This window comes from Dromaius novaehollandiae, chromosome 3, assembly GCF_036370855.1.
Source record: "Dromaius novaehollandiae isolate bDroNov1 chromosome 3, bDroNov1.hap1, whole genome shotgun sequence".
Classification (NCBI taxonomy): domain Eukaryota; kingdom Metazoa; phylum Chordata; class Aves; order Casuariiformes; family Dromaiidae; genus Dromaius; species Dromaius novaehollandiae.
In genome coordinates, this window is record NC_088100.1 from 115,912,660 (window position 1) to 115,984,485 (window position 71,826).

Here is a 71,826-nt window from a genome sequence, read left to right on the forward strand (position 1 = left end):
AAATGACTAGTAACTGATAACGGTAATAATTAGTAGGAAATGCTCACCCTCCCTGGGAATGGGCGTTGCAACCTGCCCTGGCTACTTGGGCGCCTTTTGATTTTTCTTTTTAGTTCCTTTTTTTTTTTAAAAAAAAACTTTCTCGCTTGTGTCACATCCCAAACCCAAGGTAAAAGCTCAGCTCTGGGGACGCAGGGAGCCGAGGGGGCAGACGAGCTGCCCTGCTTCCACCCAAGCTCCCTTTTGGACACCCCAGGCTTCGGCGGGGACACAGGCAAACAAATAAGTAAAAAGAAGGAAGAGAAGAAACCCCTCATGCAAAACAAAACCCATAGACTCCCCCCACACCTTCCAAAATCTTTGCAGCCTTGGATGTCAGGGAAGGGGATGTGCTTTCGGCTCCAGAAGCCGTCTCGGCATCTGCACCGGGTTAGGGGACATGGGTACTGCCCCGCACCGGGGGACAGGGACTCCCCTCCCCAAGCCTAGCCCCAGCCCAACACCTTCCCTGCTGGGACACGAGCTCACCAACGCTAAATCAAAACCGGAGGCGGGGGGGAGCGTCAAGGAACCGGGAGGGCCGAGAAAGGAGCGGAGAAGGAGGGGGTGGAAGGAAAAATAGAGCCAGAGCAAATTAAAACCATCTCAGAGGGACACGACAGCCTAGGGCGCCCCTGGAGGGCAGGGAAGAGCCCTGCCGAAGGGATGCTCTGTGGGGGGTAGCAGTTTCGGGGATACCAGCAAGACCCTCGGCTCAGCCGCGTTTTTCGTGCATCCATATATTCATACAGTGCTTAGCACCGCGATAGGCATTTTACTACTAATAATTAATAATAATCTTACTAATACATTATTAACGGGATTTTAAGGCGTAGCTGCTGAACAGGGCTAATGTTAACGGGAAAGCGATTTTCTCCGCGCTTCTTCGCATGGTTGAGCGCAATCCCTGTGGATGAATGCGGGTGCATCGCTATCAGCACTGCGGGGGCAGCGCTGGGTATATTTGCAACCGGTGTCTGGAGGACTTTTTTTTTCGGTCCCTCTCTTAACATTTGTTATCAGGTGACCTCTACGGACTGCGAGAGGGAAAGGTGAAATCCCTGTGGGCTCCGCGCAGGGGCGGCGGGACCGAGATCGGCCCCGGCCCCGGACGGGCACCGAGCTGGGGGTCTCCGCGGGGAGCCGCTTCCAGGGGCCGTCACCGAGCCAGGCCAGGGCCAGGCTCCGCTCAGCGCCAGGGTTTCTCCTCTCCTCTCCTCTCCTCTCCTCTCCTCTCCTCTCCTCTCCTCTCCTCTCCTCTCCTCTCCTCTCCTCTCCTCTCCTCTCCTCTCCTCTCCTCTCCTCTCCTCTCCTCTCCTCTCCTCTCCTCTCCTCTCCTCTCCTCTCCTCTCCTCTCCTCTCCTCTCCTCTCCTCTCCTTTTCTTTCCATTCTCTCTGGTTTTATTTCTTTTTTCTTTTTTCTCCTCCTTCTTCTTTTTCTCCTTCTCCTTCTTCTTCTCTTCTTTTCTTCTTCTTCTTGCTCACTATTTCCATGTACACACATCTGAGCCTGGCCCGTCTAGGGAAGACACTTTCCCCATCCGTACGAAAACAGACACAGACCCGCGGTCACGTTTCACGTCCCCTCTAATGAGGTCGAACTTCTCTTTTTCTTCCTGGCTACCAGCCTGTGAAGACACGGGCCAAAGAGGCCGCAGGTTCTCCGGTCCCCGGCGCCCCCGAGCCGCCAGCAGTCCCCGGCCCCGGGGCAGCAGCCGGCCCGGCCCAGGCGGGGGCAACCTGGGCCCGGCACGGCGGCAACAGCAGCAGCCACCGGACGGTCCCGGGGACCGGCACGTCCTGTGAGATGCTGGTCCGCGGCAGGTGCCCTGGCCGGACGGGCTTGCTTCTGCGGGGGCTGTGAGCCTGTGTGTGCATTTTTTTCTTTAAATCCCTAGGAAAAGACCCCCTTCCCAGCATCCCTTCTCCTCGGAGAGCTGGCTGGAGACATGGTTTTGCTCTGCGTGTGTGTGTGTGTGTGTGTGTGTGTGTGTGTGCGCGCGCACTGGGCGGCAAGGCCCGGAGCACGCTGGTGATGGATGGATGAAGAGGGAATGTAATGTTTGTCTCTGTGCAAATATGTGGCCATTTATACACACAGCAGATATGCTTAGGTGCATGCATGATGATATACTACCCTGCCCTCACTGCTTGCCTCTGCATGTGTGCCTTCTGCTACCTATGTATATAAGAGAGATTCTCGGAAAGAATAAGGAGTATATATAAAGCGCATACACACTTGTGTAGTGTATATGGATAGGCACTTGTGCAGTGTATATGGATAGACATGTGCATAGCGTGCACGGATAGAAATGTGTAGCTGCGTGGAGAAGTGCGTGTATAGCTCCAGTCGGTACAAGCACACATATAGGTTATGTGGATATGTCGACGCCTGTGAACACGCGCAGAGGTGATGGACAATCCAGGTGCTACCTAGACACATTTTCATTACGAGTATCTGTGTTTTCCGCTGTCCAGCTGCAGGCAGAGAGCTGTGCTGAACGCGAAGGCTAGAGGAGATGAGGATGGGCTCCGGCCCCGGCAGCAGAGGGTTTTCCAGCTAAACCTTCGCGACGGGGTGGCCCAGCCCTATCCTAGGAGCCGCCGACAGCGAAGGCGACAGCCTCCTTCTCCGGCAGCAGGGACAAAGCGGGGCTGGTCCGGAGCCCTTCAGCTTCCCTAGCTGCCTTCCCCAGCGCTGGGTGCGTCTCCATGCTTCGGATACCGGTTTTGGACAGCTGGGAAATTTCTATTTACCTGCTAAGTAACTCACGATCGCTGCAGAAAGTCCTTCTCTTGTGCCGCCTTGCAGAAGGACCCGGTTGACATCTGTCTGCCTTTTTTGAATAACCAGCCCCAACACACACGCGGCCCTTCGCCTTCCCCACCCGCAGCAGGCACCGGCACTTGGCAGAGCCCCTAGCTTCTGAAATCTCTGTGGAGATGATCCCTGCTCACCCAGCGGGCCAATGCCCCCAGCAGCGCGCCGCGGGGCCAGGCTGGGCTCTGCCCTCACCGCATGCAGCTCTGCCCGGACCGGGAGGAGCATGAAACAAAACAAAATAGGAGGGAAGACAAAAACTGCACCCGCAGCCCCGGCGGCCGGGCTCGGGGGGCGATGCCGTGCGCGCTCCGCTGCCGTGCGCGCCCCGCCGCCCCTGCGGCCGCCTCTGCCCCCTTACCTCGGCGGCCGCTCCTCGGGCGTCCCCGGGCGAAAGGCACCGATCCGGGCGCCGGGCGAGAGCCGCCCCCGGCGGGCTGATTTCTGCGGGCTTCCCAACAGAGGGAGACAAAAGATTGACTCAGCCGAGGCGGTCCGGGTGGGCTCGGGCGCTGCCGAGCCGGGGGCTCCCCCCGGAGAAACCCGACTCCCCCAAAAGCGCTGCTTTTCCCCGGAAAAAAAAAAAGAAAAAGGAGAGAAGGGCCGTGATCCCGGCCGCGCTGCGTGCCGAGGAGGCCGGTCACCGGGCGCCGCGGGGCCGCTGCGAGCCCCGCGGCCGCCGGAGTATCGCCTTGCGCCCGGGGTTTTCCCCGCGGCTGGAAGAGCAGGAGCCGGGCGGGAGGCGCCTGTGATTTTCAGGAGCGGGTCCTTGCTGTCCTGCCTGCGGGCAGGCCCCGGGGCTCGGCCCGGCTCGGGGGAGGTGTCCGTGGCCCCCGGCGGGCTGAGGGCGCGGGGCGAGCCCGCTGCGAGCCGAGCAAAGACCCGGGGCAAAGCCTCGCTGTGCCGAGACCTCCAGAGGCTCGGGAAAAATTGTCCGGTGGCAGCTGCGGAGGAGCGAGAGGGAAACCTGCTTTTCTCGGCCGCCTTTCGATTGCCTCCTTCCATCACGTTTGCGAGGACTCGCCGTATCTCCCGCCCAGGCGGCGGCTGAGGACCGGCCAAACTCATCGCGGCCGCCGCAAGGCCGGGGCGCTCCCCCGGAGCCCGCAGCCCCGGGGTGGGCAGGCGAGGTCGAGGAGAAGGGGATCAGGGGATGCCCATCCCTTTGCAACTCCTGGTAGCTTTTTAACCGATCTGCTTTATTTTCCCCGCCGCTGATCTCAAACGCTTAGACGGCAACACCGCCTGCGATACCGGCTGCGTGGGCAGAGGGTTAATTTCCCTCTCTGGAGGAGCAGGGGGAGGCCGGGGCGGGGGATGTCACCAGGCCTGTCCTTGCCAGGGCTCCTGTTTTCGACCCAGCCGGCCTCAGAGCCGGGATCGCGCCCTGGTAATTTAAGACCCCCTTTGGTACTAAGATTGACACTTTTTAGTGAACGATCCCTTTCGGTCCGGCGGGGCAAAAGAAAAGGTATAGAGGGATCCCGCCCTTCCCCGATCCGCGCCGTCCGCGGGCTGCGCAGCCCCACGGGGGTCACGCGTGGCAACGGGGCGGCTTGTCCGCCCCGCGGCTGGGAATCAGGGCCACCCCAGCCTGCAGTGCTTTCCTTCTCCCCTCATCAGCACCTCGTGTTTAAAACCCGAGGAGGAACGGGCTTTTCGATGTGAGCTCAAAGGCAATGTATGCAGCCGGTTGCGAGGCTTTTTTTCCCCTTCCCCCCCCCCTCCACGACCCCCACCCTTTCGGTCGTTTGCAGAGGAGCGCCCACGGTCTTTCGATCTGCCCTTATCAGTTCAAACCCACCCCCCCCGCCCCCAAATCTAAGCACTCAGTGTTCGCCCCATCCCGGTTGTAAGAGTCTGTTTTTATGAGTTATGACTTGGGTGAGGAAAACGCGGGTTTCGATGCCGGTCGGCAGCAGGCGGCTTCCAGGGGAGATGTCCGGCGTGAACAGGCAGGAGCCGGTGCGCCAGGAGATTCTCGCGGTGAAGCAGGCGCCTTCCCTCGCGGTCCAAGCCGGCTGCCCCATTCCCGGCTGCCGGGGGCGATGCCCCGCGCGGTCCGTGTGCGCCAGGCCGGGGCCCGCCGGGGCTGGGGCGGCCGGCGGCGGGGGCAGGTGCCCGCGCTGCGCCCTTGCCCGCGGGGGTCCGCGTCCCGCGTGGAAATGGGAGCGGGGGAGGGATCCTGGGGGGCAGGAGTGGGGCGGACCCCCCCCACCTTCCCGCAGCCCCGAGCACCTCCGAAGCAGGGCGCTGGGATGTCAGGGCGTGGGGCGGCGGGGAACCCCGAGGGGGCGGGCGGAGCGGGCCGGGGGGGGGGGTCACCGTGCCCCCCCGCAGCCGCGGCGGCGAGCGGCGGCCGCGGCCATTTAGGAGCAGCCCGGGAGCCAATGGGCGGCCCGTTTCGGCGCCTCTAACGTGACGGCCGAGATTGACGTGTTTCTCACGTCAAATTGATCCCAGCTAGCGGCGGGGGCTCCCCGCGAGCGGGGAACCGGCCAGCGCCGCCAGCGAGGCCCGCAGCCGCCGGGCTCCCCGCCGGCCCCCAGCGCAGCCGGGCCAGGGGCAGAGAGGCACCGGGGGGTCGCTGCCCCCCGCGGCTCCCGTGCCCTCTATGCCGGGCCGGCTGCAGCGCGGCAGGCAGGCGCTGCTCCCTCCGCGGCCGGCGGCGACGCGGCGCATCCCCGGTGCCGGGCGATGGGTAAGGAGCGGGGGCGGCCGCGGGAAGGGGCTGCCGGGCAAGCCGGGCCGGGCCGAACGGAGCCGAGCCCGGCTGAACCGGGCCAGGCGGCACCGGCACGGGGCCCGCCGCGGTTTCGCTCCGCGGGCGGGCGGGCGGACTCGGCGCGGGTGGCGAAGGGCAGGGGCCGGGCCGGAGCCCCTCGGGCTCGGCCGCGGAGGGGACAGTGGCCGCGGGGCCCGGGGGAGAGGCCGGACGCGGCCGCCGGTGCGTCGTGGCGGCGGGCAGGGGTCCTGCGCGACGGGCCGGGCTGTGGGAACGGTGTCCGTGCTACTCGCCCTTTCTTTCTTTCTCGTTTTCTCTCTCTTTTCCTCTTTCTGTCTGTCTGTCTCTCTTCCTTTCTGGCTGTCTGTCTGGCTGTCTTTCTGTCTGATTGTCTGTCTCTGTTTCTGTCTGCCTAATGGTCTGTCTATCTTCTCTCTCTCTCTTTTCTTTCTCTTTCTTACTTTCTGTTTCTTGTTTCCTTTCTCTCTCCCTTTTCCTTTCTTTCTCTCTTCCTTTCCTTTCCTTTCCCCTTTCCTTTCCCCTTTCCTTTCCCCTTTCCTTTCCCCTTTCCTTTCCCCTTTCCTTTCCCCTTTCCTTTCCCCTTTCCTTTCCCCTTTCCTTTCCCCTTTCCTTTCCCCTTTCCTTTCCCCTTTCCTTTCCCCTTTCCTTTCCCCTTTCCTTTCCCCTTTCCTTTCCCCTTTCCTTTCCTTTCCATCTCCTCGCAGTGCTGGCGCTGCCTCACGTCTACCTCGCCGCTGGCCGCTCCGCTTGCGGCCGGCGCTATCAGAGACCCGTCCGTCCGCCCTGCCTGCGCAGCCCGCCGTGCTCACCCCCCCCCCCCCCACACACACACACTTGCAAGGCCCGCGGCGGCCCTAGCCCGCTGCGCGCCCGCGGCCGGGCGGGGGGCGGCCGCGGCGGTAACGCTGCACCGCTGTCGCCCGCCGCCCCCCCGTCCCCGCAGAGCAGAGCTACGGCGAGGTGAACCAGCTGGGCGGCGTGTTCGTCAACGGGCGGCCGCTGCCCAACGCCGTCCGGCTGCGCATCGTGGAGCTGGCGCAGCTCGGCATCCGGCCCTGCGACATCAGCCGCCAGCTCCGCGTCTCCCACGGCTGCGTGAGCAAGATCCTGGCCCGCTACAACGAGACCGGCTCCATCCTGCCCGGCGCCATCGGCGGCAGCAAGCCGCGGGTCACCACCCCCAACGTGGTGAAGCACATCAGGGACTACAAGCAGGGCGACCCCGGCATCTTCGCCTGGGAGATCCGCGACCGGCTGCTGGCGGACGGCGTCTGCGACAAGTACAACGTGCCCTCGGTCAGCTCCATCAGCCGGATCTTGCGGAACAAAATCGGGAACCTCTCCCAGCCCGGCCCCTACGACGGCAGCAAGCAGCCGCCGCCGCAGCCCGCCCTGCCCTACAACCACATCTACCAGTACCCCTACCCCAGCCCCATGGCCTCGCCGGCCGCCAAGGTGGGCGGCCACCCGGGAGCGCCCGTCACGGCGACCCATGTCAGCATCCCCCGCTCCTGGCCGTCGGCTCACTCCGTCACCAACATCCTGGGCATCCGGACCTTCGTGGAGCAGACGGGTAGGTACCGCGGTGGCGGAGGCTCTCGCGCGTTTCCGGCTGAGGACCCAGGCCCTCTCGCACCCCGCTCCAGTCGCGGCACTCCGAGGCCGGCCCCGTCCGCGGCGGCTCGGCCCGGAGGAATAAATACAAGGATCGCCCCCACTCCGTCCCAGCTAGCAGCCCCCCCCCCGCTTTTTTCTCTTTTTTTTTGATCGCAGCATCCCGCGCCGGCAGGACGGAGCGGCGGGGCCAGATGCGGCGAGGTTCAGACATCTTGAACTTTTTATGAAAAATGTGGAAAATATTTTCGTAGGGATGATAGATTGCCGACCGCAAATTCGGAGCCCTGAATTTCCATTTGCAAAGAAAAAAAAAATATGGGGGGGGGGAGAAAAAAGAAAAATAGGGGGAAAAAGAAAAATAGGGGAGAAAAAGCGGAGAAAAAAAATGAGGAGGAAAAGGAAAGAAAGCGACCTCCGAAATTCATGTCGCCACTGCTGAGCGCGCAGGGCATGGCACTTTCTGGGCCCTCTCTGCCGCGAGATCGCTGTTTTCCTTAAAAAAACAACTTGGGGAGGAGGAATTGAAAAGCGCCCCCCCATCCCCACCCCGGGTCCCCGGCCCTGGATGCCGAGCAGCGCCGGGGAAACGAGGGGCAGTGCCGGGCCGCCGTCCCCGCCGGCGCCGCAGCCCCGCGCCCGGCCGCGCTGCCCCGCGCAGGCTCCGGGGGGTACATGGAGAGGCCGTGGGGGGCGGAAAGGGGAGAGACTCCTTTTATCCTTCCAAGAGCCCGAGTAAATCAACCGCATGCGTTTCCCTCCGCGCAATCATTTATCTTTAAAATTCCGATGTCACTTTTATAAATCTCCTTCGTCAGAAGAGAAATTGGGCCTCTTAAATTATAGGAGAGCATGAAAGTGGCGGGGTAACGCCAAGAGGCAGGGGCGATGGGACCTGGGTCGTGCGGGGCGGGGGGGGCACTGCAACCGAAAGGTGAACCGAGCCGGGCTTAACCCCGGCCGTCAGGGCTGCGCCGTCAGCGGTCAGTCCCGGCCCCCGGGGCGGCAGAACCGGGCTGCGCCCCGGCGGGGCGGCCCGAGCCGCTGCGCTGCGCCGCGGCCGCGGAGGGCGAGGGAGGCAGCGGGGTGAATGTCCCCCCGAGACCCGCCGCGGGGCTACACGAGCGGGCACTTGCAAACGGGGGTCTCCCCCCCACCCCGTTTCGGGGCCGCTGGCACCGCCGGGCACGAAACCGGCTGGGACGGAGGCGGCCGGGCAGAGGGCAGCAGGCTAATGGAGCCGCCGGTGTCTTCTCCCCCAGGGGCTCTGTCCGGCAGCGAGGGGTCTGCCTACCCCCCAAAAATGGAGGACTGGCCCGGCGTGAACCGAACGGCCTTCCCGCCGGCCCAGGGGGTCAACGGCATCGACAAAGCCGCCGTGGAGGGAGATATCAAATACCCGCAGGTAACGGGTCCCGGCGGGGGAGGGCTGCCGGAGGCGTGGGGGGGGCAGCAGGGTCATTTTCACACTGCTCCGACCCCCCCCCCTCGGCTCCGGACCCGCGTCGCGGCGGCTGCTCCGGGCAGCTCGCACCACCCGAAAACCAGCTCCCTGCCCGGCGTTGGAGCCCCGGGGGTTTTGGATCCCCGCTGCCCACGGAGCCCCACACGTGGGGGTATTTCCCCGCGCGGCCTGTGCCCCGGCGCTCCCCGTCCGCGCCCCTGGGGTGGGGTGCGGGTGGAGGGGGGAGACCCCCCCCCCAGGGCTGCAGGTCCCCCGGCCCAGCTCTGCCCCTTCTTCCCGCAGCCTGCCGCGGGGCTCTCCGCCGTGGGCGGCTTCCTCCCGGCCTGCGCCTACCCGGCCTCCAACCAGCACGGCGTCTACGGCGGGCCCGGCGGCGGCTACCTGCCCCCGGGCCACCACTGGCCGGCCCAGGGCAACCCCCTGGCCCACCATGGGCCCGGCGTGGCGGTGCACGGGGGCGACCTGGCCGCGGCGATGGCTTTCAAGCACCCCGGCAGGGAAGGTGAGCCGCGGGGCCGGGGCGGCTGGGTCGCGGGCCCCGCGTGGGTGCGCGCCCCACGCGTGTCCCGAGGGCGGTGGGGAGAGCCGGAGGGCGGCCGGCTGCGTGGAGACCCCCCGGGCTCGTGGAGACCCCCGGGCGGCCCGTCTCGGGGCTGCGCTGCCACAGTATTTCCTCGCCGGACGAAGCCTCCCAGGCTCCAAGCGGCGTCGGCCGGGCTGGCGGCTCCTGCCTCCGTCCTGCCGCTTCCCAGACCCGGCGCAGAGGCGGAGAGCCGCCCCGGGGCCGCAGGTCCGGCTGTTTGCTCCCCAAAGGGCAGCGCCACTCCCCCCCACCCTGCGCGGCCCCCCCGCCGGCGTGTGCGATGGGTCCAAATTTATCCCTGCGAGCCAGCATGTGCCTAGCTGGTACCCGTCAAAACAGCAGGGCTTTAAACTGGAAGTATTTTTTCCTCTTAATTTTCAATCGTGTGCGCTGGAAATCTCAAAGGAAGCAGAAAGATCGAGGGCAAACATTCTGCTTTTAATTCCCGAAAACAAAGATTTCCTTCTCAGAAGAATTCGCGAGGTCCTCAGTGCCTGTGCGGGGAGGCTGACAAGGGACGCGTCGTCCGACAGCCCTTATCGCACAGTAAATACAAGAAAATAACGAGGAGGGAGCTTACACATCACAGACTTTTTTCCGCAGTCCTCTTAATATTAGCAGTGTTAAATAGGCATGTTTGCTACGTTCATTTTACCAGGGAGTCTTGCAGAACTGCCTGATAATCCAGAAATCATTCAGCGCTAAGAAAGGCACAGTTCTCAATTAAAAATTATTAGCATTATAAATCTTTCATACTAGGTTCCCTGCCCCCCCCCCCCCCAATAGGGAGTATTTAAAGATAAACTCGGTATGAGAATCACATGGTTTTGATCTGAACATATATTTTAGATCCTGTTAATTAGAAGGTTTATTCTCCTGTTAATTACTTCGGTTCATTTATGGAAGCTTCATTCCCTCGATAGGTCGTTTCATTTAGAAAATACTAACTCACAGGTTCTGGATAAAAAAATCCCAGTCGATGTATTTCCCTCTTTGCGTAGTATTATACTTTCTAAACTTTCTCACATTTGCAATTCATTTCCCACTTATCAGTCTATTTCTTTGTTGTTGTTATTTTATACGAACTCTTTACCATTTCTATCTAACTACGGCAACCTGCTGCGAGTTATAACACCAGCTGTCCCGGGGAATGAGTTATTGCGAATATCAATGGATGAAAACGGATAATCATAAACCTGCTCTTTGAAAGAAATAGGGAAACAGAAAGAAAGCGAGAAAGTGAATGAGTGAGCACGGGAAAGGAAAGGAAAGGGAGAAGGAGAGAAAGCGAAGTAAGCAAGCAAGCAAACGAACAAAGACGACCTATGCATATTTGAGATGCAGAAATTTCTTTGCATTTACTATGCTTTTCGGGGTATTCTCCCCAAGTTTTTAAGTGACTGAGGAGCCTGAGACTTTCTGGCTTGCCACTCTTAAAATTGTCACCGCCAAAAGGCCCACATAGTTTCTTTAAGCGATTTTTCTTTAAACGCTTTTTATTTTTAATTTCATTAGGATCGGTTTTCTGGTTCAGCGATTTATCTAGGACAAACCAAATATACGATCATCCGAGAAAAAAAAAGAGAAAAAAAGAAAGGAAAGGTGGGGTTGATGGAGGAAAAAAAATCTGGAGCCCCTTTTGGGGAGGGCAGCAGACGTGCAGAGCCGAGAAGCCCTTCGGAGCGGGCTGCGGGGACTTGCAGCTACGCATCTCTCCCGTGGGGCAGCTTAACTGCTAGAACCTGGAGCAGAATTTAATTAACAACTTCTGAAGACGATTTTTAATATCAACATGGGACCTTCACCCTTCCCAGGCCCCCGAGCCCTGCTCCCCATCAAGTGGGACTCACCCCCCCCGCTCCGGGAGGGTCCTGCCGCTCCGCCCCGGGGAAACCCGGTAGTCTCGGCGGAGGGAAAAGCGATGCGGTTTTATCCCATCCCAGCTACTACCCAGGAGCTACCCTGAGTTAATCAGTCTGCTTTTCTGTCCCTGGCTTGTTCCCGCTAGGTGCATTTGCGCTTGGGCTGGCTGGGGCTGTGCGGGACCTTGTAAGGAACCGGGAGAGAGAGGGAAAGAGAGGGAAGCCGAGAAAGAGAGAAACAGAGAGAGGAAAAAAAGGAAGAAAGCGAAAGAAGGAAAGAGAGAAGGAGAGAAAGACAGAGACGAGAACGTAAGACAGGCAGAATCAGCCGGACAATTTCACCCGCTGATTCAGGCCTTTTCCGACTGGAAAGCCGTTATTTTCCCAGAAAAAATTCCCTTCGCATCTGATCCACGCACATGTCCGCAACAGCCCCGGGGGCATTTTGTACCCCCCCCGCCCCAGCACACCCCTTGCCTTACAGCTGGAGAGGCCCCCCCCGACGGCAAGGCCCCGGGCGCGGGCACGGCGAGGGGGATGCGCGGCGCCGCACCCCCTCGGGGTCCGGTCCGGCCCGGCCCGGCCCGACCCTCCCGCCAGGAACCGGCAGCTCCTCTCGCGGAGCCGCACGGCCGGGACCGGCCAGCGCGGGGCGGGTGACCCGGGGCAGGTGAGCTGGAAAGAAGAGGCTCAGGAGCAATTACATGGGACCTGGCATGGGCTGCCGACCCTCCCCCTTCCCCTTTTCCTCTCTTTTTCTTTTTCTTTTTCTTTTTCTCTTTTTTCCCCCCTCTTTCTCTCTCCTGCTCTCCATGCGGGGCAGGAGAAAAGATTCCATCTGAGACAGGGCTCAGACCTGACAGCTGGAGCAGGAGACCCCTTCCTCTGGCTGCAGCAGGGTACTTGCTGTATGGCTTTTGCTAATGCAAGCTGAAAAGTACACAGGAAAAAACAGCCTGTGTCTGAAAATGCCCCCTGCCCCGCCTCAAAAAAAAAAAAAAAAAAAAAAAAAAAAAAAGGCAGGAGCTGTAGGAAAAGGCAATGTGAGGGCAGCTGGGCTCCTCTCTGTCCCTGGTCTGGCAATGCAGACAGAGGCTTTTCTAGGGCAGACGGGACCCTGCATATAAACCTGCCCAGGAGAGATATTGGGGACAAACGGCCCCTTTTGGCCACACACTTGTCTGGGACTTCCTCCAGCGAAAGGGGAGGGATGAGGAGAGGTTTATCCAGCCTCCTAGACAAATCAGGGAAACCTCTTCAGGATGAGGGAGGGGAAAGCAAGCCCTGGCTAAGGAAGGACTTGGTGCCTTTCCCAAAACACCGTCTCTGATCCAGGAGCACAAGAAGCCCTGGTGACACAGTCCCCTCCCAGGGGACCTAGGGCCGCAGGTTTTAACAAGGTGCCTGGGACTTGTCTGCTGGGATGGATCCCTGTTGTCTGCCCAAGCAGATCCAGATCCCCAGCAGTGGCAGAGCAGGGTCTGTCATCCGTATGGCTTGGTGGACACATCTCCTCTTTCCTCACTCTGTTCCCTCCCTAGAGATATGCTATACTGAGCCTGTCAGTGTTGGAAAGGCTGGCTTCCCTCTAGGGCAGCCAGGTGGGGGGTCTCAGTCGCTTGGGGATGAGCTGCTCTCAGGGGATGCGTTGGGACCAGTGTGACACTGAGCAGTGGTCTCCATGTGTGCACTCATGTGGAATATGCCTAGCTGCCATCTGGTCTTGGACAATGCATTTGGAGCCTGCCAATCCTCTGCCTTCTCTGTTTTTTTTGCTCTACTCTTCTTGCAGTTGTGGACAGAAAACCTGCCAGCCCTGTAGGGAAATCTCCGGATTCTCTAAACACTATCCATGGACTTTCTATCCCAGCCTCCTCTTCCTAGAGCCTGCAGAGCATCAGTCAAGAGACAGTGAGTTTGGAATAAGCACCTGCAGCTTTGAAACTATAACTGAAGCCTGAAGTGCTACTGCATCCAACAGGTGCCTGTGGAGAGAGCAGAAGTGGCTGGTTTGAAGCAAGCTCGGGCAAAAGAGGTTATGTTCTTCAATGGCAAATTCATGCACAAGTGAGTGTGATCTGGACATTCATCCACACTGCCCTGAGGGAAACATTAACCCCGATCAGATTGGAAAGGGATGACAGAAGAGAATCAGTCTTCCTTCCTTCTTTCTTTCTTTTTGTCTTTTTTTCTTTCATTTTTTCTTTCTCCTTCCCACTGTCCATGAAGACCATTGGATAGAGAGCAGCAAATATCTCTGTCCCAAAATTATTGTTTGAAGCATCCCAGGCTTTATCCTAGCCCAAGGGAGCACACTTCCTCCAGGGAGGGGTATTTGGTTTTCGAAAGCCACAGCCAGACAGACTGTGCTATGAAGCATTATCCTTGCAAGTCTTTCAGTGCCTCTGTCCCAGAGTGTAAATGGACAAATATGCCACAACATTTTATGATATATTTTTATAATAACAAACCTTAATAAAAAGTGACTACCATGGGCGCACACTGCTGAATTCCTTCCCTGGTGCTGTGGGCCCTTGGAGTCTGATTAAACACCACCAGCTTCTTCCAGCTTCCCTGAGCCTCAGATTACATCCTTTGGTTGCCTCTGCATGGCAGATACCCAGTGGGACCTCTGGGGGCACTTCGCTGGGAGGCACCACTTTTTTCTTGATCTATATTTCCTCACCCACTCATGCACCCACCCACCCAAGGGCCCCAAGCACATTGCAGCTCTGTGGCAGATTCCTTATGTGACTTTGGACCAGACACTCAGTTGCTGTCCAGATGGGAAATCACAGCTCCTTTGTCTTGTCTGCTTAGATTATAGGCTCTTCAGGAAGGCCTGGTCTCTTATGGAGGGCTGGAGCAGAGCCAAGCATGCAGTGGCCCTACTCATGTTTGCAGATACTATGTTCTCCTAAACCCAGGGGTGATTGAGCCCCAGCTGGGTGACTCCTGATGCTGCAGGGCCTATGGGACAGCTCCTGCTTCTGCCACAGCTGCCTCTAATGGCACGCGGAGAGGTTGTCCCCTGCCTTCCAGCCCCAGGCTTGCTTCCACCTGCCTCACCTGGCTCCTGCCTCTTGCTGGGGCGAGCAGTGGGATGAGCTGCGGGCTTGCCTCTCAGAGCCCACACACCAGGGTTCGTGCCCCTCCTCCTGTCCAGCTGGATCGCAGAGCTTTCAGGATGGGCTCCACTGGGCTTTTGAATTCCCTGGCTCCACCAGCAGCGGCCATTGGCTTTGGTCCCTTCATTGTCTAGAGAAGGGGAAGGTCCTACAGTGGGGCAGGGAGGAAATATCCTGGCAGGAGAATACATGCTTGACTTTTTGCAGAGAGTGTGTCTTTGTGGGAGGGAGTGAGGGAGGGACAATGATGCCAAATCTGACATACCACCCCAGGAAATTATTTTGCCTTCAACCTCGGGGTGGCAAAATTCAGTTTTGCCTCTGCTGTTGCAGAGCCTCCAGCTAGCTCTCATCTTTGCAACTGACTACAAAGCACGGGGAGGGAAAGGAGTGAATTTTAAGTAGCTGAGAGTACTATCCAAGGAAAAGATCGAACTCCAAGGCTGTTACTAAATATATTTTAAGGGATGTGAGGCCAGAGAAGTCACCTGAAACAGATAACTAACAGTTTCTAGCCCCTCTGCAAGGTTTATCAATTTAAAGTTATATTCAAACATGTGGCAAATCAGCTTTGGAAATGATGGCAGAAACATCCTTAAATGCCTATATGGATCACCACAGCAGCTAAATTAATGTGATCTCTCCTTGGGAAGAGGGGAGAAACAGGACAACCCAAACCCCATTCTTCTCGGGATTCTGCTGGTCTGGAAGGCCAAAGGAGACCCTTCACATCCCAGTATTTTGCTGGTCTGGAAGGCCAAAGGAGACCCTTCACATCCCAGTATTTAACCTCATTGCTTATGAGTCTGAAGAAACTTGCTTAACAAGTGTCTCTTCTTTGAGGGCAGCCCTGGCTCACCCCTTTCCCCTCTGCATGATGCTGTATGTGAACAAGGCACTCCTGGCCTCATTTAGCAGTCACACTCCAAAGCCCTGGTTCAACCACCAGCAACCCAGCGTACAGCTCTGCTCATGCGTGGGGATGCCCTTCTCTGTGCTGACTCCAGATATGCCTTCAGGCAATTCTAGTCCCAATATTTCAGTGGGCAGGGACTGACGACTTCCTTTACTCACTGAATCAACGGCATCCTGATTTCTGCTGGGATTCCCCATCCTCCAGCCCCCCGTAATATCCTCTGCTGTCCCAGGTGGGCATCACTGCAGAGCGATGTCCCCCAGAGGGGAGAGCTAGTCTGTGTCCTGCACCCACATCCTTCTGGCAGTGCTACTGAGGCTGCCAAAAAGCTGGGCTGAATAATATGTCCATGCCCTTCTTCTGGGAAGCGGAGTCATGTGAATTACCCATACTGAGTTACCACATTGTGGAGGTGCCTGAAGAAGCAGGGTTTTTCACAGCTGTGGTCGCAGCCCATCTTTAGGAGGCTAAATAGACTGCAAACACAGTCCCTTGCCCTGTAGGTTGCTGTTCTGTTCTTTCACAGTGCTTATATAGCTCTGCAATACCTTGTGGTCCCTAAAGCTCAGGCCTTTGAAGTATTTCAGTGCCAGATTCACCCTAAAATCCGTAGTCTTTGCCCCCAAAGCCTCATGCTCAGTTTGGCATTCCCTGCTAGCTAGGTGGGAGGCATCCCACCAAAAGAGGACACAACTGTTTAATTCTCAGTTTCCCCCGACCGCCTGAGTGATGGGCTTAATGCTCCTGTACTGTGTGGAGATCGGACTGGGGGCTCTGATGGCCATCTGGGGTGAGGGCGATATGAGTACATTAGTCAGGCAGAGATGTAGCGCAGAGGCCGATTCATTGCATCAGGGTTGTGTCAAGACTGTGTGTGACGGCCCAGGGTATTCCCTTCTCAGGCTGCTAGAAACCTGCCCAAAATCCCAACCAACAACTCGATGCTTGAAATCCACTACAGCCCCATGGCAAAAATGTCCCTTCACAAGCATTTCCAGGGCTGCTGGAGAAAAGGCAAGCTGCAATTCAGAGGCAGCTGGAGAAGCTCTGCACTGAAGGCAAGAGAATGAGTTCAAACTCCATGTAGCTGGGTGACAAGGCTTTGACATGGGGTTACCGAGATCATTTGGGCTCCGTCCACACTGTGATCGGACACATCAGTGCCTCTCGTCCTCCTAGCTTAGTTTCTATACAGACTGTCCAGGCCCAATTGGCTACCTCTGGTAGATCCAGGCAGAAGTTGAAGTTGCTTTGTCTCAACCACCAGCTGATGGACAAACATCCTGCTCTGGCCCCACATCCATGGTCAGGAGGCACTGCCACCCTGAGCAGTGGGTTGTTACCCTGAGCTCTGCCTCTCCCCAAGCTCTGAGGGCAGCACAGATCCTCCTTTTGTTCCCCAGTCTGCTTCATGCTGCATGAGCAGACACCAACAATTCAAACTATTAAAGCTACTGTGAGCAGTTATGCCTGGAGCGGACTGGGGAACACCCCCGTGATGGCACTGCTGGCACATGTGCAGGCAGGGGAAGCAATGGAAAGTGATGGCGGGCCCAGCAGCTCTTTCATCAGCGCAGCCAGACAGTGAGGGCACCACACAGCCTTGCTGATACTCTGGGCTGCTAGATTAAAGCCAGCTCTCACATCCTGCAATCCCATCTCTAACTGCAGTGTCAACATACCTCGGGCTACATTTGCCACCAGAGGGAGACCCTATTGTTCCATGAATACATAAAAGGAGCCTATTGCAAATGGCAAGGAAACATTTACTTTCCCAGTGAGAGGATACGCAGAGAATATTCCCAGTCAACCCAAAGCATGCCTGTCATGGCAGGTTGCTTTTTTCCTGTAGGTATGTACTGTTTAAGTGTCATTAAAAGCTGCTGTATGACTCCATGGCATATTACTTAAAACCCAGGCAGGCACAGAAAGAAAAGAGATGCAAGCAGGGTTACATCAGAATGGCTCTGATACAATCAAGCTTCTGCTTTCTGCTTTTTTCTGGACTGACTGTTGGTAGCCTTTATTAAAAATGTAATTTTAACAATTATGATTATGGAAGGGACTTTTTAGTTAAAAAAAATCCATATTCAAGGATTGTTTCAGTCATTGGATTTAACTCAGGTCTTTGTCTGAAAGCTCATAGATGTCTTCATTTTTTTCCCATGCTTTGCTTTGTGAGAATGGCATTTTCACAATGAAGCATAGTCCAGTTATTTATCCTGACTGACTGCTATTGCAGAGCAGTTGCTGACCTGACTCCATGTGTGATCAGCTACACATGTACGTACACAGACAAATACACGTACCCACAACTAGCCACCTTAAAATTTATTCCATAGTTTCCCTGCCTGGCTATATTTGTGGAGCAGGTGGAGCAACTGTAAAACAAAACCTGATGACCTGTCCCCATGCAGACCTGCTGTTCGTGTGTTGCAGCAGGTCAGAGACACCATGGGTTGGGATGGCCCAGCAACGAGAGTTATGGAGAAACTTCTTTGGATGGGAAAATACTCTTGGTACCTGTGTTTCCAGGAACAAGCCCCATGCTCCACCCTCATGTGACCGCAGGAATGCAAGCTTTGCCACACAAGCTTTGTCTTGTTGGTTGTATACACAGTGACATCAAGCTTAGATCAACATGGCTTGGCTCCTCCTGGCTCAGCCTAGGAGGCCCTGGCTGACTCATTTATTGGAACAAAATGGGAATCCTGGTTCATGTGCTACCAGCAAGACATAAGGACCCAGAAATCACAGGTATTCAGGCTGCTAAGTGCCTTTGTGCACCTAGCTTCTGGTGTCCCAAAGTTCAGGCACCGGACTTGGGTAACTCACCAGCATGAAAGATCATTCTCTTACCTCCGTATGGTGAGAATATAGTGCTGATGGCCTTGGTAGTAACAGGAGTTATTGAAACTACCAGGCTCTTCCAATTAAAAGACTTTATCCCCAGTAACTGGAAATTTCTTGGATAATAGATTATTCAGGGTGAAATTTGCCACAACAAACACTTTCCTAAGGCTGATGTTTCAGCAGAGGAGAAAAAAGTAGGGTGAGGGAGAAGGAAAATGAATTCCAGCTGAAGCAGATTACTCATTTCTGACAAAATAAGAAAAAATGCATTGTTTGGCCCATGTTAATAATGACAATGATGGTAATTGTTGTAGCTCTGAAGATTCTTTGGAGTTGGGCATGACTTCTTCCAGTTGGAAAACCAAGACATTCTGGATTCAAATCTAGGTCTGAAGGTCTGAACTGATAACGGGAAAGCCATCTACTCCAAGCTCTCAGCTTTGCCTTGTTGGTATCCAGGAGGAAATCTGACTGATTTCAATGCAGACAGTATGAAAGGTGAACTTACACGGGTTGGTGGGAAGTCTACTGGGACAAGGAATCTGATGGGTGGAGGAAGTGGAAGTTGTTGGGAGATGGAAGTGAAAGGGGAGAAACCGGTTCAAGAAGCCATGAGAGGAGACACAGAGACTGAGACATCCACTGAAGGAGACAGGTGAATGCTGCAGATATTGGGAAGGCAGTGAGATGGGAGAGCAACTGGAGGCCAGGGTATGGGTGGGAGGGATCCAGACTGGATAAAGAAGCAGGGAGAGAGGGAATGTGAAATTCCTGGACATGGATACTGTGACTAGGACTGAAGGAACACAGGACCAAATGTGCAAGGGAGTGAGTAGGACTGCTTAGGCTAGGATATAGATCTGGAAGGGCAATTGCTGTAACACACGGGAAGAGCTTCCACTAGGAACTTGTGATGGCCATATGCTGCTTGCCCTTTCTCTCCCATGTGACTGCATTGCACTCTGGGTCTGATGCTTGGGATAGATTTTAGGAACCCTTAGGAAAGATGCTGGGTGGGAAAGGATGGTTTCTGTAGGAGCAAGCCATCTGGCCCACAGACTGCTCCTGCCCTACGACAACAATTCATCCAGTCCACTCCCAAAATTCTCCTTTCCTGGAGGATGCTCCAGGACACTGATCTGTCCTTGAAGGAGTGTAGGTTGGGCACATGTGATGAAAGGTGCTAGAGTTAGCAAAACTCATGCATTTCTTTTTCTGCATGTTTCCCCATCCAATCCCCTGCTATCCTCTATCCTCCAATTCCCACTATCCTCTGAAATGACAGGTCAGGACAATTTATGGCAGGGAAGTTAATACTGACCTTCACTGGATAACTCACACTTTGGAACCTCCTCAGTGCTGTAGCTAATAAAGAATTTTCTTGCCTCCTGCACTGACGAAGGCCTGCTGAATTTGAGACATAGGCTGATTGCCTTGCTTTTTCTAAAAAAATTAAAAGGGAAGAAGATGGCATTTTTGAATTGAAAAAGAGGGCTATGGTCATTTGAGCACAGTAACTCTGACTAGCTTCAGGCTGGAGAACAGCCTCTGTGCCTATGCAAATCAGTTCTCCAGTGAGAGAGCTATGTCCAATGTGTCTAATGCTTCGTAGATGTGGTAGACTTACCAGGCATATATACACTGTGCACATAGCCTACTGCTGGCCAGGCACTTCATGGTTTCCTGAGCCTGTATTAATCACCTGTGTGGTACACCCATGCAGATGTGCCAGACTTTCCCGTGCAGATGGGAGCCCCAAATGTGAATCACTCTTCTAGCTGCAAATTTGGAGATTTTGGCTGCAAGATTGACAATGGAAAGATGTTAACCTATATTTTGATGAAGCCTGCCTTGAGGTCAATGGGCCGAGTTCATCCCAGGTGGAACTGAGCAGAATCAGTGTTTGTTCCATGCATTTTAGCTAATTAATTTCCCCACTGAAAGCAAAAATCCCAAGAAAATCCCAAAATAAAACCAGCAGCAAAACTGCTTCTTTGGTTCTCTGTGATCCTGACTCACAGTAAATTCCTCTCCACAGTGAGTAGACTGACATAATCAAGAGAAAATTGGACTTGATCGAAGCAGAACTTTTTGAATTTACTGGAAAAAAGCAGGAGGGTGGAAACAATTCATTTTGACACTTTTTCACTGACGATTTTGTCAAAATCGATACCATCCCTTGGAACATGTCAATTTTGATGAAATGGCATTTTCTGATGGAAAAAAATTAAGCTGAAACTGTTTCCATCAGCTCTACCTGACCCATATATCTTTAGCACTGTTTCTTTTAAGAGTGCGGAGCAGAATGGAGAATATTACAGACCTTGTTCAATGACCTGCACTTTGTTACTGGAGACTCACTGGTGGACCGCATATTTATTTTCTTTTTAGTATGTTAAGAATCATAAAGATTTAAAAACATCACTCTGGTTAGAAACAAGCCGTGCTGTAGAAGTGGGACTTGCAGATGTTTGGCACAAGTACAGATTGTGGCTGCTCTCACAAGGTCTGCTTCTCCATTGCTCTGTACTTTGAGCTGTCATTTGCATCAGTGCAGAGTGCTGCACACTCCCAGATCTGGACAATGTCATCCCATTCCTCACTTTATTCTTGTTTAAATGTCAGCACAAGGAGCAGATCACAACAGGAGCTGGCTGGATGTGTGTGAAGAAAGGCTGTGCTGGGCATTTGCAAAGAAGATATGAGAATAGGTGCCCTGCTTGCAACTGAAGTTATAGACCAAACTGTCATTTGCAAATTTACAAACCTTCCACAACTGCTTAAGTTACTTTTCCAAATGGGACTTTGATTCTCAGATCATTCAGGCACTTCATAATGTTTTCTCTTAATAAATACCACTTTGGGCACTTTCAGGTTAAGTGTGAGACTGGACTGAACTTGGAGGAGTGCCTTGCTGACCAGCACCTTTTCAGTGGTCCTGTCTCACAGCAGGAACAAAGGCAATGGAGAATTTTTCTGTCCACTGACAGAAACACGCTGACTGTGTGCTCTTTCACACTGTGATTAAAGGAGAAAATATGGGCTCAGCTTCTCATTTAGAAGTTGAGATGCCTAATAACTGTCCAAAACTAAAAGAGAGCTCTAGAAGAGCTGTGAAGCCTCTAAGAAGATTTTGAGTTTAAGGACTACGAATCTAGTGGTTAACTCCTACACTGACAATGTTTTCTGGGAAAAAACTCAGATCCGGTAGATCTGTGGGCAAAGCTTAGAAGCTCAGTAGAGTAAGTAAAATGATATGGATCCTAAAGTGATTGCATCATGGCCAGCCTTCATTCCAGGCCCAAAACAAATGAATAAATCAGTTTTTCATCCCCTCCCCCCCCCCCCCCCCCCAATCTGCGTGCCTACAGATTTTTCATCTTTCTCCCAGTCAGTTTCCTCTGTTGGGTGTGACCTTCCCCATCCCTTTGATTTGTTAGCTCTGATAGATTTCTGCCAGACCACAGGTAATGCCCTTCTGGTGTGTTTAATCATGCCTAGCAGCCTCCAGAGCTTTTCAGTTGTCTAGTTTTCCTGTCTTTATTTTACAGTGTAAGGATCTTAACAGTGACAGGATCACAGAAGATTGTGTCTTCTATTTTGGGGGCTATCCCAACGTGTTTCTGCTCTGACAGTTGCCCACAGTCTCATTCAAAAAGTCTTAATTAACAGTAAATATATTTGACGGGGAGAGAACCCAAATGTGAAAGGTGATGAAATCTAAACATGCCTCAGACAAACTTAGCTAAAAATATTGATAGCCAGGGCAGAACTTTACACTATCCAGGCTGGATTACAGTCTGTACAGTCTTTCCAGTTGGCTCACATCTCTGAAACTTGGCCTTTGTTATTCAGTCACTCTTTTCTTAGGCTGTCCATTTCCTTGTCAGGTCTAGTTACAAATCCAGTCTCATGTTTGTGCGCGTGTGTGTGTGTGTGTTGCTCTGTTCCAGAAAGCTAATGCATTCTCATAGAAAGCAGGATCTCTGCCTCACTTCAGACAATTCACCTTTGTCATTCCTGGTTCAGTGTTCTCAAAGTAGTAATTTCTGATGGTGGATTTGTCTTGGACAGCTATCTTGGATGGCTTTTCCATCCAAAGCTTTACAGTTCCCTTAGTTATTTCCCTAAATGCCACTCTACAAAGTCCTCTCTGGTTTTGCTGTTGGCCCATGACAAGAAGAACTAACACCACATGCAAGTATTACATAGAAGTTCAGACCAGGGCTGGTTGCAGGCATGGGAACTGAGGACCATTGCCTACAGAAGGAGACTGGCATGGGACAGAAAACTGCGCTGGCCCTACAATGCGTTTTCCATGCCCCAGAAAACCAGGCACTCCTCTGCTATCTTAGAGGCAGATGCTGGGGTGTGTTAAGCAGCATCCACTGTTATACATATGGTGGATTCAGCTGCCCCTTTATCCCCTCTGTCTCTGTAATAGTCATTGCTCCTGCCTCTCCAGCTCTCTCAAACAGGAATAGCCTGGCCCTCTGGGGCTCTGCTCTGGAGCATCTCATGGTAGCAATATGCTGGCCTACATCTTATCATCCTGTCTCCTTGGAGCAGCCAAAATTCCATCTCTCTGGCACTACTGAGTGAGCTCTAGCAAGAGAAGAGAGCCCTGGTTGAAAACCTGGCTCCTTTGGAAGCCAATGGGAATTTTGTCATTAGCTTTAGCAAAGCCAGAATTTTACCCCAGGTACCAAGAAACAGACAACTGTCATGCTGAATATTACTCCAAGGAGAGCCCTTGCCTGGCATCAACTTAGTGAACTCTGCCCTTCTCCATGGGACAGCTCTGAAAGGACAGAAATCCCCATGAGTCTACACTACTATTGATAAATTCCCTATACTGAGAGATGCAGCACATTCAGCATATTCCTAGACCAGATATACTACTAGGTTATCCAGATAGTCCCAGAGATGACAGCAATAATCTCCGGAAGTGTAACTCTGCTTTCATAAACACCTGCTAACATCAGCACCGAATACAGCTATAATATTTGTGTTGCTTGTTTGGTGCCCAAGACATCCACTGCCATAGTGAAAGATTGAAGAACAAGCTTTTATTTCCTGAAGATGCTGAGAGACATTTATATCTGAAGCTTTAGAGCAAAATGAACTCCCTGCTGTCCTTGCTGTTGGGAAGAGAAAACAACAGCAATGGAGATTAATCTGTTTTACCTATTTCATGTGCTCACAGTTCCTCCTGCCATGTTTGGAGGTCATTGCACCTGTGTTGGACATACCAGACTCTCGTCAGGAGGTGAAGTCTGGACTCTGAGTAGGAGAACGGGACAAGAGTCTGCCCTTGGGCTGAGAGTCACCTCTCTCTTGTTTTCTCTCTGTTGAAAATCTAGTAATGTAGAAAGGACCCTGGGGTGGGAAACAGCTTCCCAGAATGGACCACTCAGCCTGAGGAAAGGGCACCTTAGCAGGTGCAGCAGGTAGAGTTTGTCAGGGTTTCCCCTTCCAGTGTTTACTCTGAATGGAGTCTAACCAGAGGATCGTTCCTCACTTGTCACTACCCGAGTAGAAGAGATCCAAATCAAGATTCAGGTCTGAGGTGTGTGGAGGGAAGAGGTTAACAAAGGTAGTCACAGAAAACGGCCTGGTGTGGAAATGAATGTGGCTGCAAATTCGCTGTGTGCTTAACCTTAATTTGATTGTTGCAGTTCTAGGATCCATAAGCTTCTTGTAGCTTTTCTTTCCTTTAATAAAGGTTCTCTGGTTCCATGCCAATTCTGCATGCTTGCAAGTTCTGTCTACTATGCAAAACTGGAGGGAAAAACTATTTTCTCCTTGATCAAGGGTAAGGATTTGAACCATTCTTTTCTTCTTTAGTCCCCAAACACATAAAACTCAGTCCTTACTGCTGTGGTAACTGCTAGAAAAGGTAACGAAAGGCTGCCTTGCTGTGCCAGCTTTCTTTGCAATGGTAGAAATGGTTTCTCTGAATCATGAAGAAATATGGACCACCATTCACAAGGACAGAGAATGCTACAAAGGAACAATCAGTTTCAGAACTGAAATAGGATTTCTGCATGGTGTGAGTTATAAAGACTTCACTGGATAAGGAGGTGTTTTCCAGGACAGTGTTAGTTTATGATTTTGCATTTCATTATATGTTTCGGACCCCTTCCCACCTCCTCCCTGACCCCTGAGGTGATTGACGCAGGAGAAAAACTAAAGGAGTGCAGTGGTTCCAGAGTTTTGACAAAAGTTCCTCTCGATAATTTGTGGGAAGCTGGCGATGATAAACTGAAGCAAAAAATTTCCTGAACCTTAAGTATAATATTATTCAGTGACCCAGGAACACTGTTGTTTTCTGTCTTCTTTCAGAAGCATCGCGTGTCAATTGATTCTAGAGCAAGTTGGGTAAGGGAGATCAATGACTTGCTCAAAGATGGCAAATTTTCTGTTTTTTGACTTGATACTCATATATGAATGCAATATTTCCCTTGGGGAAAACATTACCTCCCCTCTTCCAGTTCTGCAGTATAAATATGAAAACACTTTTATCTCAAAGTTGTATTAACCTGGCAAACACGACAAAAGCTTTCACTGAAGCTCTCCCAGAGATAGCACTGTTTTGGCATCAGGTTCTCAAAAAGTGATGTCATGAATTTATACGCCAGAGTTTTCCCTTTCTTCTGCAGATTTGTGGCAATGTCAAAGTTCTTCTCTAGAACGGATCTGTTTTTAATATTTCATATTTACGTTTTTAATTTCAGGGCTGGCTGGAACATCTTTTGGTCTCCTCCTTGAAAATGCTTACATGCACATATAACCCTAAACTCTTGAAGAGTCTCTTGAAGTATTGAGTGATTAACAGAAATTGCTTCTAAATCTACATAGGCCTAAAACTTTTTTTAACCATCAAGATCCACCTACAGAAATCTATGTAGTTCCAATGAGTCAATTAGGCTATATCTCTTTACATGAGCACAAGATCTAGTGCCAGGTATTTTAACTTTATTATAAAGAAGGTTTCTGTCAAAGGCCTAACAGATTTTTTTTTTTTTGTGGTTGGTGATGTAAAAGTCTGGTCTCAGAAAAATAGTGGAAAAAAAAGTATTTATCATTTGAAATCTTATATAGTCTTTACTGGAAGATAAACACAAGGCTCCATCATTCCTAAAAACTGCAATGTATGTTTGCTAGGAACCTAAGAATGGCTTTTGAAGGTCAGACAGCAGCTCCACCTGAGCAATACTTACAGTGATCACTCTTTGGAGGTTGAATGATTATTCTGTAAGTAAGATTACTATTGAATTCCCTTAAGAATTGTGCCATTCCCTGCCCACTCACACCCTGAAAAAGTTAATCCAGGGCTATGTGGCTGCTCACTATTGCCAGCTATAACATACAGTGGTTGAGTTCTACATGCCTTGGGTCTGTCTCCTCTACTGGGCAGCCAGTTTTCATGAAATGTGTAGAAGGGGAGTTCTTTCTGAGAGCCCCTGTGCTCAGTCAAATAGTGCTGAGATTGGCCACAAATTATTTGCACAAGAAAGGGGAAGTGAGAGGGGAGGTGAGAGACAAGATTGGTTTCATAAACCTTGGGGAGTGAGCTTAAAATAGTTCCTTCCTATTTCCTAGGCGCTGTATCAGCCTTTGCTATGATCCAGTGCTGTTTCTGTGCCTCTTCCCCCAGGGAAGACCTCCCTTTGCCAAAGGGCAGCTCTGGCCACTTGGCTTCAGCTGTGGTGGCCTTGGTTGGACCTGCCAAACCTCACGCATTTACACAAAGCCCCAGAGCTGCTCCTTGGATATGTAATACCCAAGGGCCAGACACAGCTGACCAGGACCGCGGTGCCACACAGCGTAGGGTCACGAACCAGGAGAGAAGACACAGCGTTGTCATGCAGGGAAGAAGAGGCACAACTGACAGGAGATCCTATAAGTTTCATTTTGTAATCACAAGCAAGCCCTTCCCTCCTCCAGCGTCCAATTGCATGTGTGTCCTATGGGGTGGTATCCACTGGGGGAGTATAGTTTGCCATGGATTTTTCTGATCCAGCTTGACCCCCTGAAGAAGGCAGGACGCTTGGAGTGATGTGCAGGCTTTGTATCCACAACTCATTCTGTGCAGCAAGCAACAAACCCATCTCCTTACATTTTTTCAGCTGCAGTTTCCTGCTAGCCCCTAGGGGATTGTCCATGGGAAAAAAATAACTGGACTCATAATATTACGAGCAGGAATAAAGCAGAGTGGGATACAGGCAACTTTGGACAATCCTGGTTGCAGTTGTGTTGTGCCATGAACCCTCATCCCTTTTCTGCAGAAAAACTCCAAAGACAGCAGGATATTTTTCTTTTTTCTTCTTTGGGTTGCCAAAGAGTCATATTTTAAAGTTAGGAATACTTGTCAGCATCCTAGCATGGCCCCCAGAGCCGATGATGCAAATATGACAAGAAGCGAGGTCAGATTACAAATGAGGCCACTTCAAAACCTCTCCCGTAAAACTGGAGGTTTGAAGAAAGAGATGAATTGTGCTGAGGAAAAAAACTGCTTCATAATCTGCTTGAAAGTGAAAATAAAATACCCTCTTTCAGTAATTCGATCTTCTGCTTGCTCTTGGCAAAAGAGCTGCACATACCCTGTTTGCCGGCACCCTCAGGCTTGCATATCCCTTTCTGTGGTCACCGCTGAAGCTAGGGATAGAACCAGTGACCTCCACAGCCAAAAAGCACAAGCCACATCTGCTAAAGACAAGTTCTAGACCTGGAATCTATAGCAGAGAGTGACCTTGCGTGGTCTTGGAAACAGGTTTGTGATACGCCCATCAGGGGCTAATATACGCACAAGAATCCCATACCTGCATGGGACTGCAAAGGTAGTCACAGTTTAGCAATATACACATAAGTGCTTTCCTAACTGGGGCCTGGGTGGGAACTTACAGGATGACTGAGAGATCACCAACTTTGAAAATAAAGGTAAGGAATTGCTATTCTAACAGTAGCCTTCCGTGTGCCTACATAAGCATGGTGTTACTGTTACATGGTGTTTGCGCAGCACAGAGCACCCATTCTTGACTGAATTTTCTGGGTGCTCTAGGCCTGAATGTACCTGCAAACAGAACTGCCAGAAGCCAAAATCAGGCATGATCCCGAAAATCCAGAATTGAACTGAAGGAGTCCAGACAAATATACATGGTAATGGTCCATTTGAAAAAATGTAAGCTACTGACAAACTCTTTTCACATCACGCAAAGAGTCAGTGGGAATCTGTCCTGCTAATGAAGCATAGAACTAGTGTGACCCAAAATCGCTCACATTCGCTAACAACCGTGTGCCCAGGTTTGGGCCATTACTAGGCAAGTCCTTCGCATGATTTTCCTGTGCTGTCCAAACAAGACTCCATCTCAGAAGAAATGTTTGGCAGATGCCTAGTTTGTGATAGACTTTTCTGCTGAGGGAAAGCTGGGAAGAGGAAGAAGCTGTTGCAAACAGCAAAAGAGTTTGTTCCTGTACTCTTCCATCAAACTGGAGTTGATCCAGAGAGTAAGGTTTCCTCTCTGGAAGCCCATCTCTGAATTTGAGGCTGACAGAAGGAGGTTTCCTATATGCTCTTTGTGCTTCATCCCAGCTCAGGGTGGAAATAAAGAAGCAATGCTAACATTTCTGTCATTCCTGGTGTTTTCCTTAGTGGTCAAACTGGTTGTAGAGATCCCCTTTCCACCACCATGAGTTTGTGTATTTGTGCTTGATCCACCCCAGAACATAGTGTGATATCTTAGTACAAACCCTTGTTTTTGACACTTCAGTTTAGTGCAAGGAAGTGTGAACCAGGACAGTTGAGACACAGGAACATTGCCAGGAGCAATAATTAACTACAATGCCACAGCATGAATCCTCAACGTGTGTGTCAGTCTGGGGTCCATACTGCTGCTTTCTCCTCTCAGTTCAGAAAGCTGAACTGAAAGACTTCAATAATTGCTACTGTTCAGCAGAAATGGGGACTATATCTTGCTACTGAAGGTGTCTGCCCCCGAGTCCTCAGATCTCAGGCTGCAAAGGGACTTGCATTGTCAGGAGTGTCACTCAGAGCCACTTAACACTGCCAAAGGGGATGTATGTGCAAACACATACCTAGTTCGGAAAGCTATACCCTGCAAAAGAGGTCTGGACAGATATTTCTGTAGGAGGCGAAAGAAACAGGAAGAGGAAATGATGGTATTTATGGATTTTCCTTCTACCTCTTTTTCCTACCTGGAAATTTTCACTGAGGAGAATTTGAGGATTTGGGGATTCCTGGGAGCCCCAAAGTCTGACCTGTGTGGTAAGTCCAGGCAGTGGCTGGACATGCATAACATCTTGGGAATGAACCTGTATCCCACCTTTGCACAAGGCTGGGAGAGAGCTGGAGTGTTAGAATAACTGTGGGGTCCTGCCTCCAGCACAGCCAACCCATTACCAGAATCCTGTCGCTTGGGGACTTTCTGAACCAGAAACTACATTCAGATTGTTGTGTTTAAGACTCACCAATGCCTCTCTCCTCCATGAGTTTGCCTACTCCCCTTTCAACCATGAATGCACTGTTGTCCTCCCAGCATCCCATGGAAACAAATTCCACAGTCATACATAAAAATGTATGGCTGCTTGTTGGTTTGAACCCTGCTGCCTAATCATTTCTCTGGGAGCTTGAGAGTCCTCTCGCATGGCCCCACAGTGTTGCTGCTCCCAGACCTGAGGAATCCTTGCCTATTTGTTCTCATGGGGAACTGGCTCCAAATCAGTCATCTGTGTTGTCCTTCTTGGTCCCATCTGTACTCCAAATAAGTTATTTTGGGATGGTGGAAGGACTTAGGCAGGTTTTACAATGTGGGTGCACCTTGGATTTCTCAATAATTACACCTCTGCTTTTCATTCCTTTCCAGAAAAGCTTCATTAAGCAGTTTGCTCTTTTGGCTACTATAGAGCTGATGTTAATATGTTTTTACCATTACTGAATTTCATCTGCCATTTTACTCTTCAGTCATTCAGCATCAGAAGATCCCTCTGCAGTGCTTTGCCCAGGATTTCGTTTTTACTCTCTTGAACATCACTAGCAACTTTGCCATGTCATCAACGTCCCCTTCTCTGCTTCTGTTGTGAATATACCATGGAAGGGAAGAAATGATTCACCTCCACCTAGACTGAAGGAGGGTCAGCAGAGAGGAGAAAGAGGCAGAAAGTGTCCTGCTCCTTTCATTTATTACCAAAGCTAGACCGTCTGGCTCTATCGAGGGCTACCCACAGCTACCAGCCAAGCTGAATAATTTGCATTGCTATTTGTGCAGGACACATTCAGCAGATCGAATGGGTCAGATTCGCACACAGGTATGCACACACGTCTCCAGCTGGGAAACCCTGAGCAGGAGCACAGCAGCCGTATGCAATAAGGGTACTTCTGTCCAGGCACTGCCATACAGTTTCCAACTTTGGCAACGCTATTGAGCCAGACAGGGACAGAAGAGGAGAGAAAGTAAACACAGCATAGCAAAAACAGCCTGGGAGGGCAAAGTGCTTTCCTAAGCGCTCATTTGAAAACCATTTTATTGAGGATGATTGCAGAGGAAAAAGCCCTACATTATAAAGCTGTTAGTCACAACATGTTTTTACAGACCTTTGTTCATATTACTAAGACTCCTCGCAAGAGTCTTAGGCAAGAGTTTTAGGCAGTTTACCTGATGGTTTCACAGAGGCCACTCAACTAGTTTGCTCTTAGGATCCATATTTTTGTTGTGAAGACACACACAGGTGCTATAATCAATATATAACAGGTTCTCTACTTTAACAGCCTGCTGTCATTTGGCTGTGCTCCCAGCAGCATGCTGCCTCTTGGACGTTCTCTCTTTCTTCCCTGTGACTCTCAGACGTCAGGGGAAGCAGGGAAAGTGTGGAAACCCCCCCCCCCCCCATTACTCTGACACCCAAAATAAACATAGGTGGGGAAAGGGGCAGAATTTCTGTTCCTCTACGATGTTGCCTCTTGGCATTTTGCTCTTTGTTCAGTTCTTAATTGAGTGGACAGGATTCAAAGCCAGCTTTGTTCCCTTCCCTTGACACCAGTGACACCAGTCTTTTTACACCACCTGAAGTGTGCCTCCATCCCCTAAAAAGGCTCACCAGCACAAATTAAGTAGCCAGCTAAGCCTTTCCTTTTCTGTAACAATAGCAAAAAGGTCCCAAAGCCAAAATTGTCAAATTTCATCTGACTCTGAGATCGAATTTCATCTCATCTCCAAAGCAATAGCAAAACATAATCTTTATGAAAAGTTGTCAAGAATCTAATTGTTTTGCAAACACTACAGATACCTCTTCCATTTCAAGGAACAAGTGGGGTTGCTTTTGGTTTTGGAAGAATTGAGTAAGCATGAAGATTTCCAAACTTACTCAGATACAAAACACTATTGTTATATATTACAGTGAAACAGCTGTGGTTTATAAGTACCATTAATGTGAAACTTTAACTTAAAAAAAAAACACCCCAACCCTAAAAAAAGTTAAAGGAACAGAAAACATTTCATCCATACTAATGTGAGCTTTTAAACACATAGGCTTTTAAGTGAATTGGCCATAACCACAACAATATTTTGGGTCTGACCAGAGTGTATATTGTATGCAGATGTTAATTTGGCATTTGCATGCATATGCAAAGGAAAAAAATGTTTTCTACATATTTTTTCTTGGGTGCATTGCGATCTGGAGTCTTTTTAGCTTTACAAACTGATTATAAACACTAGTTACCTGAAAACATGCTGTTTGGCTTAATATGCAGCCTGTAGACTTAGGTTCTGCTTTTCAAAATGCAAAATTTAGCCAGAATATTCACTCCTTTCTCTATATTTAGATATATATATTTATAAAAGTAGAATATGCTGATTTGTACAAAAAAACAAATTCCTCTTTTAACCCTCTCCATCCCATTTGTCCGTGTGTCAGGTGAGTCTATCATGCCTCAAATGGCACTTAAGTATTTTAGGAGGGAACAAAAAGCAAGTTTAGGTGGCTCTACTTGCTTTCTTCAGCTACACAGATGCCTGCTCCATCAGAGATGCCCAGCTAGATTTCAGCTAGGCTAGGTCATATGGTCACTTGAGAACTGTGTCCCACTTGTCTTTCTACATATCATAGGTTCATGGGTTGAGAGCGTTAGTGCTCTGCATGGTGTCAGAGACACATTTCATACTGAGTGAGGGATGTGAAGGCAGTCCTAGCTGACTGAAGTACAGGCATATTCCTACTGTTTAATTGGATGGGTGCTAATCTGACTGGGAATATCTACACTTTGGGAGTACAGAGTGGGTTTTCGGAAGAGTTTATCTATCCCATAACAATCTTTTTCTGTCTCCCAGACAAGTCCTTGGGAATGAAGGTGTCAAGGAGCAGTTTGTGGGATGGATGAATTGTTCTGTCAAGCTTACCCCTTGCTTTAAAGTCTGGTCAGTTAAACACATGGATGAAATGCTGATCTCTGTAAACACAGCTATTGATACAACTGGTGGTTTCCAAAAAGAGTTACGAAATTTAGTTAAAATAAGGTTTTCCACCTGTTTTTCCAGCAGTGGTTTCAGAGGAATTTTTAAGGCAAGGTATTCTGAAAAGATGGGTGAACCAGAGGAACAAATTCTCCTAGAGTACTTCTGTGGGCACAGACATTAAAAAAAGCAAATCCCCCAGAGAAGAAAATCTAGGAATCATCTGTCCCAATCTTCTGACCCTTCAGAGGTCTGCAGAGAAGGTGCCCAGAGCTGAGCTCCTATGTATCTGGGGAACTGCTCCATCCAAACCCATATCTCCTTGGCTGAAGCAAGGCAGTGCTGGGGTGAGGCCTTCCTTCAAAGGCTGCCACCCTCTCTCCCTCTCACTCTTTCTCTCTCTGCCTCACCCGCTGAGGTGGGTTGGGGCTCGTGATGGCCTCCTCTTCTGACAGCTCTCTGCTATCCTGCTGACACCACTGAGGTCAATGCCAATAGTACTGATGATGTGAAGGAAGCTGATAGGATAAAACGCTTATTGTTCTGTGCTCCAAAAGAAATAACGTTTGTGGAGCACACTGCTGTTTGGTATAGCGGTCTACGATCTTGGGAAATGTGGAATGAATTAAACAGTGGTAGCTGCTTTCAGGATAAAACTAAGAAAAATTATAAGAACCAATGTCAGGGAAAAAAATGCCTAAGCTCGCTTTATTTTTTGAACTGAAAGTTATCTTTGCACTGCCTGAAATGTCTAATTAAAGAAAGCCTTATATTCAACTAGCCAGTTCAGGATTCACCTCTACTGTCTCCTTCTCAAAGGTCAGTCCTCATCTTAGCTTCAGCTTTTGCCCTCCAAAAATATCCTCCCACAACTGCTGATAGACGGTCAGTGAATGAGACTATTTACACACAGGCATAGATACCTCTGCACCAGTACTCTGCACATGCCTTAAAACTGATCCTACCTCTCATGTGAAGCACTGTCCTCAAAAGAATTAGAACAACACTGTGAGAAGCATAGTGTTTAATATCCTCCATAGTCTAAGGCAGCTCTTCCTACCTTAAAAAAAAAAAGCATGATGACATGGAAAATGTGTCATAGGCTTGCGCTGATGCAGAACAATTCAGTATAGCTCTTCAGTATATTCAGTATAATTCCTAGTATAACAAAACAGTCATTAATGATCGATCAGTATAGGACTCTTACGTGACCTCTTCTAATGCTTTGTAGGTCCAGAGCAGCTTCTGCTCCAGATTCTCAAAGCAAGTGATCAAAAGGGCATCAGCTAATTTCCTCTGGCTTCAGTTTCCTCCTCTGCAGAAAAAGAATGTTCTTTGAATCACTGGGAGCTTGCGAAACCAGGTTAATTTTGGCATAATTGTTCAATCCCTCCATGTACTGGTGAACGCATATATGGAATCATTAGGGCAGGTGACCAGTGGGGTTTTTACAGTGAAGTATGGAGTAAAACACTTTACTTTTGGCTGTCAGTGTTCCTGCTGAAGACAGGGAGAGTTAATGCAAAACATTTGCATAATAGAGGTGCTTATGTTTAGGTAAGTCACTATGTGAACTGATGAAGGCTGGGTTTCTGCTATATGGATTGTCATGATTGATTGCGACCTCAGTGGGAGCTTTTCCTGTGGCTAAGGCACTGATATGGACAATTGCCAGTGTTGATTCTCTGATGACTAATAGGGAGGGGCTCTGCAACTTTTCTCTTGAGGGGATCTAGCAGGATCTCTCTCTATGCCTAGCTACCTATTTTCACAAAACATGTAGGAATTGGGTTAGTTTTCGGTCAGAAGGTTCAAAAATTATTGTGAGAATGGGACAGAGTGTGACTGCCTACAGACTACCTCTTAAGGGCATGAAATTTTGTGGATCACATGAAAAGTATCACTCACTGTTCTTGATAATTCCACATGACTAGATGTTCAAGATATCCTAGGCTCAAATCTGAGAAAATAACAATAAAATTTAGGGCATCATAAAGATGGCCTCGCTCCCACAAGATGATTCTAGATGGGAGACAGCAGGTGGGAGAATCAATTGAGAAGCAGCCCATAAGTGACTCAGAGTATCTTTACACTGGGAATGACATCTCTGTTTCTCAAAGACCTGGTAGCCAGGCCAAGTGAAATCGTACCATCAGCCCACATTGGAAAAACAAGATGTCCACTTTTATATAGTAACTAACTGCATTTGAAAAGCCTTCACTTGTCCTCCTCTTTCTTATCCACTACAGGATAGACTGCAGTGAGTGGTTGGTGTCCCAGAGATGATGGTGACTGTTGAACTGAGCTCCATTGACTTTGACCTACATTGGTTAAGTCTCCTTTGGACTGAGTCGCTCTCCAACAGACAGATACATCTATTTACCCACATTAAATATCTGTTTATTCCCACAAAGACAACTGTGGAAAGGTCTCCAGGGTCTGGATCTAGGCTGACCAGGCACCTGCCATGACAGGAAAAAAAAAAAAAAGATCAGGAAGACAAGATTGTTTGGGGTCCTTCCTGGAAAGACCTATGTGCTTATCTCTGTTTCTTGTAGAAGGAGCCAAGGGCAAATTTCCTAACTAAGGCACCCTCATTAGATGACCAGAATTAGATGAGATGAATCTGGGTCCCTATAATTCCACACCAATGGATTGCTCTTGGATGAAAGGCCATAGGATCCTGGTTCCACTGCCCTTGATCCACATGCTCCACATGCTGATGCCAAAGGGAGCTCCCTTACTGTCGACTGAGCAAGGGAGGGCAGATAGTAGCTTTGCCAGCCATTTGCTAGTGATTTGGAAAAGATGTATGGGGAAAGACTAATGCAGAGGTACAATTATCTGTGGAAAAAGTGTTTCAGGAATGTGTTTCTGTTCCCAGAGATACGTTTGTGAATGAAGCCTTCTCATCAAAAGCTGAACGTGTTTATATTTCACAGGTGCATTTGTTAGGGCTGAATTTTATTGGAGTTTGGGAAAAAACTTCTCCATAAGGTAAGAGGATGTGTCAGGTTTGGTGGCAGCAGTGGGAAGAAGAATAAGAGAGACTGTGAGAGACTGAGGTCTTATTGAATGCTCCCCAATTTCTGCATGTGGAGGAAAAGCATTAATAAAGATCAACTGCCTATTTATATAGGAATGTACTCTTCTACTCTTCTAATACTCTGCAGACCTGGAAGAGTTTCCATTCTAAAATCTCAAGCACTTAATCAGTGCACAAATAGAAGATTCTCACCTCCAGGGAAGGGTTCAGAAATTGATGCCTGAAGTCTTTGTCTTCTCTGCACTTAGGGTATCCTTAGGGTATTTTCACCTGTGCTTAGGCCCTCCAGCCATGCAGTAATCTTACTTCTCCATTTATGGCACACAACTGAAAGCTTGTCTCACTATTGACTGGGATCAACAAGCCACTGTTGCCTTCAGAGAAAAGGGTTGGTTCTGCTGATGTTGGCACTACTGAACATCTTCCAAGCACACTCATGGTGGAACTGAGCCATGCTGGCGGAAAGCAAAGGCAAGCTCCCAACCCTAGCTTCAAATGGTTCAGGATTCATGGTTGTGGCCCAAGGCTTTTTCTTGTGTGTTTGCACCAGAAAGCACATGCTTTCGGAGCACTTTTAACATGCAAAACCCAAAATCCACTGAAGGAAAGGAACTGTAAAGTTTTGCTGTCAACTAATCAGAAGAGATGAAGCTGACTGCTGAAGCTTTTATGGCTGTGCATCTTTTAGTGCTGTTTTATTAATAGAGTTATGCTTTACAGTTAAGTCTGCGGTCTCAAAGGGGTGCTTAAAGTGGAATGTGAGGAAAAATACAGATCTCTGTAACAGAAACCCTCAGACCTAGGATGCACTGTATTCCGACACTTACCATCAGAATTCAGTCTTAATATGGCATGCAATATTCATTACAGGCCTGATCCAAATCTCAGTCAAGTCAATGGACAGACTCCCAAGTGACTTCAGAAAGCTGTGGAACAAGCACCATTTAACTCTTCATTTATTATTCTCTCCATTTATTTTCTATGGTTGAGTTCTAGTGGGTTTCAGACTTCATATGCGAAACGTTTGCAGCAAACATGAGCTAATGCATTCACTCCGAACATAACAACAGGAAAAGAGTTTCTAGATGCCACGAATGGCCATCGGTTTCACTTGCTATCACCTTTAAAGCATGAAAGCATTTTCGGTTGTTTCAAATTTTCATCTTCAGAGTATTTTTCTTGTTAGTTCATGCTCAGCTTTCATTCATCTACAGGGAATAGTGCTGCAGTAACATGATACATAGCAAATATCACAATTTAAATAGAACCAATCCATTGTGAATGAAGATTTCTGCAAAGAATGGGAAAATAGAACTAAAGGGCTGTTAAGTAAACTCTTTCATGTGTGACATTATGCAGGCAATGGTTTTTGGAGTGTAAAAGATATTTTTCATTATATCAGTGTTATTAATGCCATCAGCTTGAACTGGATTGGTACATGAAACGGCTGTGTGTTTCCCAGGTTAATAAATCTGCATAGGTTTATTGTTCAGAATAAAACCTATTTTCTTCAGCAAATATCCATGATCATTTGGGGTTACAACCATTCCTCAGGAAATGCTTTATAACTAACATTTTTATTGGTATCATAGGAAATTCATATGCCAAATAACACGGGACTATAACTTTTATCTGACTTTAAAACAAACTCTGTTATCTTTTATGGCCAGTTTCATATAGTCCCACTATCAGTTTCCATAAAATTCAACAAGCATTCCTTATTCAGCCCAGAAAATCAATAACAGAGTTGGTTGAAAAGTGAAAATGTTTTTTTTGCAAACATTTTTGAATTTTCTGGGTTGTTTTCATTTGAAAGTGTTTGTAACTGACTGCTTTCTGGCAAGGAAAAAATCCTCTAATTTTTTTTTATGATGTTTTCTATTATATCTTTTCAAAATGTAAAAATTTCTGAGGAAGAGATGAACATTTTTCACAATATCATCAACTTTAATGGACGATTCCATTTTTATGAAAGGTTTATTTTCCATTTTAAAACCTTGAGTCAAAAACATTTTCACCGGTGATCATATTCCAGAGTGAATCAATCAAAATCCAGTTAATTACCAAACTGGTTCATTAAATTGGTCTCTATTGATTAAATATTGATCGATCAATAATACTACTGAGTATAAAAAGGAGGTGTTGTAAAGAAACGGGAGGGTTCTGTGGGGAACACAGGACTGGGCTTTAGCCCTGCCTTTATTCCCACCCCTGCCGCAGATTTCCCATGTGGCTTTGGCCAAATCACTTGCTTTTTTGGTAATTTTTCAAATTATTGAATTTTGCAAATTTGGTAATTTTCACCTGCCATGTCTATTTAAGCATCATCCACCTTCGGCTGTGTTGGACTGGTGCTAATGGTGTTCATGGAGCCACCAAGAGCGGGGGAAATCTGACGTGAGGCAAAGAGACAACCCTCTGTGAATGCTGCACTGTAGCACTGCAGCCCTCCAGCTCCTGTTCATGGCTTGAGCTGGAGAGAAGCAGCAATGCTATGCTGGGAATGTGCAGCATTCCCATAACAGCACTGCAGTGGCAAGGGGGAAACAAGGACACATTTACACCTGGGCTTTAAATTCATAGGTCAGCTGTTATGTTTTCTCTACATCTGTTCTCTTAAATCCACGGTCTTTGGAACAGAGACAGTCTAATATCATGTTTTTGTACGGCATCAACCACTGCGGGGACCTTGATCTCATTTGGAGTCATTTACGCATCTACATTAGACAAACATTCATCAAACCACAATAAAAATAAAGTTGTAACAGATCAGGAGAGCCCATGACCTCATTAAATCCATAGAAGTTTTTGCCACTGACCTCAGCTGAGCCAGAATTTTACCCACTGGTCTGATTTTTTAAAGTCTTAAGGAGTTGGTCAGGATTGAACACAATGGATGATTAAAATAAAGAATTACAAAATTTTAGTTTTAATTTAGTGATGCCTTTGCAAGGCCTATTGCAGTTATGTTGCCATGCCTTTGCACAGTTAGAGTCTGGTAGGGTGCCCACTGAAGTGAATGGAAATATTCCCTTGGGATTTGGATGAGGGATTTAAGCTTCATGTTTGTTTTTTTCAGGCAACATTTCAGTAAGTGCTTACAAAATAGGGCTCTGGGAGAGACACCCACAAACCTCCCAGAGTCAATGAAAAGTCATCTGATCACGAACCATTACACTGTTTGAATGCAAAGGCAGTTGTTTTTAAAACATCTAAAACTCAAGCGATTTTATGGGGAGATGCTTTCTTCCAAAAGGTGAAACTGATTTTGGAACTGCAATGGAAATAGATGGACTAGAATTGTTTCTATTTGGGGTAGTACATTTTTGTTTTTGAAAGGGATACTTGGAAGGAAAAAAAAGAATTATGTATTGATGGAAATCAGTTGTATTTGTAGGAAAGATTAATACTTAATGCAGTTTATCCTCAAAAGGTCAGTATAACCTCTTGTACATCCTGAAAATCTTCTGACTCATTGTTGAATTGCATCTATTGTAAATGATGTTTTAAATATTTCACAGAAAGTATTATAGTATTACCTGTTATATAGAGAGATGAGTAGGGTTTTTTTTCAGTTATAAAAAAATCCCATTTCTTCAGCCAAGAGTATGATTTACAGAGTGAAAAAATTAAACCCATGATATATGTGAAACAGGTAATTGATAAATCATAAAATGGGTTGAGTAGAAGATGGAAAAATACTTAAGGTGGATGAATTTGATTGAATTAAACCATGGTATTATATTGCCTAGTATCCTGCCTAATAAAACTGATATGCTGTTTTATGCTAGACATTTGCAATGGCAGATGAGTTATTGCAGAAGAAAGCATTTAATTTATTCAAGAATCAGATGCTAGACAAAGCTGAGATTTTGATCTAGGGCCTGCAAGTTTTAGAGAAGATAGCTACTGAGCTACTGAATCCTCTATCACTGATAGTCTGCAAATAAGTTCAGTGCCCAAAGTTCAGTGCCTGTTACCAGGGGTCCTGGCTGGGGAGAGAGCTTAGAGAGTTAGGTAATGCTGCCCTTTAGTATAAAGGGTCCTGTATAACAGTCACAGCCTGTACTTTTCACACTACCATCTGCACCCAGAATCTCTTGGACACACACAGAAATGACAAAGCAATTAAGGAAGAAAGGGAGAGGCTGTTATTTCTGGGGAAATTACACAATGGAGTCCCAGCTATGGGAAAAAAATAAATGCATTCATGAAACCCCCCAAAAGAACTGCTGCGCTGTGATTGCTCTAACCGTGACTAGCTGCCCTCCCAAAATGAGAGTAAGAAAACATCTGTCTCTGGAGACCCTCCTTGCTGCAGCTGAGTCATCACAGCTGCAGGCTGGCACACTCCCACTAACCCAAACACTAATGGATGGCGTGTGAAAACAGGAGGCACGATTGCAGTGGAAAAAATGCCACGTGCCTCTCTACTAATTTGGACATCTGGATGCTTTTTATTGGAGAATTCCAGGCTCTGCCTCAGCCCTTAAGCCAAGGAACGTGGCTTCTTGAAATGGTTGTCTTGACTCACCAGTCTCCCGTCACCTTTACAGACAAAGGAAACCAGGTATGTTATGGGACAGCCAAACGAGTGAGCGAGCAATCCCTGCTCCAAAGAGACGGCAGGTTTAGGCTAGGCAGGCACAGAGTAATTAAATAGCAGGAGGAGTGGCCTTCTGGAGGTATCACGCTACCTTTACTAGCTGCATGGGGAGACACGTGCCAAGCAGGACTACTGGTGACTCAGGGACAAACGTTTCCCTCCCCTCTCCATACTGATCAAGGGAGAAAGGATGTTATTTCATCCTCTCCCGTGGAGCTCATTGACTCCTCTTTCACAGCTGGCTGGTTAGGCTGCCTGGGGAGCTGGGGAGGGTGTGGGGCCACAGCGGACGCTCTCCCACTCCAGTCTTGGTCACAGCAGCCTGGTGGAATCTGAGTGGGGGCAAGTCAGGCTTGGCAGGAGAGGCTGAGGGTTGTTTCCTGTGGAACTGAATAAAAGCTGTGATCATCTGCACTTGTGGTTCTCAAGGCCTATGATTTATTTTTGGCTAGGGCACATCTATGCTTCTGCAATTTTTCCATCACATTCAATATACTCTGGATTTAAGAGTGTAACCCTGCACCAGGCAGTTCTCCCTGTTTTCCCCTCCTTACCTCCCAGCTAACTGAACAAATCAGTTCATTGAGACAGATGTAAAGTCAGGAAACGTACAGCGACTCCAGCTGCTGTGCCCTGTCTCACTGCACCTCTGAAAGCCACTGCCCAACTTACAGGTGGCCTTAGGCTATTCCCAGCACTTTCCCAGCCCTGTGGAATTGCGCAGTTGCCCCGTGAATAAGGGGTGCTATCAGGAAGGAGGCAAGTCTCTCTTGCTATGGAGAAAAAGATCACGGCATCCCACCTTTTCAGGCAGATGCTCTTAACCTGAGAAACTGGATACCTGCATAACCTCAGTACTGTGGTGCCCACCCCAGAGCCCTGGCAAGCGGGACAGCTACCAATGTGGGAGACATTGCCTCTTACTGGTGGCAGTAACCACCAGCCATGTCCTCTTCAGACTCACAGTAGCAGCAAAAGCAACAAGCCCAACTCCTCTGGGCTCTGTTCCTCAATATTTCAGGCTAACCCTGCCCCTTATGTGTATGCTCCCCTTCCCCATAGCAGCCTTGAGTCCTTCTCTGGGTGGTGGGGTTCATTTGGCCAATCCAGCTGGATAGCAAGGAGTTGGCATTGCTCGGGAACACAGAGCAGAGAAGAGTCCTTTTACATCAGCTTGGATCCAGAAGGTCTCATGATGTGCCTGCAGCATTTCTGAGCCAAGGGACACCCCACCTGGCTTTGCAGAGAGCCATCTCCAATTCAGCCACCATCTGGATAAACCCTTCAGACCTCTGGAAGGTGTGTGTGATAATGAGCTATTCTACAGCAGTATGAGACCCAAAACTCATTACTATCACTGATGAATGTTACAGGGGGCTTAGCTCATGGCCCACCCATTCTCTCTATCTGTAATTGAATCTCTTCAGCTTTAGAGCAGTCACAATCAAGGAACATTGGGCAGAAGCAATAAATGAACAGATAACAAAGATGTGATATAGGAATATGATTGTATTTTGCATAAGGAGCAAATAACTTTGCAGTTAACCAATTAGATAGTTTCAGCTAAACCCTTTCCTATTGTCAACTGGGAAATTTATTCACATCTATGAAGCAATTAACATATTCAGCTGCTTGTGGAAGAAGTCCATCCAGCAGCAGCAGAATTTAGGCAAGAATTAAGAAAACTCACTTTCAGATAAAATCCCCAGACCTCTACTTTTTTTTCATTTCCTGAAAATATGCAATAAAACTTTGAAACAGCTGTAGTTTGTCTCAGCTTTCAAAATCCGAAATGTGTTTATTAAATGGGACAGTTGGATGCAACAGAATACAGTGGATTCTATTTTTGCTAACTGAAGTGTGACAGGCCAATCCAACCAAAAATGGATTGTGACTTCTTAAACAAAAACAAGGAATGACAAAACTAGCCTTACTTACCACTGCCTTCCCTAAAGTTCAAATTTTATTCCCAACAAGCTATAAAAGTGAATGAAAACAATTAAAGATAGTAAGCATTTTAAATGTTGGCAAAAAGCTGAATTGGTATAATTTTATACTGGTATATTTATCATCATTTTTGGTATAGACTGGTATAATTATTGGCATAGATATCATTATTATCTATGTAACACTTTAAGAAAATGTATTTTAGCATTATGAGAAAAGTGGAGTTGTTCTTCATTACATTTCTTGACTACTTTCTGAGGTGCAAACTGCTTCAGCGGGGTGGACTTTTTGCACTGGGTAGCCGTGTTCTTGGAAATACAACTGTGATTATCCTGTGGTAAACCTGAGAGTGTTATATCAAACTCTGGGATGCCTTCAGACCTAAGTAAGGATGGCAACTGTGTTCTTAAAATAAGGAATAGGCACAGGTTTGCATAATACAAATTATATCTCAAATGCATTATTTGGATTATTAAAGCAGCAATGCTCTAACTTGTATTTGATCATCATCACAAGCAGAATTCTGCTGTCTGATCCATCAGTGAGAGCTGTATTAGGGAAAAAAATGAGATTATTAATTCTCCAGTTTGCCCTGTGAGTGATAAGATATCTTTTGCTCGCTAAGCATAGCACATCGCCCCTCCCTGAAGCCAGCTCACACCACTGTGTCCTCCAGCACTCTTCAGCATATGAGGCTGAGGCACTGGCCTTGTTTTAAATTTCATATAGGCATTTAATCAGCCTGGTGAGTGAATACGGTGAGCTATACTGCTTAGCAATGCTGGTCGAGCAATCCTGACGGTAAATAAAGTTATTCTGCCTGTTCTTAGCTCATGACCAGAGAGAACCTGAGTCATATGGGCATTCAGCACCTGGAAGGAGCCAGATATCCCGATAATTTGCTAAAAAGCCCTTTAAAACAACACCCGGCAGTTTCATGGGAAATGCTAATAGCAAATGTTAGTACAGACACTGCATTTTGTTATCTCTTTGGGAGTTAAATTACTCCATTCATTCATGCTTTTGAAGACAATGAGTGCGGGTCGGCAACAGCAGAGTAATCCTTTTACCTCGTCCTATCTGAAGTGACATTGGCATGAAGGAGAACTTTTAGAAGGGTATCAGTTTCCATGGTAAACTTTCCAAAAGAGCACATAGACCAGGAGCTGAGGAATTGCACTTCTACCTCATTGGAAAGCAAATCAGCCCTACTTGTCATTTTAGTAAACAGATGAAAGAGCTCCTGAACACTTCAGGGAGTGCTCTTCCAGGGAGCTACCACCTGCCAGCTCCTCAGATTAAAAGACGTGCACGAAATAGAACATCCAGTTTCAGCTTGAAGCACGAGGGCTTTTAATGGCACAACAGTTAACTTACAATTATTGCAAAACTGGTTTGGAATAGAGATTTGCTTCCTTCTGCTCTTTTGCTCCAAATTCTGCCCAGGGCCATAAAATCAAATCTCACCACATCGTGCCAGGTGAGCCTGAAGAAAGATTTGAGGGTCTCACTGCATTAGGTAACCTGATTGCCACCAATTCCAGTGAAGTTGGACTTTTCTTCTGCGTCCCTGTGGAAAAAAGGCCATGCCACAGCAGACACAATCCAGCCCATCAGGAAGGTTTCTTACAAGCTCAGCCTGATCTTCCTTGGTAATGCTTAGTGACAGAGAGAGACCAGTAATGGGAGACTTGTAAAATCTTACATGCAATTTCCGATCCGCGTGGGACAACTGGTGGCAGTGTTAGTTTTGCTCTCCTAAAGCAGGAATGACTTTGCTCCTTTTTATCTCTGCTGCTCTCTCTTTTCATTGTCCAAAGAAATTTCTTAGCAGCTGGTAATTTATTAAGTGTGTCCTGTAACACCCAGCTGTGTCCCATGCCACTATAAACCCATTTAAATAAATTCTGCATGTTAAGGATGGAGTAATGGGCCAGCTTCTATACTTATTAAGCACAGGCATTGAAGAGGAGAAAACAGCAAAGAGAGGACCAGATTCATAAATGTATTTAAGCAGCAAACATCAGCATTTGCCTTTGGAGATCTTGACTCTATTTCCTGGAGCAAACAGGCCATCTAAAGAGAGCAGGATTTAACAAAGGCCTACATGAGAAAAAAGAAGGGGTTTGAAGTGCCTTGCAAATGACACACTGTAAATCTGCCAAGGTCCTTATTCTAAAAAGAACCACCTCCCATGTGGTTATTAGCAGATTCAGTTTTTCTGCATCCAAATAACTGTTGATTAGGAAAGGAAGAACTGTGAAGTACCCATGGGATGAAAGAATCTAAGGGAAGGACATGTACAGCTCAGAGATCAGAGATCACTTCCAAAGCTTGACTAAGCAAGAGACAAAAGGGTTTTTAGAGGCTTTCCTTGCGATAGGAGAAAACAACTACATTTTGGCCATATTTTTCCACTGAAAGTAATTTCACTAGAAAAAGGAGTTTTAGAAGAAATGAGAAACTATTCACACGTTTAGGTCAAACTCTTCTAATGATTTCAGCCAGAAGAAAGCAGAGTTTTTTTCCTTTTTTTTTTTTTTTGAAAATGTCAAAACATTTCACTTTAGAAATGCTAAAACATCTGACATTTTCCAAGCAAAACTTTTAAGCCTTTTGTTTCCAAACAGCATTTGTTTATTTCTAAATCGACCTAAACTAAAAGACAAAAGTTAGAATAAAAGAGTTAAATAACTTAGCAAAGCAAAACAAAGTACTTCAGATTTGAATCAAAGAGAATGTTTCAGGTTGACCCAACATGACATGCTTTGGTTTTTATATTTCTCCAGAAAAAGTGGGGCTTCAATATGTGCTATTTTTTTTTTCCTGTTTTGGCCTTTGAGCCAGAAAATCCATTATCAACCCAGCCTGATGAAGAACTCCTCAGAGCAATCACTGGTGGTGAGAGATCCCTGCTGGTTCTTCTTCATGACAGCTGTTTTGAAGTGTGGCAGGAGCCCTCTTGGCTGGTGGCTGAACATGAGAGTCCAGAAGGAAAAAGCCCAAGTGGTTATAAGGCTGCTAGTGAGCCCGCCCTTCCTAGCCAGGGGTCCAGCTCAGAGGAATGGGTGCAGCAGGGAAACTCTAATAGACATTTCCAATGGTTTGCAGAAGTGACTGGCTACCAAGTTTCTTGGAACCTAGCTCCAAAACATGTGGGTCTCCAGTGGAGATATATCACTCTCAGGGCAGATGGCTAGGTGAGAGAGGACACATGAGTCCAAGAAGTTGGGTGAGCAGCCCAGTACATCATGGCAGACCCAACCACTGAAAACATCTGCCTGCTTTTGCAGCCAGCACCTCAAGGCTGATTTCTATAGCTTTGACTGGTTTATACAGCTTCAGATGAGACTTGCGAATCAGTCACTGGTATTACACTATCATTAGCAGAGGTTTGGGTAAATATGCTGCTCAAGTATTTGATTACTGGCTCACTTTCATGCTTCACTTTTGGTCGTTATAATGTCAAACTTCAAATACTTGCTTTATTTTTTCTGCCTGGGAAGGCAGTTCATATAATGCCATAAAACAAAGAAGGCCACACTGATGACATATTTTGATTTTTTTCATGCAGCTGATTTTTTTTTTTCCCTCAGCTGTGCCTGACAAATGAACAGAAATATGGGGATGAAAGAGAAGTATAGAGTCAGGGAGAGAGAGAATAGAAAACAATAATAGTTTTAAGTACAACAAATTGAATAAATGTCATAAGGAAATAATCAAAACTAATGTCCCTTGTTCCAGATGCTGAAATGTTTTGTAAATCACATTTGAAGAGAAAGGTACCTTGGCTTTATTTTCTTTCTTTTTAATACTGTGACTTCCTCAGCTGGGGTTATCATTTGCAGAGATGGATTTTGGGGCCTAAAAATCCCTTAGATTCAGAAATCCAGGATGCAGTTCCTGACAATGTAATTCTACCTAGGGATGTTATTACATGGCATGACCCACAGGAGATTTTTGCTGGAAATGACCATATCAAGCTCAAGGTGAGCTTCCCAGGTTCACTTCATAGAACTGGTTGCTCTCTGGAGTGAGGGAAATCTCAGACACACATGGTACGCTGCACCATCCCTAATGTGTATATATAAGAGTAGGAACTAGAGAAAACGTTTTCTGCATCTGGCGCTTTCAGGAGCCAGGGCTTGGTACAAGGTTGAGCAGAAGAGCTGGGAGAGAGAGGAAAAGCTCTGTCTGACATGATGTGTGCTGAGCAGCAAGCAGAGAGGTTTAAGCTGGTGCCTACGGCGAGGAGTTGGAGTAGGTGGAAGTTTGGGATTGGAATAAGACATAGCTGGAGGGAATCACGGAGCGAAAACATAAGGTTTGGCATGAGATAAAGACAAAAAGAGGCACTGGCTGGGGAACGGGCAAGGTAGAAGTCTGTAGCCATCTGAGCCTGGATTATCCCCCCAAAACCCAAAAACACAGCAGTGTTCTTAGATGTCAGTGTTCATCTTTTGTCACCAATATCTGTGAAACAGAGTGCAAAACAGACAATTTTTCTCTTTCTAGCAGGTGTGCCAAGGAGAGCGCAGCAACTCACTTCTGCTACCAGCAGGCTGGCATCCTGAGTGGGACAGTAATTGCTGGTGCTGGAGGCTCCAGCCTTGTGGGAGATGCTGGCTTACATCAGGGTGATGCTACCTGACAGTATTTCTGTTTTTGCAGCTCCATTTCCGAAACCGAGGAAATACTACATACATCTGTGCACGCACACAGGCTCAGATGTGTGCACACAGCCTACAGTAAGCTAGCATTATTGTGGTTGCAACATCCTGCACTAAAAAAAATTACAAAAGGCTAATTTGTTCTTTGTGAAATCTTCACTGAGCTGTTGCTATACAGCAAGATTATGATATAGCCTGCATGACCTAGCAGTGTACTTTCTTTTGGATAGCAATGTAAAACAGTTGTGCTGCAAACATAAGTATTTTGACCAAAAAAAGATTCAGATTTAGAAGTCCACAGAGTTCAAGTCTCACTAAAAGGCCCATTTGAAAACATAGACTTGCTCAGTTATTATCTGATTATTTGCCTGTTTTTCTGATATACTAGGAAATGCTAGATAGCAAGTCCTAGGCTGGCCATCCTTAAGAGCATTTGGGGGACAATAATACTTGTATTAAAAGCAATAAACTGTAGGATGAAGAGAGTTTCTTGGATACCTTCATAAAGAAAAGTGACTCATTCTTGTTGTTGCAACTGTTGTGTCATTGATCTTTGAAGGGGAACATCACTGTTTTCTATGGTAAATCAGGCCAGCAAACCTACTGCAAGCATGCTATTGAACAACCTAGAGTGCTAATTGGATTTTATCAAGACTGCATATTTCATAAACATTACATCATTTCCTTGCTGCTTTCAGCAGACTGATTCAACAAATGTTTTCTATTTTACTCCAGGATTCCAACATGAGATGGGCTCAGAACTTGGCAGTAATTTACTTGCAGCTTAAATTTATGACATATATGAACATTTATATTCATTTAAAATGAAAGGCAGAGCTGCACAAACATTTTTCATCCATTTTTTACTATATGTGCTGGTTTTACCTTCTGTAGAAATTATTATATGTCTAGTTATATAGCCAAGGGAAAAAGAGAAAAAATCAGTTCCTATACTTCAGGGGAAAATATGTACAATTAATATCAGTTTACACATCTGTAATAACATAAAATATATACACCTGAGGTTATGTGTCATGACATAAATCATAAAAGGGTCATAAAGAGTTATTTAAGAACCTTGTAACAGATTTTATTAAATAACATTATCAAATATTAAAGCTTTGTGTGAATAAGTGCTGTAGAATGGAATCCACTGTACAATCTTTCTTTGCCTACCATACAGTCGTAAACAAAATTTCCCAATAAAATACAGAAAAAAGGGGCCAGATTCTTGGCTAGTTTCAATCAACAATATCATCTGGCTTTAACAGAGCTACCCCAGTTTACTCAAGCTGGGGATCACCTCTTTTGTTCAAAAACCTTGCAGCCTGAAAGTTGTAATGATAAAGTAACAGTTGGTCCTGGGTAGTTATAAAAACCTTGGAAATAATAATAATAATAAAAAAAACAAAACAGGAAGAAAATCAATCTCTTTGCAACAGCATTTGGAAAATCCCACTTAGCAGGCTGCACGAGGCAGGCAAAGAACCTTCCTTTGGCAGCCTATCTTGCAAATGAAGCTACTGAAATTTCCACACACTGACTTTTTTTAGTGGAAGCTCCTGGATAGTCCTGTTTTGTTGAATATTCATTTTGGTGATCAGGGACTATGACATATGTTGTTATGTGAACACTATAAACACCAAAGCCAAACCTTTTCCCACAACACGAATCTCCCAGATAGGCCTTTTTCGATGAAAGAGCCATCTTGCATTTTCAGCAGAACAGAAAACTCCTTAGCAATTGTTGTCCTGGAAGAGGCAATGTACTCTAAACTCAGAAGTTAGTTTCTTGTGTGACGACTGCTCAATGTGCCACGTTGATAGCTTTGTGGAGTAAACTCATTCCTCCCTGGCAACAAAAGTATTCATTCAAGGATCTGATCAGGAACAGCTACTCCCATTTTAAGTTCCCACATTTCAGTAGTCTGAATAAACTCCCTCATGTAGACAAGCTCTAAATATTCACAGGCAAAATGCAATGAAACAGTAGTGTTATGTGGGAAAGATCAGTAAAATTGAGCAATTTATTCCCTGTATTGCTACTGCACACAAACACACAAGGAACATACAAGGGAAAATCAGTCATTGGAATCAGAGGTGCCCATGTTTCACTCGTTTGCTGGCCATGAGCAGGAAGAAGAGAAAACTTGTCTTGGTAGTCACATAACCTGCTTACACGTATTTTGTGTGAGTGTCTGTACAATAGTCTTCAAAGCAGTGGGGTTTTGCTACTATGATAAAGACCTCTGCCTCGGTGGTCTTCCCACCCTCTAAGGACTGTTAGGATTTATTTGTGAATCACGAGGCAAAAAATGCATTGGCTGAAAGTCTGGATTGCTGTGTTGCATCAAAAAGCACCACCACCCATCTAGGTCTGAGTGGCAGAAACTCATTTAGCCTTCAAGGAAGATAACAGAAGAGCTACTGCTTTTTAATCTCTAAAATGAACCAATATTTGATGAGTGGGGTTTTCACCCCACTAAGTGGACCTCTATTTCTTCCTTTCCCCTGCTTTGGGCTGTTCCTAGGTTTGATGGGAGGCTCTTCTGCCAAGGGCCGGGCTTGGCACCCTGAGGAGGGGAAGGGAGCTGAGCACATCCAGGGTTGTGTCGGAGATGTTTGGTCGTGTTGGTGGGAGAGGCTTCTGCCCCCACCTGGGCTGCAGGGCAGCAGAAAAACGTAGCGGAAATAAAAGCCGGACAAAATGTACAAAATCTGGTTCCTGTCACGCAGAACTTCTAAAGCTGAAAAAGAGGACATGCCTAGGTAAACCCAGACAGAGGGGACTTCTGCAGAGGCTGAGTGGGAATCCTTCCCATTTCCCACACAGTGGGTGACTCACAGTGATGTCTATGCTAGTCTGTGTGGTCTTCGCAATCTCCTGAACCAAGGAAAAATGCCTGAGCTGTTCCCCCTTAAAACCACCTCAGTTCCTGAGGTACCAGATCTTAAAATCAGAGTATTACTTTCAAAGCAAAATTATTGGAAGTGCTCTCAGAGATCCCTACATTTGACTAATGGTTTATTTCCCTCTTTCTTCCCTTTCAGGCCTGTACACTTGGTGTATAGTACTTGAGAAAGTTGGCTTTCTGAAGTAGAGGGATAGGAAATATAGCACCAATAAATTTTTATATCCTTTCTCTAATATATATTTTTAAAATAATTTCTCTGCATAATGTATTTTTCTTTGTGAATGCAGAGTACATGAGTCTGTGGTAGGGTATAAAGATTTTATTGGCACCCATTTGGGATGGTGTAAAAAAAGTCTCTCCCACTCCTTGTAAAAGTTTTAATAAAATAAAATTATAGAGCATTTAGGAGAAAATTAATATCTAATTTTGCTGAAAAAACAGAATACTGCCAAGCCTGCTTAGTCCTTCAATAAAAAAAGAAATAAGTACAGAAGTGAATCAAGCCAGGCCAGCTTCTCAGCCCTCCCTGGTCTACATTACCTATTCCGCTAGCACAAAACAGCCAAGCCATTTCAATGCAATATCTACCCTGCTTAGGAACACCCTGCAGTTGCTAGGACCTCCCATATTGGCTTTGGTACCAACTTCAGGTGTATCAGCTATTTGGTTTCACTGTTCATCTTCCAGTTTAACACATGGGAATAAGGTCTTGGGGGAGAGACGCTGGCTAACCAGCTCTCCCATGTGGTATGGGAGGGTTAACCTCCAACACACACAATCAAAGTATAATCCAAGGAGAGAGGCAGAGGACATCTTGGACTGATTTCCATCAAAACATCATGAAAGTCCTTCCGGGGGGGGGGGGGGGGGGCACGTGTGTACATGGCAAAAGCTGCAGTTAACCAGGTGTTATTGCTTCCTGGTAGAACTTGTAACTGGCCTGAAACACCAGCCCCATTTCAACCCTCTCATTAATCACCATCCAAAAGCACAACAGGAATCAATGATCAGGACTTAACAGGTGTCATGCACAGGCTGAGAAGGCTATCTTTCTCTCTCCCCCTTCCCAGGGACAAACTACATTTAGATATGTCAGTCTAGATGCCAGCTAGCAAAGGACAAATATCTCAACATTTGTTTCAGTGATAAGAATCCAAAGCTGGAAGCACTGTAAGTGTGGAAGAAGATTGCTTAGGAAGAACCAGATGATCTGAAGGAGCAGGAGGATAGAGGAGGAATAAAATTCCAGAGTGTTGCTAGGACATGGGCTTGAGCCCTTGGTCAGCCAGACTGCTTAACTGCTGGCATAACTCCCTGGCTCAGTGTTGGCCTCTGCCAACTAGCACTCTTACAGCTGATGTCTGGGCATGGTTTTGGGGAGAGTGTGGCCTAAGGAACCATTCCCAACAGGCAGCATGGATGGAGCCAGCCCGTTCTTGGGAGAAGAGATTATGCACGTGGATACAGGTTGCTTGTACCATCTGTTATCAGGACCAGACATTTTATATAATAGTAGAGATACAGACATAAAGCACAAGATCACATGCCTAGGATGTAAGAACACCACAAGGTATGACAGTGCATGAGTCTTCTCCCTTAACTCCAGGTATCTCTCATTTAAGCATCCAGTTAAAGCTTGCTGTCTGTGCTCCCTATATCTGTCCTAGGCAAAGATAGGCTTCTCCGGAGGGTGATCCAAGTATCAAGAAAATTGAAGAAATTGACATCTGAAAGCACCTTTCTTCACATTGGTACATTAGACTAAATTTTGCACTTTAAGATAGCTGCTAAAATTAAGTGATATTAACATGATCATGGGGACTAAGAATAAGGATTTCAATCATAAACAGAAAAAGGTACATAGTTGATAGGATATACCACATGAAGTAAATCCAGTGAGGACAGGAAAATTTTGTTGCCACTTTTTGAGGCTCTGCTGAGACCTCCTTTAATATAGGGTATTTTGGATTTTGGTCATTCATGTTCAAGGAAGCTCAGCTGCAACTACAGCCAGTCCAGAGAACAGCTTTGAGATACCTCAGAGAACAGAGAGCTGCGTTTTCTTTTGCCTAGACAAGTGAAGGCTGAGCAAAGATACAACTCCTGCCAACAAATACATCTCAGGGATGAAAAAGAACCAGTGCGGTCAGTTCTGGCTCCAGACAGGTGGACACCTGCTGGCCCTGAGCATGTGTTGGCTGGAAGTTGGAAGGAGGTTCCTAAACCATTTGTGGAGCCAGATCTAAAGAAGTTTTCTAATACGAGCTGTGGTAAGGAAAACGTCCACAGTTACAGGCTTTCGAGGGTTATGAAAGATACAATACAACGTGGTAGTGTCTTAAATACGAAGATGCCGGACTGCCTTAGCTGAAGGCTGGGCTAGTGCACCAGGGAAATACCACTAAATGTTTGCCTTGGCCTTGTAATTGTCTTAGCATCTGGTTTGGCAGCTGTCAGAGGCAGGACACTGGCCTAACTGGGTCTTTGGGCTGAACCTATCACCATTCTGTGCTTTACTGCATTACTTGAAATAGCAGAAGTTAGGAGAGTATAAATAATCTCTTCTAAGTGCTATGCTTTGGCCCTCTAGCCTTCCACCTACTACCCCCTCAATTCTATAAGGCCGGGGAAAAAGCCAGTCCTTGCTGAGTATCCCTCCTGTTTTCAATAAAAACATGTTTTGGTTTGGTAAATATCAGCAATATAGCCATTCATTATATATAGTGAAAATAATTTGCTTGTGTTATTATATCGAAGTCATTAGGCATTGCTTTCAATGTGCATACTATATTAATTCCATATAAATGAGTGGGTTAGTAAAAGTGGTTTGACTTAAACAAAAGAAAATGGGCTGACTTAGAGATATTGGTTGCAGATAATACAAGATTTTTTTGATTAAAATGTATAAGAATTTGAATAAGAATGCATTGTTTGGAATACATTTCCATTGGTCTCCAAAAGAATTCCTAGTTGCAGATAGATGTGGTTTGCATTAACAGGCAAAGGATTAAAAAAATACATTGGTTTGAGCTAATTCTTGTAATTATATATTTTTGGTAAATGTAAATTGATTTGGTATAATAGATCTGATTGGAAAATTACCTGTTTGAGAAGGGAAAATAAAAGAGACTGTTGGACATAAGTTTGAAAAAATGTTGGGTTTCAGTAGGATACTTTGCTCTGAACGAAAGTCTGTTTCAATAAAAATGTTGATTCGAAAATTGTGGTTTTTAGTAGGATGGTATTTGATCCATTAAAACTGTATTGGTTTCATTCTTTATGTTTGCCTTTCGTTGAAATATCTTGGTATGAAGCATGAAATAAGCATGTGTCAGGCATTACTCAGAATAAAAAAAAGAATAGAAAAGAAGAAGCAGCTATAATTGTTAAAGCAAGTCTAAGTAACCCAATGTAATTTTATGTCATATGGCCCTCGTGCTGGAAGAAGAAACAGCTTGTTTCTCTGTTGTGTGCAGAAGGCAAATCACAGTCATTATGGGCAGGAGGGAACCAATCCTCTTCCCAAAAGCTGACAAAAATGTTGCCACTGGTGTCACTGGGAACAGGATCAGGCCCAAGGAATGCAAAGATGGAAAATATCTGCTTTGTTAGATAAGCCGATCTATCAGGGCTGCCAGAAATGGATTGATCCACAGAGGACATTCGGAATTGCTTTGTCTGGCCTAAATTTGAGTTATACCATTGACAGGGATCCTACCACTTCCCTTGGAGGACTTTTCCACATTCTAATTGATCTGATTGTTAGGAAATTGTTCATAAAATTAAGAATCTTGGAAGTAAATAAGCGAACTCAGGCAGAACCACTCCATGCAAAGGGTAATAACCATATGGAATGAGTTAGTCTGGGGAAGGCAACTGAACAGTATAAATGAGTTCAAGAGACATTCAGATTTATTTCTGGAGAAGGAGGGGACTGGGAGTATGATGAAAAAAAGCAGGGAGGAGGGTTTAACAGACATTTAAAAAGGGAAGGCATGTTTAAAGGGAGGACATTTAAAAAGAGAGGGCTTGGTGGATTTTTTTCCAAAGATTTGTTTTTATTGGTTTGATGTGTGAGCAAAAACACTCTACCCATAGCACAGAATGTGAGAAAGTTTTTTTTTTTTTTTTTCAAGAAAGTTTTATTTCAGCTGTAGAAATGGGTTATGCACTTGTGGTCTTGTTTCTGCCATGCTCCTTTCCCATTGACAACGGGCTTGATCCCATTTTTAGCTGGTGGCAGATACTTAAAACCCTGTGATTTCAAGTTAAACACATGAATTGAAGCGCTGACCCCTTACACTAGAAGAATGTGCTATCTCTGGCCAGTTCTGGGTGGGCCGGGAGAGTGAATCTGGCAGATCAGGCCAGAGCCAATTCCTGCAGAAGAGGAGACTCAACCCACGGGACAATATATTATCATTCCAGCCCTGATGAAAGACCATGGTCATAGAAGAAGTACTGCATGTAGCTGCAGCTTTAATGGTTTAAAAAGTGTGAATTAGCTGCAGGTATTCCCTGGAGAGTCAAGCTGAGAGGATAGGGCTTTTGGCAAAAAGCATGACACAGCAGGCAGACGTTGAGGTTTGTGGAGCTGCAGCTCTCCCAGGATATGGGCTCCAGTCCTGCATGCAGTGGGTTGCATGTGTGATGATTTCAAGTACTCAACCTCCTCTATTTCAGGGAGCAGGGAACACAGCCTAAGTTGCTCTTACTTCAGGAAGTTACAGCACATCGCAGCAAAGTCTTTCCATCTTGGTGCCTTCTGCACAGTTGGAGAGCAAAACTCTTGAGATGTACTGCTGTGAACCTGCCTCAGCGGTTAGGGTAGTTAGAGGGGTGCTGCAGGCCCTGTGCACTTCAGAGAAGTTTCTGGTATTTACAGGACCAGGGTGGGTGGGATGAGCTGCTTGGGACCTGGAACACGTTACCATGTATATTTCTGTGTGTGCACCTATGTACACAAGTACTTAGTGTAACAGCAACAGGATATGCACACACACAAAATGGGAGTTACACCATTCATATAACAAAAGAAAGAATAATAGCTTGCCACTTACACTGTTAAAGTTCAGCCAAATATTTTTTTTTAAAAAAAGAAAGCCAACAACTATTGCTGCAATTAGGACAAACTTTTCCAAGAATAACGACATATGGCTATGTACAGCTGGGGGCTAAGATAGAGTTGTAAACTCAGGTTATAAATAGACTGGCCTGGTGGAAGTAGGGGCATGTTCATGAGGAGTTACCAAACAAATCACTGCCATTTTTGCCCTCACTGGCAGTCCTGGAAGAAGGGTGTCACTAAAAAAAGAGTGGCAGTTCTGTGCTGCCAAAGGCATCCTTTCTCTGCTGCCCATTGCAGGCAGCGCCCCACAAAGAAAAGCATTGCTGTCACTTGGCCCTGCCAGTCACATTAAAAAATAAAAAACCTGCTCAAGGGATACACCAAAACTGAGACCCCCCCCCAGCCATCTAGAAAAATAAATTAGTGTTTCTCATGTATGCGTTTAAAAAGAGTGGCTTCAGGTTTGCAAGGCTGGAGGCAGAGCTGGCCGGAGCTGCCGGCCTTGCTGGAGCTCTGCCTCTCCGCACCGGGGCTGCACTTGGTCTGTCAGACTTGATTAATTCTCTTACGAACGCGAGGCCACAAATGCACTTTGTCAGACTTTTGGGAAAAGCCCAGGCGGACCAAGCACAGGTTTCCTGTGTCCTACCCACCGCTAAATAAACACTTTTAAGATACAGAAGTTTGAAATTCTGGCTTAATTCTTGGTCTAATAGGGATTTACCAGGCAGTTCTTGGAAGCAGGTCGTTAAGTTCTGGCAGAATGAACGAGGATCTAAGGGGCACAGAGACTTAACTCCCATGTTTGGATGACAGCTGTAGGGTCGTTTTAACTATATTATTTTACGGTATGCCTCATTTCCATTGCAAAAAGTGGACTTTCTGCAGAATCCAAAAATCGTATTATACAGAATCACAGACTGTCTTAAATACGAAACAGTTATTAAAGAAGGAGGTGTAACAAGCGAACACACACACAGCTTGAGCTCCACCTTCGTGCCCTTGTTTACCGGGGAGGGACGGCACCTGCTCTGTCTGGTCCACAGAGGCACCTAGCGGTGAAACAATAGAAGCAAGAAAACACAAAGCACAGGACAGAAGGACTTCAGGAAATCTACTGATTCACCCCCAGACTACAGCTCTGCCCTATGTCAGTCCTGGTATAACTTAAGGATTAATCAAATGTTTACCAGTCTCTAGAGATGGAAGTGTCACAACTTCCTTAAGTACTCTACTCCACTGCTGTGAGAAAGCTAGGACTAATCCTTACATTTGGAGTGATCATATTAAAGCCAAACTTCAAGACAAAATCTGGCATAATTTCCACGGTGATTCCCATGGAGGGGGTCTTGTCCCATCTTAAGTCACGTGACCTCACTTAGGGATGGGCACAGAAGGAGTGTCATGGTCTCACAGTTTCTTGCTGTGAAGCTGGGAAAGATAAATACTCAGGACATGGCTTGCAATGGGGAGAAAGGAGAAATCAGGCAAAAATAGCATGCTGAAGACTTTTTCAGGATCCCATCTTTTAAGACTCTTTTGGCTATTCCAAGGTGCCTTAATATCCTACGTAAATGAGCATACTCTTTGACATTAGCTTACCCTCTAAAATGTTGAATGTTGATTCAGCCCATCATTTAATTTTAAAGTCATAAGAATACTCATCTTTTGTTTCTTCTGACACAGGGAGTAGAGACCAGAAACCTCCTTCCGGCTACAGCTGGCAGCTCTACAGCACTTTTAAGAACTCTGTGTACCTGTTTTGTCACTGGCTTTGTCTGGAGATGAAGCGTTTTGCTTTACTGGAGAGTTGTTGAAGAAAGCCAGTCATTTTAAAGGGCAGGATCATATCTTTAGAAAGCATCAACATTCCATCTTAAGAAGTCTGGATGGTTTCCACAATACCACACACCCTGTAATTGCTCTTATTTGACTTCAAAACCGAAATGAAATTTGGCATTCGCTTACAGTTTTACTTGCTTACATGTGAATATTCCATATTTGCACATTTTAAAAGCATATAGTTGCTCCTTTCTGATTTTAGGTCCAGATAAGAGTGTGAATAAGGGCTTCACTCACTGTATTGCAAGAAATCCATTACTGACATCAGTGTGACTAGGGGGTCTGCATTTAAAAAAAAATATAAGGATCATTTCAGGCTCTCTGAGGAGGTTGATTATGGAACTGCAAAACTTACTAAATAATATGCTGATGCTGCAGATTAATTTAATGAGGTTGAGTTCTAGTTAAGCATTTTAATGTGCATGTTGTAAATAAATAATGTAGGGCATTGCTTCTTTAGTATAGCAATAATAACTTTAAATTAAACCCTAGTTACAAAGAAATTAACTTTCACCTTGCTGACTATGAAATGCATCACTTAATCTTGAAGACAAGTTAGAGTACACTTCAGGCAAGAGAATCCTTTAAAGTTGGAAAGTAGGAATCACATTCCATTTGAGATATGCATAAATTATTGAAATTTCCATCAAAAATGAAAGCTGAAATTAGGGACTTTTTTTGCAAAATCTTACCATCAAGACCTTATAATTTTCTTCCACAAATTGTTTGAATTTCCCATGTTTATATGCTGAAAATTTTCCCCTGTTACAGCCCAGTCAGATTTTTCAGATGTTACACCTTTGTTCTCTTAATTCTGTCATTTCAATTTAATGAATTGAAAATTTCTTGCTTAAAAATTCTGCAATTCTTTGCCTTGTCTATATGAGCTCAGAGAGACTCAAGGAGCATATATAGAAACTCAAGCAGGTATATTGGTAAGAAAATCCATACACCTGCCAGATCAGAACCTAGCTGTGACTCACCTTTGTTCTTAGTGTCTGGTCTACTGCAACAATCCAAATTACCTTCTCATCTTAAACAGCAATGGCTCACGTTTTTGTCCTTTGTTCAGCCCCAGTGATGACCTAGAATGGTGGCTATTACACAAACTTTTAACAAACATAGCACATTGTTTTTTGCTGTTTTATATCCCCCAAGCAAAAAAAGGACAAGTGAAAGCTTGGGTAGCTGGGGCGAGGAAAGTTAAAACAGCAGGTACCAGTTCTGTGAATTTTTCACAAGGCTCACAGTATTCATTGTTTTTTGTTTTACACCATCTGAGCCTGCAGTCAGGGAGGTTGTTTCATAGAGATATCAGCTTTAGGTTGGTTTGTTTTAACAGCACAAATTTCTAGTCCTCCTAGTTGTGCAGGAAAATAGTTCGAAATTTTGAACCCCAATGATTCAAAAACCAGCAGGAATGTATTTTGAAATGCTTTTAAGATTTCACCATTTTTAATACTATCTTGAATCTCATTCTTTTAAAGGTATTTTCATGCTTTGTCTGAGTTTGATTCTTTTTTTTAAATGTTTGATGTTGATAACATTGGTTATTTTTGTTGCTTACTTTTAGGATGGAAGTAGATAAATCTATCTGATCCCTGCCAAGAACTTACTGACATTCCTCATGGGTTTCCTATTTCCCCTTGGTGCTGATTCTTATTACAAGAGTACTGTAATTACAACGGGAATAAAATAGTGAAAACCACAGGATTACCATATCCAAGTTTCATGGGAAGGCAAACACTCTGTGAGCCATTCTTAGGCACAATATATAAATCCAAAAATGTAGGAATTGAAAAGAAATTTATACTTACCTAAATTTAGGGAGGTTCACCAGATCATCTCATCTTCTGGCCTCCCATGGTTATCCTTCAGAAGTGCTTGATGGCTTCTGTCTGTGGGAGAAAGAAGAATAGCCTGTTCAGTGCAGAAATCAAAAGGCATTTTGCACTGCCTAATAAAACAAAGCTGGTACTTTTCATGCCTGTAAACAATCAATCTAAGAAACGAAGTATTTTTTATTAAATGTTTTAATAAATACATTTCCTGGTTCCCTTACTCCTATCTTACCTTCCCTGAAGGAAAGAAAAAGAAAAGGAAATCACTTTTTAAAGGATGGAAATCAAAACTGGTTTGATTCTTTTGATTTTTTCCCTTGACTTTTGTTTTTTTGTGAAGCTGGAAGATGCATGAGAAAGGAGATTTCTATATAGAGAAGAGGACTTTTTCAAAGATAGATTTTTTTGATAGCTTCAAATGCATATAAACAATGACAACTTCATTAAATCAATGATGTTGTGAGATCTTGAAAGGTGTCTAAAAAAAGCTTGTTATCAGTAGGCTTGAACTTATTACATGGAGCAAGCTGTGATATATCTGTTTCTCAGCATCTGTGCACTCTATTCATCAGTGTATTACTGTCCCATCCACCCTTGCCCTCTCTTTCCCCAGCCCATTTGCTTGCATAAAAGCAGCAGATGAATCCTGCTGTCTTTGGGACCTTGGAATGGCAAACGGATGCAAGGAAATGGCAGGCCACCATCCTGCTTTAGGGGCAATAAAATGAGCCCAGGTGTCTAACCCAGATGTTGAGACTTACAACATTGGTGTGAATGTCGGTAAAGATGAACTCCACCTTTAAAGATGCGAAAGCCGAGAATATTTAATCTAGGAAAACCCTGACAACCATCTCCTTCAGCCCAAAGACTCTAACCCAACATTCTCAGTTTGGGAATAGGCTAGACCCCCTATTTACTTCAGTGGCTTTTGAGCAATCCTCTGTAGTCACACGATTCTGAGGAGAAATTATCCTGACGGAGGAGGAGGGACCGAAGGGTGTGATTTGTATAAGCATCAATTTTTTGGATTAAAGAGGGGGGAAAAATGATCTCTTCTGTAAAGCACTCTGAGATCTGCTGTAGGACAAGGTACTGTTTTGAAGTAATGAAAGCAGGGAGCTAACCAAGAGACAGAAAAGCACTACTTTCACTTCAAGGACTACAAATTCAGGGACAAACTGATTTAATGTAAAGGAATGTAACTGCTTTCGCTGCAGGTAAGTCCATGAGATCAGAATATGTGGGCTGAGATGCCCACATTAAAAACTTGGCTCAACTGAGACTCTTGGGAGTTTTGCTGTTAACTTCAGTAGAGTTAAGATTTCATCGTGTCCTTGATTTCAGAGGGTAGGCACCTACCCATGATTGTTGTGTCCCATGGTGAGTATGGTCAAAGGGGATTGCTTAGAATATGAATCTGTATGTGAAACTGGTCATTACAAAAGACAGCTCTTGGTTCATCAGCCTGTAAACTCTGTGTTACCGATAGGTTTAATCATGATCCGGATACATCAGTACTTGGTGCTATATGTTCTTTAAGATGCACTATTACATGTGTGTGTGTATATGTACAAATGTGTGTGTAGCTATAAACTGTCTTCTTGGATAAATTTGTCCCTGAGTAATGGACCTCTCCAAAGCTAAATACCCTATTTGTAATCTTACTGAAAGATTTTAAGCGGGGGATTTTAAGTAATCTATTTAAAGATTATATTAACTGGTTCTCTGAAAAAGACTGAATTTTATACTACTTACTTATGGGAGATGGTAACATTCCCATTGCTGGTGTTTTCTATTATGGAGGTAGTGTTTTGGGAAGGAAAGAGAGGCTTGTGTTTTAGTCCCACATGATTACTAATCCTAATCACAACAAAATTGTGAGTCAGACATCTCACAACGTTGTGATTTTCATTTTGAAGTCATGTGAATAAAAGTAAATAGCTAATTATCGAAAAGAGAGTATTCAGTCCTTCAAGGTGTCTACTAGCCATGTTTTAAGTTACTCTCCAAACTCACAAAAGCTAAGGTTTGCTTAAAATAACACCAGACCATACAAAACCAAGGCAATACCCTGAAACCCGAGAGTCTTCAGGAATCACTGGACTTCAGGCTTTGGAATTTAGAAGCACTAAATGTCAGAAGACTTCAAACACCATCCTGCATAGTGAAAAGAGCTTTTAAAGCAGAGGGTGGCCTTCACTACATATCTGAAACCCTGCTGCATAAGGAAGAACACCTTTTAAGCTTGAATGGATCAGTTCTGGAAGACAACTGAATAGAAGTTAAATAGAAGTTAAATTTTCCTTTTGGTATGGATTGAAAAGAGAAAGCAACAACATCAACTCTGAGTATGCATTTCGCTCCGTAAGGATTTGGTCTTGCAAAGGTGGTGAAAACATGCACTTAACCTTAGGTGTAGGAGCAGACCTGCTGAAGTCAAATGTTAAGCACACACTTAAGAGTTTCAGTGGCTCAAGGGCAGGAGGTGCTTGTACCTCTGGCAAGATCAAGCCAGATCACAATGCTAGAGATAAAGTTCTGGAGCTAGCCAATTATTTATTCTGCCAACCTCAAGCAGTTCAGGTAGGAGAGCTGATAAGTTAAATCTAATCCCTTTCCATTGACTGAATGTTGCAGCTATTCTGCGCAGTTCTGATCCTCTGCTAAGCTACTGAGAACTAAGCATTCAAATTTCTTTCTAAAAATAGGGAGTACAGTTTTCACCAGGCTAAGCAGATTTACAGTAAATGGGAGTCAATTTATTCTGTCCTCATGAGAAGGTGTTACATGGAAGTCAGTGAGCAGTGCTAGAAAGCACTGTCTGGTAGGATGGATGGTTTTAACCAAAAGTATATTTAAATAAAGATTTAAAAGAAAACCAAGCATTTAAGTACTAAGCCCTTTCAAAGTGTCACTAGTGTTTGCTGCAGAGTATACTAGTGACTCAAATACAGGAGTAAAAACAGAATATAATATCATAATCATGCAGTCTCCTGAAGGTTAGGCTATGCAAGAGCCACACATAAAACTTAATTGAACAGCTGGAATTGTACATATATTTGCAGAATGGAAAACACACCCAGTGTAGGGCCGCACAGTTTATAGCCTGTACTACAGCCACTCTGAAATAGGCAAAAATTGGCCCAATCCTGCATTTAGATTTGCTGCTGTAAGATTAAAAAATTGAGCATTTTAAACATTTGCAGACTAATTTTTAAATGAATTCAGCTTCCTCTGAAGGTTGTCTGTGATCTCCTTTGAAGAAAAAAGTAGTTTGAATTATTTCCTTCCAAGCCTTTCCCTAAGTAGATTAAACTCCTATTTGAAATGGAAGTAGATGTTTACTTCTGTAAGTAAGTATTTTCTCTTGCATCTAATGGCAAACAGATTAAAGGATTAAGCTAAAGACCTTTCAGAATTTTGGTACTGAGGTCCTGAAATCTTAGTATTTGATACATACACCCTTAACATAGCTACATGCAGAGTGGAAGGCTATTTCTTTTTAATCAAGTACATCCTAAATAGGCAGATTTCAGTTTTAAAAGACTTCATTCTTATCTGCCCTTTTGCCACTTTACACGAGCAGGAAAGTATACATAGCCTGAAGCATAAATGAGAATCAGACATGAAGATTTTATTTTACAAACTCACAGTATGGGAAGAATTTACTTGATTTCTAATAATATATATAACATACAATAAAGCAGACCAATGTATTTCATCCCCTGTCAAGAAAGTTTTGTCACTTGGTAATTTGTTTTAATATATTAGTTTCTAAATATAAGAGCAGTCAATCGATGCATTATTAATGTGATGTGTACATGTATAAATATTCTTTTAACTTACAGGATGGCTGATATTAATGTTGTGGCATTTGAAACCATAAGGTACTTCTAACACTCCATCCTGAGGTAAGAGTAATACCAGTTGTAGCAAGGTCCATTTATATAACTCCTTCTGCTGGGGAATGAAAGGACTTTGATGTGAAGTGTTGTTTAAATCCTCTTATGAATGGAAAGTCAAAACTTTTTCCCATCATTTCTGGATGCAAAATGCTTCCACTGAGTGAAAAAAATTGTTTAGCTCTCTGAATAGTAATGTTTACAGGGTGAAATATTGTTTTCTAAAATGATCAGAAGTTCCACTGAACAGAGTCTGGACATCACCTGTCTGTTTTATCCCACTATTTCAAGATTTTCGTTATTCCGGCTAACTCTTTGAGTCAGGTCATGCTGCCTTCTGAAAAAGGGCCATATTCTAAACTGCCTGAATTAGCTATTGATCTACGGATTTACTCCAGCTAACAGTATTCCCAAGGGCCTCTCAGTGCCATTCTGTGTACCCAAAAAGCCAGACTCTGTTGATGCTCTGACTGGTGCCTATGCTACCAGTCTGGAGTAAGATGTACATCTGACCAAAAAGACCTCAGCTGGCCACCCTCAGAGAAGGCTAGGGAAAGCCCAACCGCCGGTTTTCTGAAGAAGCATGCTTTACATTGAAGATTGCTCTTAATTTTGATACAGGGATAGTGATGACAAGCGACACTTGAAAGTGTATTCTAATTGAGAGGTTAAGCACAGTGCTGTGAGCAAACCAATGTAAGTAGCAATATAATGAACTGTAGAAATATACAGTGTTTATTAGACTGTGAAACTCACTGCCACAAGATACTCTGGCACCCAAAAGTGTGGATGGGTTCACAAAGCAATTAGGCAAATCCATGGAAGAAGTCTCTTGAGAGGTATTAAACCCAAGGGTACAAACCCCATCTCAATTATTCCCCTGAGAGAGTGAGTGAGTTATCACTATAAATATGTTCTGTTCTTGAACCATTGCTTTAATTAGTTGCTACTGTAAAAGGCAGGATATTGGGTTAGACTGGTGTGTGGTGTAACATATTTTTGTATTTTTATGTTAACACCACTGGAAATGCTTGGGGATATTAGGGCATTTATCAGCAGAATATATGATATTTGGTGGTATTAAAGATCAGATACTTCATTTTAAAATGTGAAGTACACTGGAATCACTTATATATTTGACCGGTGCATTGCGTAATCCCTTGCCTTCCTTCATTAAATTCTGATTTTAGCGACCACAAAAAAAGGGAGAAGCAATGTACATCAGAAGTCTCAGAACTCTACAAAATTGATCAGGGAAACAGAAGGACTCAAGGAAAATTCCACGTCCAGTGGGTTAAGAACATTAAAAAAACATTTTTTAAAGCATGTTGGGAACAAATCTACTTCCAGCAATTGGATTGGTCTGTTCAGATGAAAATGATAAAGTGGTCAAAAATAATGCAGAAGAGGGAGAGACAAGGATCAGACATTGCTCTTCTGGCAAAAGCCAGAAAATGCAGTCAGATCACGGGATGATGATGGAATGCTTTCCATTTCAACAATAACTCCTTGGGATTTTACACAGGAGCTGTTCAACAAGGTATTTTAAAACCAGTAGGATAACTGGCATCCAATAGTTTAAAGGAGCTGGCTGAAGAGGAACTCCAACTGTTAATGCTAATTTTCACTTATTTTCACTTAGTGTCAGAACATTGCTGCTTGCAGAAGGAAATAAAACAATGTCCAAAGTGGTAAATGGGGCAAACAGGCCCGTCAGAGGCCCGACATAGCAACACTGATCCTGGGAAATGGCTAATAGGGAACTAAGTTAATAACAGACGGAAGGAGAGCTATATAATTACTGCCAATTGCTAGAAGTTTATCAAAAACAGATCCTGGCAAGCTACCTCAAGATTTCCTTTCAAGGAGATGACATCTATGGTTGATGTGGGGAGTAGTTTTGGAAAAATGGACTTAGATTTGGTTGTTTTTACAGAGCCTCTGGAAGGACATGAAATAAACGAGGCCCATGTTAAATGGCTGGACTATAACTGGCTAGTCAGCTGATCTCAAAAGCTCATTCTCAGTGTGGAGCCACTGCTAAAACAGCATACCTTCAGCTGCATCTCTCAGCAACCAGTGTTAGACCTTTGCTTCATCCTATGCTATTATCAATGACAGGTAGAAAACCTAAAGATATTACTGATAAAATTTGCAGCTGATGCAAGGTCTGAGGAAGGGGTCATGTTGTGTATACAGAGCAAGCAAATTAATGTGAGGAGGTAGGTTCATGCAAATGGCCCAGTTCACAGCAGCATAACGCATGAAACATATCCTTGGTGATGAATAATGCAGGGCGTACTAGCAGAGCTGTGACCTCCTTTCCATGGTGTATTTGCTCTGAGAAGGGACTGGATGCCAGAGGGGAAAATCACTGAATTGTGGAGGGCAAAATGATGGCCTTTGTATTTTAGAAAAACAAATAGGTGATATGCAGTCAAAGTTGGGAAGCTCTGCTGCGTCTGTATTTGGCACAGCTGGAAGGCGACTTCCATTTGGTGTGTTTGTAGGGAGAAGTAGTAACTGTAATGGGGAAAAAAAACAGACACTTTCAAGTGTGCAAGACTTTCTTCCTTATCAATCGGTCTAAATTAATCAAAGCTCCCTACAAATCTTGCCTCACTTGAACCTTTCTGCTGTTCCTATTAGCACAACACAGCAGATCTGTGACACTGGAGGCCACCAAGGGTGGCCTGGGGACTCGCTGTCATGGGGAACTGGACTGATTTTCTTCCCCATCCAGAGCAGGGTTTTTTTATCCTGCCAAGCTTACATCCTGGCATGCTCAAGTACACAGCTCACTAAAGATGCCTCTTCCTTTGCTGCCCGCCAGTCAATTTTGGAAGCCTATTTTTCTACAATCCTCCTTTTTTGGGCCTTGAGACTGCTTGGGATGAAGCCACATGATAATCAAATATTTGGTTAAGTGGGCAAACCAAAACAATGGTAACAAATGAAACCTCAGGCATATCCCAAATTGTTTTGGATCAAGCAGAAGTGAAAAAAGTAGGGTTTTTTTTGGCCAAAAAAGGAAATCCTTGCCAAAAAAAAAAAAAAAAAAAAGGGAGGGGGAAGAAAAAAGCCTGAATGTTCAAATTTGGATTGAATTAAATGCCTTGTTTCACCCAAAATGAAACAAGATCATTTTGTCTTGGGGGTTGTTTTTTCTCCTTTTGCATTCTAAAAGCAAACAAGCAAGCAAGCAAACAAGAACATTCACTTTAAATACATTCTCACTCCAAATATCATTTGGAGATGAGGATTCAAGCTACCAAGTTGTATTTCAAAAGATATTTCAAAAAATAGCAAAAAAAAAAAATCATTTTGACAATTCAAGCTGTCTTCCTTATTTTTCCATTTTTGCCAGCAGGATTTGCTGAATCCAACCCAAATTAATGAATAGTTGTGGTCACCTGAAACTTTCATTTTTTCAACAACTAGACCAAGCAGTGCATCCAGCAAGTTGTGCCCATCTCAGTTTTGCCAGGATCTGCAGTTATTTCTCTTAAAACCTTCAGAACTTCTCTTTAGTGGAAAATGTTTATGTTTTTCTCATGGATCGAGATGGTTTGGTTGGCTTTTCGGCCAATGAAATCAACAACTCACCATCACACCTGAGGACACTTTTACTTGAAGGTGAACCTTTTTCCAGTCAAGCTGCCTGGCACCTTTCCATGCTTTATTTGTTTTAGCTGAGAAAAAAAAATTCTTTTTTTTTGCTTCTAATAAATAAAAAAATGTGGTATTTACAATGACATATGAAAGAAGGTAAACTCTGTACAATAAATGTGCAATCGATTTGATTTTCCATTAAAATTCTCTCCCCAGCAAGTTAACTTAAAAATGTAGCTTCAGTTTAAACATGAAGCTTTTCCCAGGTGAAATCATGACAGGCAAGAATACTTTTATTTTTTTCATAGTAAGAATGGAACTTAATTTAATGGTTTATAATATAAAAAAGAATACAAGAAGTTTTGCAGTGCACATTACCTGACCTGAAAATAATAAGTTTTTAAGTGTATTTGGAAGCAGTCACTAAAACCATGGGAGACATGATTTTTATTAGAATTTAGATACAAAGATTTAATGTTTTTTAATCTATGAGACCACTGGAGGTTAAACTCACCATCTGAAGTTAGTTTGTGTTTTTCATATACTTTTTTCCTTAAACAGATCTGCTCATTTAAAAAAAAAAATAAGTGAAGGTCATCAGAGCCCACTCAATAAAGTATTTGCTTTGCCTTCATTTGGCTTGAAGAAGAGGTCTATAAAGAAACAGGAGCTGTACTATGTTATAAACATTTTCTGGACATTTAAAGGTTGTTTTCTCCCCCTAGATATAAAGTTCAGCTCACAAGCTGGACAGGCTTAGAAGACTGTTTTTCAGAAGCTGTTTCACTAGCTTGTGTTCCAACAGTATTTTATAAGGCTGTCAGCCATAGACCGCCTTATTACAGCAAAGATGAAATGATGGTAACTGGAATTCCTTCATCCATAAATTCCACTTGCCATAGATATTTCTACATTCATTAGCAGAAGAATAAGCAGCAGTCAAACCGTATTCACAGAGGCTTTTACTGGCTTCTTGATGAACTGAGGCTGCAGGGGTAAAATACTAGCAAGGCCTTATTTTGATGGTTTGAATTCAGATATTCTACCTCTTCAACCAAGAAACTTTTGCCATGGTATCAAAGAGCGCATGGTAATTTATAGGCTATATACTTCAGTTGTTTCAGACCTGATTAAAAGCCTCAGGCAGGTCAGTGCACTGAGCAATAATAGGCCTGAGCTTCAGGCAGTGTAAATCAGCAGGTCTCTGTTACCTTGAGCAGGGCAATTCTGATTTACGCTGGCTGGGGCTAACATTTCAGTAGTGTGGGCTAATATATCAGTACTGTAGCATTTGTTATAAGATTTTAGCATCACACAGATGCTCTTTGGGCCATGATCTCTGAGAAAATGCTGGCACTTTTTCTACCTGGTTCAATTTCTGGTTTTGATTGTGCAGTTAAGTTATAAATGGTTTTAGCCAGCGAGGAGCAAGTCGAGAAGGAGGGTTAAAAGGCAGAGCGTGACACACACCTTCACAGCTCCATTCATCTGCTGCCACCAGTTCCCACTGGCTTGAAAGTGGTGTGGTTTTCTGTGTCTTGGCTTGTAATAATAATAGCAAAGCCCACTTGGGCATAGGTTGTTCCCATCCATGTCCACATGCTTACGCAAGGGCAAAGCACTACCACAGGTCTGCCTGATGCTGACATCATCAATAGTGCTGGTCCAGAAAAAAATGATAGATGAAATCCCTGCCGCTCCATGTTCTCCTCCAAGGATGGTGATTTGAAGGGGCCCTTTTGAGTCACAGTCTGATGCTGAACTTACACTACCAGAACAGAGGCTGGGAGGGTCCCTTCTGAAGCTGTAGCCAAGGGTTTACAGGATGCAGTTCAGTGACCCTTGACAAGTGCATGGGGAACTGGACAAAGCCCGTTCACATAAACACCAAATAGCAAGTTATTTGTGTGAAATATCTAAGTGGGTTGCTACCTCCAGTGGGAAGCCCATTGGAGGTTTGGAAGAAGGTTGGAAAGAGAGTGCTCTGAACAACAGGCAACAACTTGATGGAAGCTGGAGAGGTTTTCAGCATGGATGCTTAGTCCACATATACAGCCACATGTTCAGACATGGAAGAAAATCTGGGAACAGGTACCTTCACTGACACACAACAACTCAGAGAGAAGGCAGGCCTTTGCTTGTGTTTCATAAACACATTCCTCCAAACAGCTCTGCTCTAGCAACTCTGGGGGGAAAGGAAGGACCCCCAGAGAGACCCTGCCCAGCAGTTCAACAGATCGGTTGATCTGCAGATGATATTGCAGATGTAGGGCTTTTTCATGTCTTCGAAGTTCCCAAGCTATCTAAAAAAGTAAAGTTAGGTTTTCCGGTGCTACCAAACATCACCCCATTGGACCAAGCATCCCCCTGACAAGAAGTCCAGGCACTTAATAGGGGTGTTTAGAGAGTGAAAAGTATGTCTGAAACAGCTGCAAATGGGCAGGAGGTAGGAGGAGCCATGTCCAGCCAGTACATTGCGATGTATGTATATGTGTGTGTGTACGTGAAGCAAATAAAGAGGAGAGTGATTTATTGGTGGCAAGATGCCAAGAGAAAATGCAGAGTTTACAGACCAAAAGGAGATGATGACTTACGTTGAGGGGCATTTCTAAATCATATAGCCATGACTTAGGTCCCAGTTATAGTCCAAATGGCAGGGGGAAAACCCAACTTCCATCCTATTTCCCCCTCCACTCTGATTATGCACATCTGGTCATCTTAAGTTCTTCCAAGAGCAGAAAGAGAATTATCGATTCCTCCAAGAATTATGATTTTCACTGGATTTCAGGCTTTGCAGGAACCAACAAGTACAGAAACTATAGAGGGGGGATTAAAAAATAAAAAGTGACTATTCCCCTGGGGTTTAACCCAATTTCTAACCCAAAGAGTCTCAGATATGTTTGGATAAGTTTCAGAAAAGCATCCTGACTCTTGGACACAGATCCGAACCAAACTTCAAAAGCTTGAGAGGTTTGCATATTGATTGTCTGTATAAAGCTCTTTGATGCCCTTGTGCTGCTTTCCCTGGGTGTGATAGAGAAGGGCTCTGTCCTTAGTGGAATCCCAAATCAAAAAATTGTAAAACAAACAAACAAACAATCCCCAGAGGGATATGGAGTGCAACCGTAAAAGAAACAGGTACTCAGTTCCAAAACCAGATGGCAAATTTGAAGCATGCCTTAACATGCCAAGATACAGCATGCTACAAAGAATTCAAACGGAGCATTGCAGATAAAACAAGGACTGATTAAATCACATACTGTCCATATTTCAATCAGAAGTTTGAAATTCATCCATGACTAGGCAACCAGACAGACTAAAATCAAGTTGAAGAAGTGGAATGCAGAAAATCTGGATATTTCTTCATGGCTCTTTTAACTCTAGCAGGATCAAGCTACTCATTATTAATGAAACATCTGCATCTCCACTGCTCATTTTAAAAATTCAGCTTAATGCATGCAAAACAGCAAAACATGTTTTTAGAAAAATCCACTTGCTTTGAAATTCTTTGCCCTCTGAATTGCAAACATGCTGATTCATGTAGGTTTGGGAGACTGCATAAAAGTAAGGTGATATGTTATTCACAGGGGAATGGCTATGCTAATAGGCCTCTACTTTCTTTCGACTACCTTTGTAAAATGAGCTTGAGCTAAATTAGCTTCTTCTGGAGAGACCATTGAGAAGGGCCTTGCTGTCTGCTTTCTAGCAATAGGGACTGGCAGCAGTAAAGGTCAGAGACAGGAACACAAAAAGTGAGTGCTTCCCACTGAGCTGAAGTTGTTTAAAGTTTGGAAGGAGTATCTGTCTGGCTAAGCATACTTTCATATTAAACAATCACAGCTGATATTGCTGCTACAAGAGGCAAATTCAGTGTAAATTCCTTTCATGAAACAGGGGTAGAGTGACATTTAGTGTATTTGGAGAGGACTTATGGGAGATGGGGTGTCCCTACAAGGGCAGAGTTAAGGTTGTAGTATTTGATCTATGGGTGGTTTTGACAATGCCAATCTGTGGAGTTATCTTCATCCTTTTTCTTTAGGGGTAATAGGAATTACCTTGTATTTGGCTTGGGCTAGCCATAATGGAGAATTTACTGCACATCAGCTGCGCTCATTCATGTATCTGAACCCAAATGCCACATCAAATAGATAATGATGGTATTTCCCTGCCCCTGAAATATACACCTTTCTTCCTGAGCCCTCCATCATCCTTTTAATGGTCAAAGTTCCCAGGTGCCTCCTCCCATCACGATTTCCCTGACCTGGCTGTTTTGTCCAGTGGCTGCTGTCTCCACCACCACCACTCCTGGTTAATCATAACAGACCTCATTGGCACAGACCTAATTCATAGAGTGCTTACGGCAACCGGGAGCTGTTGAGCTGATCCAGCCTCTGAACAATCACACAACAGTCTGCACAGTCAGGGTGCTGGACCTGAGGGGCAGATAACTTCCATGGCCGGTGGGGTGGCCATGGCACGGATGACCTCTTCCCTAACTTGGCTGCAGCCACAGCTCAGTGTGTGAGTATTGCCTGTTCACAGGATTTATTGCCAGACAACATAACTTTCTATTTCTTAGCCTCTGTGGTCTTGTCTTATGCGTGGTCTGAGCTTTTAGCAAACATAACTACTCCATAATTAAATATTAAAAACATTGACATGGGTATAAAATATTTCTGTGTGTTATTTAACCTTTCAGACTCAGCAGACCAAATTCCCAGCTCTAAAGCTGCATTGCAAGTGAAATGAGAATCTACACAGCTAGATCTTTGTTTTCTTTTTTTTAATTTTCTTTCTCCTGAAATAACGTGGAAAGCAATAAAGAAGCATCTGAGACCAGCTCTAGTTGCATAAAAAGCCCCTCTACAACTGAGAACATTGCTGAAAAATGCATACTTCTTATTTAGTTTTTTTAAGATCATGTCTGTGGAGAATCCAGCAACCTGCATTGTGGCTGACATTTTCCACATTTGAATTTCAACCTGCTGTGATTTGAAAGGGCGAAGATATTGAACATCTAAATTGGCGTTTCAAGTGGAACCTAGCTAAGCTCTAAAGAATTGCTCTTCAGAGCAGATGCCTGCTCATCCAAGATTATGGAAACCTGGCAGCTAACTATCTGCTGGCTTCAGGATATGAAAAAGGGGTTGTTTTTGGAGTCTCGTTACATGCACAGTACTGCATATCAGAAATAACTTTCGTCCGTCTCCCTGTAACTATTACTTATTGGTATGGTACCATGGCTGGGCCACATCTTGCGTTCCTGATGCTCTCCAGATTCCCAGGAAGATATTGATGGCCCTTGCTGCTGTGATCTTAGAAGACCCAAAGCTGACAACAATATGTCAACTGGATCAATCAAACTGACTTAAGATCTCAAAGCTTCCCTAGATGTGTAGGATGATTACTTATTGTCTGTCTTACAGCCTTGCCTCAGGAGCCCAGACTGTGTGCCTGACCTCTGTACTGCTGAGCACTATACAAACGCTACAAGAGAGATTCGCAGCTCCCAGATTAGCTAGAGCACTAGGACAGCTTCCTCAGGCCCCTGTAGCGCAAACTGAAAGAAAGAGGAACCTGAAGAAGGTCACTCAAAACAGAAACTTCACTTGTGGGTCTGTGGTGGGTTGCCTCAAAACTACATATGGGGATTGTAATGAGAAGCTTCCTAAACTAGGGCTTCAAGTCTTGTGCCCTGCCTGAGGGAGCTAACAACTGAAGGTAAAAGGCAAGACCAGGTGGCTTCAGGTGGAAAGAGAGGTACAATGAGACAATCTTGGTCAGCACATGAAGTAGTGGTAATCAGCCCACCTCAGACTTAATGGAGGTTAAACCTTCTGTAGGTGTCATGACGTGAGGTTTCAGGAGGGTTTTGAAGGGTCAGAACAGGCTAGCTTGGCACATATCTTAGGGATCAACCCTTCAGGTTGAAGAAACCCGTCAAGGGTGAGGAGAAAGGACAAAATGTAGGGGGAAAGTGATGGTCTATGAATTGACCTTCTGACATTGAACAGGAGATGAAAGAGTGGATGGGGAAAAGGCTGGAAAGACTCTTAACACCACCAAGAAGTTGGATGTGAAGGAGAAGGGAGCTGCAGAAATACTCAGAATGATGGGGCTGGTAAAGGGATACAAGCAGGGAAGGCTGAAGTCATCAGAGAGAGGAGGATGTTACTATCATTGACCTGCAAGATGGCAATAGCCTAGATGGGAGATTTAGCTCCCTGCACAAGCAGGAGGGGTTGCCTTCAGTGCACACAGTGCAGACAATCTGCAAAATCTAGATACAGATGAGGAGACCGAAACAGACATTGCCTAAGGCAGCTGCAGGTCTTGCAGATGTGATGGCTGACACCTTTTACTTTCTTATGCCAGAAAAGCAGGGAACAACAATGACCTCAGCACCACCACAGGTAGGCACACTCCTGCACTGTGAATCTTTCGACCTTCAAGTTCAGTGACGCTTATCCCAGGTCATTGAAGACTATGTGTCTGTAGCTGCCTTGACCCCAGTTCTGGTGTTCTGGGCATGGATACAAATTAGGGCAACTGGATATTGTTCTCACCTCATTGCATAGGTTGCCTCCTGCAGCTTGACACTGGGACTTAGATATCTTCTGGGATCTGGTTACTTTGGAAGTAACTCTATCCTGTGAAGCAGAAGGTGAGAGGAAGTTGTATTGTATCCTCTCCCTGGGACATCTGTGCTCACCTGGGCTGTTTCCAGTGCTGGATTGCATCTTTGAGACATGATCTAATCAGTGATACATGTACATGTATGTATACATGCCCTATCAAATATATATATATATATGTTTAGTGACTTACATTATGAATTGACATGGTGTTAACATGGTTTCATTCGTTTCCTTCTGCCAGCTA

General features: G+C 45.5%; 1 protein-coding gene across 2 annotated transcripts; it reads left to right on the forward strand.

Annotated features, from left to right (window-relative positions):
- The first annotated feature begins 5,304 nt into the window (after positions 1 to 5,304).
- PAX1 (paired box 1) lies at positions 5,305 to 13,811 on the forward strand. 2 transcript variants are annotated; one of them, XM_026106043.2, is made up of 5 exons: positions 5,305 to 5,561; positions 6,550 to 7,179; positions 8,483 to 8,625; positions 8,968 to 9,187; positions 12,923 to 13,811. In XM_026106043.2, the coding sequence occupies exons 1-5, from the start codon at positions 5,558 to 5,560 to the stop codon at positions 13,012 to 13,014; spliced, it is 1,089 nt and encodes a 362-aa protein (XP_025961828.1). In that variant the 5' UTR covers positions 5,305 to 5,557; the 3' UTR covers positions 13,015 to 13,811. The 2 variants fall into 2 exon arrangements, with proteins under 2 accessions (XP_025961828.1, XP_025961829.1); XM_026106044.2 differs by lacking the exon at positions 8,968 to 9,187.
- The last annotated feature ends 58,015 nt before the right edge of the window (positions 13,812 to 71,826 follow it).

What these genes read in the sequence shown, in the direction of transcription:
- PAX1 (XM_026106043.2), top strand. An exon ending in GAGATATCAAATACCCGCAG is followed by an intron (nt 8,626 to 8,967) that starts GTAACGGGTCCC and finishes TTCTTCCCGCAG; the next exon opens with CCTGCCGCGGGGCTCTCCGC. An exon ending in CAAGCACCCCGGCAGGGAAG is followed by an intron (nt 9,188 to 12,922) that starts GTGAGCCGCGGG and finishes CTCTTCTTGCAG; the next exon opens with TTGTGGACAGAAAACCTGCC.